The 72089-nt window shown below is 34.8% G+C and overlaps 2 protein-coding genes across 2 annotated transcripts; both read right to left on the bottom strand.

Annotated features, from left to right (window-relative positions):
- Nucleotides 1-38220: 38220 nt before the first annotated feature.
- LOC147803152 (uncharacterized) lies at nt 38221-40817 on the bottom strand. Its single transcript, XM_087152931.1, has 3 exons — nt 40360-40817; nt 39515-40149; nt 38221-38255 (listed from the first exon to the last, which is right to left on the bottom strand). The coding sequence occupies exons 1-3, from the start codon at nt 40815-40817 to the stop codon at nt 38221-38223; spliced, it is 1128 nt and encodes a 375-aa protein (XP_087009057.1).
- A 437-nt stretch (nt 40818-41254) lies between these two features.
- On the bottom strand, nt 41255-41743 carry LOC147803151 (uncharacterized). The gene has a single exon (XM_087152930.1). It carries the CDS (start codon nt 41741-41743, stop codon nt 41255-41257), a length of 489 nt encoding a protein of 162 aa, XP_087009056.1.
- Between the last annotated feature and the right edge of the window lie 30346 nt (nt 41744-72089).

The following is a 72089-nucleotide window of genomic DNA, read 5'->3' as shown; positions in this document are numbered from 1 at the left end:
TTAACACTATCGTGACCATTTGGCCTTCAGGGATTTTCTCTAGTTAATTCATATTATGCATATTATTAATATCTTCTTTTTTTAATCTAATCATTACATGTATATGTATAAATATTATCTAATAAATATATATACTTCTTTCTCTGGATCAATGAATTTGAGCAAAATGGCATACCCCTTTTTGTTCGTATGTAATGGTGTTTAACTTTTATACCCAGTACAGTTAAATAACTTTGCTACAGAATGGTGCATCATTTATCTCGTATTTTCCTTTATGTACTCACCATCTAATTTCCTCAAAGCCTATGTTTTAACTAAGGTACACATAAAAAAAAGAACCTTTGGTACAGGACGGATCATTTTTTATGAATAGAAAAAGTGGTAGCATAAATCCATCATTTAAAGAATTATATTGCCAATTATTATGCATACCATAATATAAAAAATTTATATTTGCACATAAAGTGGTGAGTGATAAAGAGAAGCATCTATTTGATGCAAACAAACATACACTACGACTTTTCTTTGATATACCCTGTTTCCACTAGCTGTAGATAATCTGGATTGCCAGTAATCTAGATCACACGAAATCCGATCGTCAAAAGAGCGTTTCCACCTACGTACTCTCGAAACTAGATTAAACTAACGACTGCATCTGGTACCAAGTCCCCCCCCCCATTGCCTAGGGGTAGTGGTCATGTTGAGCAAAGTAATCTAAAAGCTTGTTACAACTGTGGCAAAAAAGACTTCGAAACTGAAACCCCACTTAGCGTCGCTTGACATCCATTATATCCTGATTTGCCTATTGCTATATAAGTTATCCCTCCATCATTCATTATCTCTTCGAATTTAACTTTTCATATAACCATTTGACACATCTATTACTGTTAAATTACTTTACAACATATTTTAACACTACTTTTTTTTTCTTATCTCTCTTTCTTCATCTCAAATGTTTTAATTCTGGATGCTTGTTTTTGATCTTAAGTGCAACCATTTGTTTAAGGAGGCATTCTGTGTGAACTTCAGAAAGAAGCAGTTACTTTTGGCAAGATTTTGTTCCTCCAATGACTGACAGCCAGCGGAGAGAAAACTTCAGGATTAGCAAAAGAACGTATCAGTTCTTGTTCGAAAAACTATGCGTCCTAGACAGAATGGATACAAGATTCAGGAAGGCTTTTCGTATAGAAAAGCGAATTGCCATTGCCTTAAGTTCATCTGCAAAATACAGAACTGTATCTAACTTGTTTGCAAAATTACCCTGGAATTTTGTAAAGTTTTTGCGAGGAATGTGGTGATATAATTCATCTTCCATCAACCGAAGAAGAATTGATAGACGCCAGAGAGCTATTCGCGGAACCCACATTAAGATCCAGCCACCGAAAATGCATGCTACGAGCAACTACAAGTACAAGTCTTTTTATAGTAACGTGTTAATAGCTGTTGTGGATTACAATTATCAATTTACATATGTGTATTTAAGTAATTACTTTAAGAAATGAAACACATCTTGACATTGGAACAGAAACGTGCAATCAAATACCCAGTTTTTGCTTGGAAATAGGTAGACCAGAAACCACACAATCAACATTTGTGGTAACCTTGCTACGCACAAATGACACCTTGAGGAAACAGCGAAAGTTTATCAAGGAATCAAAATTACCAAAACTACAGGACTTAGTTTTGGCACCTGTAAAAGACCCAGGTAAGATAATAATGAAGTAGTGGAAGTCCACTTATGACTAGCATTCTTTTAAAAGGATGAATCATTTTTTATGAAATGAAAAAGTGGTAGCATAAATCCATCATTTAAAGAATTATATTGCCGTAACAAGATGGCTATGCATACCATAATATAAAAAATTCATATTTGCACACAAAGTGAATGCATTGTGCTGTATTAAAATTGAAGTGGTGAATGACAAAGATAAGCGTCTATTTGATGGAAACATATACACACTACGACTTTTCTTTGGTAGGGTTAACGAAAACACGTTGCGACAAAAATTATACACTTAGTATCTATATATATATTACTCTTACACGGCACCAAAAAACGGGCTTATTTATGTATAGCGATTGGCAACTGTAGTTTTTAGACCAATCAGGATTCGTTTTGAATCATCGGCGGATAGCTCGGGGTAGCCGAGAGACTAAGAAAGACTGCAGCCTAAAATAAGGCAGATTCATGCCCTGAAAACAAGATAATATTTAATTTAAACTCAATTAGGAATTAATTAATTAATTGAAGTGAGAATGCTTTAAAAGGCCGCTGTTGAATTGATAGTTTTCAACTGGGAGCTACCTAAGCTGGGCAGAAATGAGCAGTAAAAATCGTCTGAGTGTTTGTAATGAATGCATTGAATTTTTACACGCTTTATTTTAATGCATTGAATTTTTTATATTTTATATCACGCTTTATTTTTTATATCACGTTTTAAAATGCAGAATATTAGTGAAGCTGCTAGAGCTTTTAAGCGTAATGAAAGAAAACGTGTTCGAAGAGCCCAAGAAAGTGTTGAGGAAAGTTATGGAAGACGTAGATTGCAGAGATCACGTGCAATAATAACTGTTCAAGATGTAACAGTAGATGTCGAAGAGCATAATATTGGTTCAATGACGGAACACTGTAGTTATTGTAATGCTTACTTCTGGGCCAAGGAAAGAAATTCTTCTGGCAAATATACGAAATGCTGCCACGATGGAAAAATTAATTTGCCTACACTAATGGATATTCCCGAGTTGCTGCAAAAATTATTAAGTGATAATTCGATTGAGGCACGAAATTATCGAAATCATATCCGGGAATATAATTCTGCTCTTGCTTTTGCATCATTTGGAGCACACATAAAACCACCTTCTGGAAATGGACCGTATTGTTTTCGGATTCATGGTCAAATTTATCATATGGTGTCACCTTTGTATAACAATGATCATAATAATGCTGGATACGGGCAGCTGTATATTTTTGATTCAACTGAAGCTACCAACAGACGCATTGAAAACAATACTGGATGTTTACGCTCTGTAATGGAACAATTAGATGGTCTGTTGAGGCAAATTAACCCTTTTGCTGCATCATATCTTCAGATGCATCAGTTGATTCAATTAAACCCTGCAACAGATGTAAAATTAGTTTTTATGGAAGATCCCGCTTCAGATTTGAGACGGTATAATGCTCCCACATCAAAGACAGAAGTTGCTGCCATATTCGTTGGAGACAATGGGGAACCTCCATCTAATCGAGATTTATGTATCTATCCTGTTGCAGACTCTTGCAAAACTATTTCTCCTATGAATCCATGGATTGATCCAATGGTCTATCCACTTCTCTTTCCACAAGGAGATTGTGGTTGGCATGCTGGAATGGAGCATGTACAAGAGCGACGTACTGCCAAGCGTATTCGTGTAACACAATTACAGTGTTATGCTTACAGACTTGCTATCCGCAGTGAGTTCAGCCTTCTTCATAGCAGTGGAAAGCTCTTTCAGCAGTACATCGTTGATGTTTATGTCCGAACAGAAGGTTCAAGATTGAACTATTTAAGATTGAACCAGAAAGATTTACGTGTTGAGTTGTATCAAGGTCTTTTGGATGCTCTTCAAAGTGAAGCTCACTCAAACAATGTAAAGTTAGGGAAGTTAATCATTTTGCCATCAACCTTTCAAGGATCTCCTCGCTCCATGCAACAAAATTACCAAGATGCCATGGCAATTGTTAGAAAATTTGGGAGACCAGATATTTTTCTAACTTTTACGTGCAATCCAGCATGGCCAGAAATAGTGAGTGCTCTACAAAGACACCAGCGTCCTGAAAATAGACCCGATATCATTGTCCGTGTCTTTAAATTGAAATTGACAGAACTTTTGGATGATATTTTGAAACGTCATGTATTTGGTAAGGTTATTTCATTTATTTATGTTATTGAATTCCAAAAACGTGGGTTACCACATGCCCATATGCTGTTGACATTGGATTCTGCTGCTAAAATTCGAACTAAGGATGATATCGACAAATTTGTGAGTGCAGAACTGCCCAATAAAACTCTTAACCCTAGACTTTATGATATTATTACAAAATGTATGATTCATGGTCCCTGTGGCATACTTAATCCAAATTCTCCTTGCATGAAGGAGGGTTTGTGTTCTAAAAATTTTCCGAAAGATTTTCAAGAGACGACTCAAGAAAATGTGAACGGTTATCCAGTTTACCAGAGAAGTATTTCAGAACCTATCAAGGTAGGTAAATATGATATTGATAATCGTTGGGTTGTGCCTTATAACCCTTGGTTATCAAAGAAATTTAATGCTCACATCAATGTTGAGATTTGTGCTTCGGTCAAAAGTGTGAAATATCTTTATAAGTATGTTTACAAAGGCCATGATGCTGCATCTATTAAATTGCAGCTAAACAATGATGTAAATCACGATGAGATTTTGACATTTCTAGATGGACGCTATGTCAGTGCTCCTGAGGCAATGTGGCGGCTAAATGCAATGATGCACACAGGCCAATATGCACCTCCCGTTTACCTGAAGCACGGGCCAAAGCAGTGTATTGGGGTACCAAGATGCCCCTCAACTGCCAGGATCCCCTTTTCCAGGGACACGGGTCTCCACGCACGGCAAACACGCGGGTGGTCTCTTCCCATCTATGTCCAACACAACAGAGTGGTAATCAAACACAGATGACAAGCCCTCACCAGTAAATTTGGCAACCACGTCAAGGGGGAAGAGAAAGGGGAAAGTAGGAGTAAAGGGAGAGGAAAACGAAGGGAGGACAGATCACTAGGGTACCCCGGGGCGTGACACCCTGTGTTTACCTGAAGAAGGTAAACCCCCTCAGGGGCAGTTGCTAAGCGGTGTTTGTTTCCTCTGGATGGGACCAGATTACGTCTGCCACACCTCAGTTAGTTAATATGGATAATTCCGAGATTATTTCGATCGCGGATGAGGATCCCTCCGAAAATTCGACACCCATGCAGGGTAATGTTGAGGCTGAAAAAGGCCAGCAAATATCTCAAATTAGCTCGACTAAAGATAAGCCTGAAATAATTACTTTAGAGTTAGACAAAAAAACGAAACTCGAAATTATTTCCCCAAACGAAATCAGCGATCCCAACAAAATCAGGGAATTCAACAGAATATTCAAAATGTTTACGCACCGACGCTCAATAATGACATGCAGCAAACGGTTATATCCGTTCTTACGGGTTATGTAAACTCCCTTCTAGACTCGTCCTCGGAAATGGAAAATCGTGTTACTAGACTAGAAAAACACATCCAAATTCTAAATGACCAGATCTTAGAAAACGGCTCGAAAAAGCCTTGACAAATAAAAATCAAACAAACCAGGGACGCTCCCCCAGCCCCTTTCCTCATAAGGAGAACAAATAGAAAACTCACTACCGCAAAGGTAAACTTTGTAAATGAAAATAAATTCAAAGCACTATCAGATTCTCAAAATGAAGATAGGGAAAATAACAACCCAGAAGAAGAGGAGGACTACCCGAACCTTCCAACCACCTCATATCTTAACAAAAGGAAAAAAAAATCGCTAGCTCTAACGAATCAAATGTCTCTGACAACGAGTCAAATATTAAAGAAGATATAAATCAAACAAATGATATGGAAGTCGAAAATAGCAGCAACGTTACACAATACCAAAAACCACGAAAAACTACCAATATTCCACCAGTTGTAGTTATCGACCCAAAGTTCGACTGGAAAAACTTTCTAGAAAATATGAAAGAAAAAAATATCAATGACTTCACAGGAAAAAGTATAGGAGAGCGAATGGATATCAAAACAAAAACCTCAGATACGTATAGGGCCATAGTGCAATTCTTGGAAAGCACTGACACCAAATATCATAGCTATACCTTACCCGAAGACAAACTAATTAAAATTGCAATTCGCGGAATACCCAAAGAAATAGGAGCTGAAGCGGTCAATATAGCACTCAGAAGAGAGCATAACATTACCCCGGAGAACGTTACTCAGCTAACTAAAAGAGTCAATGGGGACAAAGTAAACATTCCACTAAATCTCGTAACCCTTAAAAAATGCGAGAAAAGCAAAGAGATATGGCAAACAGAATTTCTGCTTAACTGCACTACAAAAATTGAAAGATATAAAGGAAGAGGCCAAAGGCCCACGCAGTGCCATCGCTGCCAACAATTCAAGCACCCACAAAACGGCTGCAGACATGAACCAAAATGCGTTAAATGTGCAGCAAACCACCTCACTAAGGATTGCACCTTAACTAAAGATGATAAACCAACTTGCGCTAATTGCCAGGGCCCACATGTAGCATGCAATAAAGAGTGCCCAGTCTACCAAGCAATAACAAACAACAAGCAAAACAAAAACAAAAAAAGAATACCTCAAAGGAAATCAGTCTTCGAAAACAAAACCTATGCAGCTGCGGTTATCGAGGAGAAAACCACGAACTCCATCAACGCAGCAGAAGACAAACTCAAAGAAGCACAAGATGCTATAAATAAACTAACCGCCCTCACTCAAATGGCAAGAGATATTGCAGACTCCCTTATCGGTCTTGACAATAGCTACCAGGAAGCAATAAAATTAAAATATGGAATCAAATAAAAACAATAAATTTATTCCCCTAAAAATTGCGTTTTGGAACGCACACAGCATCAACAAAAAACTAAGCGAAATAAAAATTTCATTTACGACCATGACCTTGATATTCTTGCAGTTAGCGAAACTCATTTAAATAAATTTAATAAATGCAATATAGCAAATTACAAACAATATAGATGTGACCGCACCAACAGCAGAGGAGGAGGAGTAGCGCTATATATCAAAAGATGTTATAACTCTACACAATACAGTCAAAACAATACAAAAGGCTATGAAGAAGTATCCATTATATTAACCCTCCAAAATAGCCCACTAATAAAAATAACAAGCTTATATAACCCTCCACTTAACATTATTCAAGAAGACACTATCAAAGAATTCTTCCCTGCTAACATGGATTCAATAGTGGTTGGAGACCTGAATTCGAAGCATAAAAATTGGGGATGCGATAGCAACAATGACTGTGGAAGGAAATTAAATGAACTTATCAACAAATTTAACTTCACCTCTATGCACCAGACGAACCGACTTATCACAATAATAAATCCATACTCGATATTCTAATCACAAATATTAACACCCCCATATCATTAGAAGTATTACATGAACTTAGTAGTGATCACTACCCAGTAATTGCCACGATATGCTTTAATAAAGAAGATAAGATCACCACTAGGAAAAAAACGGACTGGCTACTATACAATAATATTCTCAACCTCTCCTATATCAAGAAAAAAATTAATAAAATAGAAGATATAGATAATGAAATCAAGAATTTAACAAACGACGTCAATAGCTCTGTCACTGAATCAACTGAAGAAATGAAAGTACGAGCGGATTACAAATTTATCCCAAAAGATATTAAAGAACAAATCAAAACCAAAAATAGACTTAGAAAAGAATTCCAACAAACCAATAACCCCAGCATTAAAACCAATATTAACAGGCTACAAAAAATTATAAATAAAAAACTATCAGATTATAGACAAGAAATATGGAACGAAAAAGTCATTGGTCTTAACACACAAGATAACTCTGTGTGGAAAATGATCAAATCATTAAAAACAAGTAAAATCCCAAATATGCCACTAAATAGCAGCAGTGGAAAAGTCTACTCCGATAAAGAAAAGACAGAAATATTTTGCTGACGCAATAGAAGAACAATTCTCCCGGAATACCACCCCAATAGATAAAGATCTGATAAACAAATCATTACTCTCTACAATAATTTCATAAATAATAGATGCTACAACAACACTATGAATACCACGAATGAAGATGAAATAAAAAATATCATTAAATTTCTCAGGAAGAAAAAAGCACCGGGCTATGACCACATAACAAACTCAATGATCAAGAATCTACCTCCCATAAGAATTACTCAACTTAGAGATATAATTAATACTTGCATTAAAAGTTGCTATTTTCCCAAAAATTGGAAACATGCTAATATTATTCTATGCCCGAAGCCAGGGAAAAACCATTTAAATGCTGAGAACTATAGACCAATTAGCCTCTTATCCTCGTTATCCAAAATCATGGAAAGAATTCTTCTTAATCGTCTTTACCCCCTGCTCAGCTTTCTACCAACGGAACAATATGGTTTCAGGAAAAATCTTTCCACAACAAAACAACTTAGTAGGATAATTGAATTTATTAGCGAAGGTTTTTACAAAAAGCAAGCCACTGTCCTGCTCATGTTGGACGTCGATAAGGCGTTCGACAGAGTATGGCACATAGGGATAATTTATAAAATGATAATGCATAAGCTACCAATTGATTACATCCATATTCTTAATGATTATCTCACCGACAGATCATTTCAAATAAAAATAAATGATTTTTATTCCTCTAATAGAAAAATACAAGCCGGTGTACCCCAAGGTTCAATACTGGGGCCTGTTTTATTTCTCATTTACTGCTCGGATTTTCCAATTAATAAAGGAGACCCAAATTTTCAAACTGCGTTCTACGCGGACGACACAGCTATACTTAGCAGATCGCTCAACGTTAACCTTGCTATTAAAAAACTACAAAAAAATATCACAGAAGTGGAAAAATGGTGTAGCAAATGGAAGGTAAAAATAAAAAGCTCCAAATCGAACTTATTAATTATACGAAAGAACTATAAAAGTAGAATTATCAGATATGAAAAAATCATTCTCTTTAATGAAACTGTCCCTAAAGTTGATAAAGCAAACTACCTAGGCATCATGATTAACTGCTCACTTAATTGGAAACTCCGTATCTCAAATGTCCTTAGAAAAGCGGAGGCAGCATATTAAGCGCTAAAACCGATAATAAACCACGAAAGCAAGCTTGCACTTAACACCAAAAGACATATTTATATAGCGTGTATAAGGCCCATACTATGCTATGCCTCCCCGGCATGAGGAACATTATCAAATACTGATCGAAAAAGACTCTGCATTTTTGAACATAAAGTGGTGCGAAGAATAACCGGGGACCCATGGTTTGTGCGAAACAACACCCTTTATAATGATCTCAACATCCACAAAATCGATGAATACTTATACAAATTAAACTCGGCCTTTTTTAAGGGCGCAAAAAATTGCGACACCTGTAATTTTAATAAATTGTTAGATATAGACTTCATCGATAGCAATAAGAATTTTAGCCCAGTTACGGCGTTCTTTCTCAGCGATTGCGTACTTTCCAAGTACTTTAATTAAATTTCCCTGGATGAACTCTGCACCAAAGAAGCCCGCAAGGGGGGAGTGGAGGGAGTGCAGAGGTAGTCCAAACTCTTGTATATATTGTAAATAATTTTTCCGTTTCTTATTATCTTTCGTATTATCATCCTTATTTAATGTTTTATATGTATTTTGCGATTTATATTATATAACCCAGTTCAATTTTGTTAACTCATGTACTATGCGATTTCTTAATCATACGATTATATGACGCTCCCCCTTCCCTTCCTCCTCCTTTTCAACCGAGATGAAAGAGCAGATAGCCTTTTCAGGCTAGGTACTCTGAAAAATTTTAATAGTTACAGTTACTGAGAGAGGATGGACTAAGACGGAACCGCTGAGAGGATGATGAATTAAAGCCGAAGTAGCTGAGAAACGGACTAGCCCCTGGGTGAATGAGTGGGAGTTTTGAGCAAGGTTAAACCGAAGCCGCTATGTTCGAATCTGTTTGCCTATCCAGAGCTTCCCAATGCTGAAAGTCTGTTGTCCCACAAGTGCTAACTGCCTTACTGGAAGGAAGCCTCAAAAAGTTTGGAGTGCTGTCTGTCAGAGAATGGAATGTTGACCTGATCCACGAGTCTGGCGGCAATACCGGTGGGCGTTCCAGGGATTTGGTCCGTATTTTGATTTGAATTTATAAACCCTAAGTTCGCTTTTAGTACAGTTTTAAAAGAATAATTTACCCTGACTTTTCATTGTTTCTACTATATTCTTAGATATATATTGTAAGATAAGCCTTTTATTTGTAATCGTGTTTACAGGATTCAGAGAATATTGTGATCTATATTTTTAATTGATTTTAAGATAAGTGTGCTTTTTATTCTTAATTGCTTTTTCTGGATTTAGAGTAATAGAATATGGAGCCTTAGATTTTTTATTGCATTTTATTGAGTAGATAATTTTGTGATGATAAATTTTAAACTTGAAGTAATGTATAATTTGGAAGTATGGGATATCTACTTGATAGCATTTGGAAATGTTTTGAGTGTGTTTTTGTTTGAAAAAATTTGATTGTAAATGTTAAATATTTCAAGTAATTCCTTAGTTGAACCTGGGTAACTGTTACCAAAGTTAATTTATCGGTCACAGCTTAATCAAAGTTGTAAGGGTGACAGTACACACTACCGAAGAGCTTTATTCACCATTTTGAATTAAAGTGAAAGGGGCAAAAATGTATGAGAGACTTTATATTGTACATAAGCGAAAATGTTCTTAATTATATACAACACTCCTTAAACCTAACTTAGAACAAAATCATGCAGACTGTCAACTAATACAAAATGATATCTAATGGTGTTGCCAAACAAGAAAGATAAAAGTAGTAAACTAAATAAAATAAACATATTAATGCAGGTTATGAACTTGCATCCGGAACAGACTTAAAAGGACAGTATACAACTGGATAAACCTATCGCGGCCAATTCTATTTGATATGCATTCGAATTAAAATTTGGAGGGAAAAAAAAGAATTTTAACATTAAATATAATCTGAAATGTATCAAATATTTGTGATAGTGCAAAAAAATAACAATACTCACGTGATGTCTTACAGGTGTAATTTCTTTCTTTTTTCTCCAATCAACTTCTTTGGGAAGTTGGCGTTGACACCGTTTATCACATCGAAATCTTTTTTCGAATTTTTTCACTTTGTGATCATGAGGGTGGGGATGTAGACAATTATGTTTTTCTATCTCCTCATCATGCTGCAACGCAATGCATTAACAAGGTTTCATATCTTAAGACTTGTCAAACAACAATTGCAACGTTTAAAGAATTGTTTACAAAATTTAAAAAATAAAAAAAACTTGACATAGTGATTGGTTTTAGAGATGGACGGAAATAAGAGAATTGTGTAGTTGTGTTGTTACATACGCCACTTATAATACGCCACAATATAAACAAGCCTACTTGAAATCAAGAGAAATTTTTATGACAGTGTGTGCGTTTCTTGTTTTTCAGTGGCGCCGTCTATGACCCAGAATACGATTTTACCGCACATATATGCCACAACCCGTTTAGCAGGAAGGACTCATTCACACACATTTCATTCGTCAGTAGCGCTCATGGGTTGCAATAGCGGCACAACTCAAAAAATCATGTTTTGAGATAAGTGGGCTAAAGTTTTCATGGCTTTCATGCATAAGAAATACTTTAGTTTGCTTAAACGAAGATTACCTCCAAGTTGAATTATGAGTTGCGCTAGCATTGCTGCTGAAAAGAATGTTTTTCTTTCATATTTACACCTGTTGTTAGTCCAAAACGCGTGTTTTTTTAGTTGTGCCATTATTGCGGCTCGCTCATGAGAGCGTAGATCATAAATTTGAACTGAACCAGAGAACTATAAATCTCCATAACAAATCAGTACTCCAGAGGTATTGATTTGTTATGGGAACTTAGTGACACGAACTGATTTTAGTCACCATTCTTCGGCCGGCTGGTTTCGTAACCTCACGAACACTAGTCTAACTTCATTAATCAATGTTAAAGCGTGTGTTTCAAATATTTGAGATGCGAAATTTTGCTTACCCAATCGGACATACTATTAATACGCATTTCGAAAGAGTGCTTCCCCTCATTGTATTCTTTATTGAACTCTTTTATACGCCTTTTAGCATCTTCCCAATTTTTCCGTCTTATATCATCTTCTTCGTCATGGTACCTTTTGTTATAGTGTTTCTGAAAACCAATAAAAGTTAGGTCATAACCGGTATGCTTATCTTAATACATATTTTTTACACCCTTATAAAAACTAAAGATGGTAAATTGATATTTAAATGAAAGAGGAAAAAAAGTGACTGATAGAAGTTTTAAGTCTGGAATTTATTCGTTTACAGCAACGTTTCCTTCATAGTATATGAATTCAGAAAATTTTCATTCTTAAATTAAACAGGTAAAGGCTTTCTGTTGATTTGTTTTTTGAGAAAAAAATCTTTACTTTCAGAGAGACTCTTTTATTGTCATTTACGTCATTATTCCAAGCACTGGAAATTAGCCTCATGGCTTGAAGCAATTTATTTCTGTGGTGAAGGTCGCCTCTTTTATTTTATCGCTTTCCCGTTGACGCAAGCTACTTTTCATCCCAAATAGCACAATGGACGTTCAAAATGAGTAAAATTCGTTAAGTTTTCGATTTTGAGTTTTTGTGATTTTAAATAAATCCACACTTTTGTGACCTTTATACAACAAACAGAATTAAAATTGAAGCTTTAGTTGTTGAGTTATAAGAGTTTCAATTTGTAAACAAACTGCGGGCCTGGAAAATGAAAACGAAGCTAGCGCCGTTTCTGTGTCAAAACTGACTTGTGGAAAGCGACACTAACTTTTTCACACTTTAGGAAATACTTTTCCTTTTCTCACATAGAATTATTTATTCATTAGGTACTTATTTGTAATGAAATCTGGCATCCCAGTAACTACAACTGCCACTTTCATTACGAATTTGTTTACAGTTTGTTTTGTATTTCGTTTGCGTGGCAAAGCTATTGCTGCTGCTTTGAAAAGAAAACGTCTTGCTGCAGAAAAGGACGAAATTCCAATAACAAGTGGGAAACAAATGTTGTTGAAGTTCTTTCTGAAACTGAAAAAACAGTTGAGGTGAAAAGTGATTCTTTTTCTACCTCCTCAACATCATAATAAGTATGACTGCATTCAAGCCACTGCTACGTAATTTATCATGTGATAAATGTGAAAGCTTTGAACTAAATGTTCGAAGCAAAATGTCATATGGATATTCTGTAAACTTGGAATTGTTTTGCCAGATTTGTGATAAAAGCTTTGGGTGTACTTTTTCCAGTGAAGGACAATCTCACAGTCGAATTGTACAAGCTTTTGTTGGCATTGGCAGGGGGCATTCTGCTTTGCAAACTAACACGTAATATATGTCAAATTAAAGGTAAATGAATGAGGTTCATGAAATTATAAGGAAAAATGTCATAAAATTTTCCCTTGTATTATTTTTTTGAACTTGAAGTTAATATATTATTTACACGGTATTTTCATATCACTCAGAAATAATATTTAAACATACAGCATTTTGATTTTCAGAGCATATATTTCTATTTGTGACCTTTATCTATTTTTTAAAGCATTTAATCTTTCTTTAATAAAGGAAAAACTCAAATTTTAATACAAATATATTTATAAAGTCTCTCTGTCACGCCCGTCACAAAAAATATACTTAAATAGAAAATGCATACCTTCATGAAAAAACACGAAACTTGGTAAAAGTCTAATTATTGTGAGCCTTAATAAGTAAAAAAGTATTAAAAAAAATATTAATTTTTTATTTAGGACTAAATTATGGTGTGACGGGTGTGACAAGATTTTAAATAACTATAAAAACTGTTCCTAAATGAAAACAAAGAGTTTAAACCATTTTTGTTTCCAAATAAATTAAAATAATGTTGTTAAAAAATAATAAAAAAATTATATAACATATTTAACAAAACTTATAATTAAGAAAAAGTCATTTTTCTCTAATTCTATTGATAAAATTTCAAAGAAATAAAAATTTATTAATTATTTTTACTTAACCATAACTGTAACTGTATGTCGTTGCAGCACATGTACTTTGTAGATTTAAGTTTGATTCTGATGGTACAGATATAAGAGTTTGTAAGATTTCAGAAGAATAATCTCTTCAATATAAAAGTTAAATTTTCATTTTTACTGTGCAGTTATTTCTCATTATTTTTCTAAACATATTTTAGTTTGAATAAATTTTGAAGCATTGAAATTTTTAACATGCTTTAGCTTAAGTATAAATTGTAGAATTTTCATTTGAATATAAATTAAACATTTATATTCAATTATTAATTAAACATTTTATTTAAAAATGCACTTAAGTTGGCAATACCTATAATGCATGTAACAAATATTTAAATAAATAATGATCACTGATGAAACATCATTTAAAAAATGCATATGCATGTTCTTTTTTTTTTTACTTCATGACACATGCTTAAAGCATGTGCATGTGTACCTCTTAAGCTCAGAACATGCTTTTTAACATGTGCTAAGCTTAAAAAACATACTATTTTAAAAAATCAGTGTTTTAGGAGATGCACATTACAGTATTTTCTACAATCTTGTTTGTTGAAATAATTTCATTTTTTGTTTCACATGTCAGTTGCTATCAGAAAGCAAAAATCAGGTCAAAAATTAAAAGAGGATCCAGTTAAATGGGCAATACATCTTGAAAAAGAAAGAGACAAAGCAAGGCGTGAGAAAAAGAAATTGGAGTCAACTAAAGCTCAACTCACGAAAAAAAGAACCGCAGATGCTGAAAGACAAAGGAAGTGTCGAAGTAAGGAAAAACAGGTCATTAATGGAAATGTTGCTGATAATCCTTTAACACATTTGACAGAATCACCAATTGGAACTTTCATAACTAAACTGTCATTTGGGAAAGCATTGGCTCGTTCTCGTAAAGTTTTGCCTAGAAGCCCATGTAAGAAAAAATGATTGTTCGAAAGTTAGCAATGGAAATTATTCCTAATATAAACAATCTATATTATATAAAACGCTAATACGTACGTATGTATCAATAAAACCGATGATATTTCTTTTCTCGCGCTGGCAACAGTTTTCATTTTTAATTGATTGGATTCGGCGCGCAAGAGCACGTAGTGAGCAACCAGATAACAATAACCAGAGTGAGCATTATCAGGTTGTTCAATTCAGATTCATGCACTAAAAACATGACAATATTTAATTTAAACTCTATTAGGAATTAATTAATTAATTGAAGTGAGAATGCTTTAAAAGGCCGCTGTTGAATTGATATTTTTCTACTGGGAGCTACCTAAACGTCTAAAAAACGTGTTAAGTGTTTGTATTGAATGCATTGAATTTTTTTATATTTCGCGTTTATTTATGCATTGAATTTTCACGCTTTAAAATGCAGAATATTAGTGAAGCAATATTTGATGATTTATTTTGCTAATGTTTTGATTTTTTTCACCATGTACAATCTAAATAGCTAATATACTTTTTTAAAAGCCAGTAAGAACATTTATAGAATTCTTCTACATATGTACAATACTATGTCTTTGATGATAAAATACTATGTCTTTGATGATAATATATTATGTCCTTGTGCTAGAACATTGTGTTCATTGGCGAGCGAGCCATGGTTCACGGCGTGAACCACATAGGATTGCATAGCAATTCTCGGGGGTTGGCGAGCGTTAGCGAGCAGGGGGCGGAGCCTCCTAGTTATTTGAAAAGCAACAAAAATACTTAGCAGAGTTTGACTACTACAACTGAAAGGAAAGTTATCCAATTTTATAATAGTGATGAAATCAGCAGACAAGCTCCTGGAAAAAGAGACATGACATCTGTTACGGAAGCATCATCTGGTAAACGAATTCTAGTTCCAAAACGGCATATGTAAATGACAGTTGGCGAAGCTTTTGCTCTATTCAAAAGAGAAAGCAAAAATATTTTGATTGAAAAATCAAAGTTTAATAGTCTACGACCAAAGCATGTGATTTTGTTGTCAGAAAAATCGCACAATGTTTGTGTGTGCAAATATCATGCTAATTTCGACTTTTTGCTTAAATCATTAACAAGTGTAACATTAACTGTTTAAATCATTAACAGGGATTTGTGACAACTGTCAAAGAGAAACTAATATATTTATAAATGAAGATAAATGCTTAGTATATAAGCAGTGGAAGGAAGGAAATGAATTTTTGAAAATAGTGGAATTGTTTTGTCGCAGATGCTTTAAATGAATTGAAAAAATCAGCTGCCATTTTAAAAGTTACATTGCTTTGTTAAAGCAGCTCAAGCAAGCAATTTAGAAGTTAAAACTACAGTGCAGTGTCTCAGGATGAAATCTAAAGTGCGCACTGGACTCATCCGCAAATTACGATATTCACATGCTATGCAGTGCAGCATGGTTAAGAGATAATATTATTCGATCTTTTGTGGTAGTAAAGGACGAACTTCAGCATGAAAAATATGCAGTATGGGCAATTTTAAATGCTAATTTAACGGATTTAAAAATTGAGTATCCTCAGCTACGAAGAACAAAGATTTTTTCCGATGACTGTGAGGCACAATTCAAAAATAAGTAGTATACAATTTCGAACTTGTGCTTCTTTCAGGAAGATTTTCAATTAAATTGTGAGTGGAACTTCTTTGCTACTTCCCATGGAAAAGGTGCAGTAGATGGAGTTGGAGGGCTAATAAAGTCAAAAGTTTGGCATCAGGTAAAATCCAGGAAAGTAGTGGTAAACTCCGCTCTGGATTTCTTCAACTGCACTATGAACGTAAGTTGTGCAATTAAACCATTGTATGTGACATCCAATCAAATATTGAAGTCCAAATCAGTATTATCCGCAAGATGGGAGAATTCCTCCTCCACAGAAATAAATAAATCTCTTCACCATATTCAAGTGAGCAACGCTACAAATCTGTTAACTGGAAGGACTGCAAAATCTAATTAAAGAAAATAACCGTCACTGCTACTCAAGAAGTAGATCCTTCACCCACTCAGATCACGCAGGCACTTGATATTGTTCTAGGAAATTATGCTTTAGTATCATTTTCTACTGCACTTAGTAGCAAAAAAGAACTCAATTAGTAAGTTTTATTATGCTACAATTTTAGGCATAAATTCCAAAAAAGAAGAAGTGGGCTTAAAATATATGCATCCTAGTGGACCCCATTGGATTTGGCGCGAAAAGAAGACATTTCGACTGAAAACATATCTCTAATAAATAAGAAAGTTGCTCCACCGACCCTTGTAACAAATCGGAGGCCATTATAAGTTTTAAATGGTTTATATGTAATTATAAAATTTATTTCCATATTTTCTATTGCCAAGTTTACTAGTTGTACTTGTAATTATTTTCTTTAAAAAATTGCCTCTGAAAATTTTCATTGAAAAAAATTCCTGCATGTTAAAAATATTAAAACTACTCATAAAAAAACATGTATTAAGTTCCATCTGAATGTCCTTTAGGAGAAAAACAATTGGTATAACGATAAAACATTTCAATATTCACAGGATTTTTTACAAATGTGGAAGCAAGTGAAAACTCATGTCCCAAAAGAGTCACACCCGTCACAAGATTTAAATTTTTTTTTAAAGAAAATTGAATTCTTGCAGTTATATTTGAACTCAATTATTCAAGCAAATGCAACGTTAAACATAATTAAAAACTTTGTTTGTAATTTATTAACTATATAAATTTCCTCAAATGCAGATTTAACGTCAAAAAACTGTGTCTGAATGTCACACCCGTCACAATGGAATGGCCCAACACTTATTTTGAAAAAAGCTGCTGATGCTGCGCGAAAGGCACACATAGCCACCGATGACAGTATTTCGATACAGAATACAATTGACATTACCGTATCTTATGATGGTACCTGGTAGAAGAGGGGACACACCCTGCACGGAATTGGATTAGTAATCGATACCCTTACTACCTTAGTTTTGGATTACGAAGTTTTATCGAAATACTGCTTACAGTGTACTGTTTCTGCTAGAGATTTGGGTGAATCAAGTGCTGAATATAATATTTGGTATGAAGGCCACAAATCTGCTTTCCAGAAGAACTTTGGTGGTTCTTCTGGTAGTATGGAAGAAAGAGCTGCTTTGATATCATGGAATCGGTCCTTAGACCAAAATAACATTAGATATACTTCATACTGATAAACAGACAGAGATTCCAAAATTTATTTGAGTTTATGTAAAGCAAAAGTGTACGGAGATAATACTTCAACATCTAAATAAAAATATGCCTAAATCACATACCTGCCAACTTTTAATCTTTTCCATTATCATTTTTCCCAGTGGTATTAAAATGAAATTAACACTTCAATTTTAAGCAAACAAATACGTTGTATTTGAGAAAAATTAAGTTGACAACCATGCTAGTAACGCATATTAATATATGTGCTTAATTTTTGTAAGAATAGTGGTGATCAAAATTATTTAAAAATTGAGTTTATAAAAGAAAAAAATAGTATATAATTACTACCACTTTAAATATGGAAATAAAATCTTCCGCAAAATCCGGAAGAGTTGGTAGGTATGAAATCATGTCTCCAAAAGGTTAGGCACTGGTCTACGAAATAAAGTGAAAGAGTGGAGTGGAAGCATGCAAATCTAAAAGAAGATGCAATTATAAAGTTACAGAGCTTCTATTCGCGACCGCAACGAACTATAGGGGGCGTTGTTGTATGAGACGCATACCTGCGATTTCTATATGAACCGTCATTCAGTTACTCTGGAGACGTCTTTAATGTAGCGTGTAGCATTGTAACGTTCCTTCTTTAATGTGGCTTATTAAATTTAAAAAAGAAAAATGTTTGATATCCTTTCTTATACAACCGAAAACAAGATGGTATCTCTTTTCTTTTAAAGAAGGAACATCCAAAACACATCTGAAAAATATTTGCAAATAAACAGAAAAAAATATGTATCTTCTTATTAGAGTTAAAACCTAATGCCTGAGAAATAGTTTTACTAAATTTAATGACATAACCTGAAAGGCTTATTTAAACTTTACATTCCATAGTTTTAAGAATCATATTACTTCAAACATTAAAATAAGCAAAAAGTATACATAAGCTTCATAATTTTATGTAATTTAATTTCGTAAATAAAGTTTTTTGACAAGTAATTTTATCAAAAAATTTTAAGTTTTAATAAAAATTATTATTTAGAAACTGAAAAACGCATAGTAAAGAATGCTTACGATACAAAAAAAAAAAAAAAGAACAATTCTAAAAATTCATTATATTAAAATAAACGACTTTCATGTTTTTTCTTTTTTGATTCATAATCGGAAGTAGAAAACCATTCCATAGAAAACTATCATCAAGAAAAAAACTACTTAAAAGTAAAATTTTTTACTTTATAAAAATTAACGCTTACCTGCTTTATAAATCAGAAGAATTCCAAAATGATTTGTTCTTCAATTTTTGTCACCATTTTTTAGTGCTACGAAAATGCGTCTTTGGGATTAGCCAAAAATAGAACAAGATGCAATTTTATTTTTTCTGGAGCGAAATATTTTGCCCATTGTCCACCGAAATCCGACAAACTACTTTGATTTTAAATAAAGTGTTTCGTTTTATGATTTGTCACAAAAATTTTAGGTGTTGATTGGCGGCACTTAAAAACAGCCAAATCTGTAGCTGTTGTGGCGTTAATACATCAGTACCGAATTTTTATTTCATACTTTTCTGAATCATATTACTTGAAACATTAGAATATGCAAGAAGTATACATAAACACATAATGTTATACCATTTATGTTTTCAAAAAAAGTATTTTGACAACAATTTTTATCAAAAAATTATAAACTATAAACGAAAAATAAAGAATTCTTAGGATAAAAAACGATTTTAAGAATTCTTTACATTGAAATAAAAACTTTCATGTAGTTTCTTTTCTTATACTTCTTAATCAGACGTAAGAAACCATTCTGTAGAGAAATATCATCAAATAAGAAAAAAAAAGTTTTACAAGCTAATTTTTTTATTATAAAAATCATAACACTTACCTTCTTTATAAATCCGTAGAGTTCCAAATGAAATGTTCTTCGTTTGAAAGTTTTATTTTCAAATAATATGTGCATAGATTATCCCTTTATTACTTTTAGATAACATACCACACATCAAAATTTTATAATTGTAAGATCTCGATATGAATTTGAATATGTAGCTTAAAAACAGAACAACTGAATTCTAGTTGAAATTATCTATTCTTTCAAAACTAAGAAATACTTACCAAGAAAACGATAAAAAAAATTTATTAATCATCAGCACAAATGACACTATTTCAAGTAATTTGGTTGATTCTTTATTGTTGTTTTCCGAATTATATAGATACAGAAATATATACTGTTCTATAACAAAGAAGAATTCTATAACTATTGCAGTTCTTGACGTTCTGAATTCACATTTCTTTATTGGAATGACGAAAGCAATGTTGACTTCATTTTAATTTGTAATGAATTGAAGACAGAAAAAATTATTTTACCGTAATATACACATCTGTAACAGCAAGTGATCATGAAATTGTAAGTTATGTTGTTGGTAATAGAAAGGTTAAAATTATTGAGAAATTGTTCTTCAAATGCTTGGCGTGTTCTGCTTCAATGTTTGGCATGTTCTGGTTAGTTTTTTCAAGTTCTTCAACTGTTCCTTAAGGAAATTTTGATTTTTATTTGCTGCTAAGAAAATGGCGTCCGTCATGGCCGATGATTTGGATGGAACTAAATGAAAACGTGATAAAATAATGTCTGATATTTACAGGCTCCCGATAGAGGGCGTACTCGAGCGTTGCGATCGCGAATCGCAAAGCAATTAAAGATAATGTGCCAGATATCAAAGCAATGAAATCATCAATTTTCGCCACCTTATACCACTGCATGTCCACCGACCGAAATCCACAACATAATAAATGCCCTACTGGAACGTCCTGATGGTGCTTCTATCAAAGAGCTCTCTCTAATAACGAAGTGCTGAGGAGCCATAAATTTATTAAAACCTTTCGTACTGAAGAAGTTGTGGAAAAAAATCTTCCTGTTTACCAGCGACTCGCTTTAGAAGACTTACTGAAGCGATGTATGGTTGGTAAAACACAATATGCAAACGAAAGCTTGCATAGCTGTATTTGGAGCAAATGCCCAAAAGAAGCCTCTGAAAACAAATTGGACTATGAAGTAGCTATTGCAGTCAGCGAATATAATTTTGGCTGTGTGGAAACTTTATAATTAAGAAATAATTTGACTGTGTCAACAGAGAAATGTGCTCAGCAGCGTGACTCGAAACGGTGGGTGTGAAATACGAAAAAGTCGTCTCAAGCTTTCAAAGATGCCAGAAAATGTAAAAAATACACTAAAAAACAAAAAAGAGATACTAACGAAAGTTTAAGTCTGGTGCACATTAATTCCTATTATAAATTCTCTAATGATTCATATCATTCCATAAATTTCCTTGTTTTTGGAAATTTAAAATTTTGTTTTCGCTTTGTACATAATTTTATACTTATTGCTTATTGGGTAAATATTTTTGCCAAATTTTTCTCTTGAAATTTAAAATATGTTATAATTGTCTACAAATAAATATAGATGTGTTCAGACAATGTTGGAATTTAAAAGATAAAATTATTGTTTATTGATCAGATTATGTTTTCATGTTATCACTGTTTTTGCTACTATTTCGAGCTTACATTTTTTTTAAAAAAGTGTACTTTGAATCATCAACAATCTAAATAAATGTTAAAAACAGTATATAAATTGTAAAAATATATTTTAAGTCTATATATACTGTCAATTTAACTTGTGAAACAGTTTTAATAAAGAAAATGCTTTCTTCTTAGAATGAAATTTTTTCACGTTCATCCAATTTCAAAAAGTTCCTTGTGCATGAGTTTTTATTCTATTGCTTTGAAATTTTTATCATAGACACTTTGATATGTTTTCTATATTTTTAAGTTCATTTGATTAATATAACTAGAAATTTAATTCTTGAAATTTTAAGTTTTTTCTAAATGATTTCTTTTTCATATATATTTTTGCATGCATCCAATCATCCTCCAAACCACTTAAATATATAAAAGTAATCATGAAATTATAATTTCAGTAAAAAAAAATTCAAAACACATGCGACAGGCACTTTTTACATAAAGTAATAATTTCGCAAAATAAAAACATATAATCAGCCATAATTCGAAAAGTTCTAATATTTCTTTCTGAAATTTTGTACATGCACTATTAATATTACTACAAATATTTTGTAAAAATATTTAAGGTTAATAGGATAAAAATTTTGAAGGTCTATTGTCCCCTTAAGGGTCAAAACTTTAGAACGCTCTTGATTTTGAGATAGGGATATTTTTATTTTCGAGAGTAGGTCGTTCATCTTAGCTGCTCCTGATCACGTACCGAAGCTGAGAGTAGGGCGTGATCAGCGATCCCTTACCGGCGTCTCTGTGTCGCATACATGCGGTAGCTGTTATCGCTGCTGATCCTGAGTTCCTGTTACATGTAGTCGCTCCGAATTGAGAGTAGGACGCTACATTGTATTCCAGTTATATGTAATTTGTCCCCAATTGAGAGTAGGGCGTTACATAGTTCTCATTTTCATTTTCTTATATATTTTTTTATTTTGATGTCTCCTCTGGTAAGTATTGACCGATTCGTGGTGGAAACCTAGAGCCCTCCATAGCTTACCGGTGTCAACTAAGCCACGAGTTCTGTGTTTGTTTTTCTTGGTAGATTAGACCAGAGATACGGACCCTCCTCGTGAGTTAGCAATTCCGAAAGGCCCTTTTAAGGGCCATAAAATCATGGCTACTTCCGAGGCTCCTAAGGACGCGGAAATTGTTAGCGATAAAAATAGCGATCAAATTCTCGATAATAATGAGACCCCCAAACCCGCTAATATAATTCCAGGGTTAACTATCGCCAATGCAAACAAAAAAAAAAGCGAAAGCATGGTAAAACAGAACGAACGCAGTCCACCAATGTCGATGACTGCACAATTTTGGACTCGGATTCTCCGACAGACGAAAACCACGAAAACGAATTCTCCGTTATGAACGGTATAACTTCACAGTTCGAAATGGTGATACACCACGCACTATAAATATAAAAAAATGCCGCATCATTTGCCGATAACGGCGAGAAAATAGCCGGAAATTTAGACCAACTTAAGACTAGTTTTTATAATTCCCAACAAGAGCATCGTGCACACAAACACAATGTTGTAGACGAAACCGAGCTTTTTAGCGATTTATCAAACTTAACTGCTCTAAAACTAGACGAATACGCTAGAGATTACCAAGAACAATTCAAGTCTTTTACTTTAGACAACGACAACATTATGGATACAGAGTTTCCAGATACTCTTAATCAAAATAGTAGAGATAATAATCTCCCCAGTTCCAAATCAAAAAGATTCAAGGCCACCCACCCTCGCCCACTTGGGCAGTCCAAAATCACAATGTTGCCCCCGACCCAGAAGACGGTTTTACCGTTCAAAACAAAAAATCAAAAATTCCCCCCATCATTATCAAAGGCAATACTTTTAATTGGAAGTCTTTCAACAACATACTTAAGGACAAACAAATTAAAAACTACACTGGAAAAAATAATGGTGATTATTACACCATAAAAACAGATAACTCTGAAGAACGCTGCCAAATAATAACAGCACTTAAAGAACTAAATGTAGGGCATCACACCTACACCCTACCAGACGAACGCTCATTCAGAGTTGTAATGAAAAATATGCCCAAGGACTATAGTGAAAAGGAAATTTCTGATGAATTAATAGCTCAAAACATTCCAGTTATTAACACTGTTCGAATGTACAGAAGGAATAATGGAGATAAAATCCCCATGACAACAGCTATAATCACTCTTAATAAGGAACTAGATTCTGCAAAGAACATATATAATGTCAGATCTCTATTTAACACGCTAGTGACAATTGAAGAATTTAAAAAATCAAATCGACCCACACAATGCCACAGATGCCAGGAATATTTTCATGAACAAAAACTCTGTAATCACCCGGCTCGTTGCGTTAAGTGTGGTGAAAACCGCCTTACGGCCAACTGCCCAAATCCCGTGAGGAGAAGCCAACATGCTGTCACTGCGGTGGGGAGCACCCCGCCAATTATAGCAAATGTCCCAAATTTGAGCTAAGAGAAACAATAGACCAAGATACAATAATCATGAAAATAATAGAAGATTCCATAATAATACAGTAAAGCCAGGACTTAGCTATGCAAATGCTGCTAAAAACACCAATAACCACTCAGTAAAACTAGATCCAAGCCAACTGCTCTTACAAGCCATTGAAGCAAGCGTGAACCTAACAAAATGTATAAATTTCTTTAAAGATCAAATGACGCTCCCTATGGAAAATCCCCAAGGAAATAATTTACATAATTATGCAGAATAAATCCTTTACACTACTAACAATAGCACTTTGGAACGCAAACAATCTTAAGAATAAACTTCCAGAATTAATAGATTTCATCGCAAGACATACTCCTGACATAATTGTAATCACAGAAACCCATGCAAAACCAAGCAAAATCAAAATACCTAATTATACCACCCACAAAACTGATAGGATACTACGTACAGGCGGCGGGTGCGCCATTCTTACCCACAAAAAATTTAAAACATCAATATACAATCTGAGCACCTGTAACTATAGAGAGGAAACGTCAATACTACTTCAACTAAATAATAAAAAATATATTAAAATATCTGCAGTTTATAATCCTCCAGCAAACGAATTTGACGACAACTTCTTCAAAAACTTATTCCCCCACCCCCAACATCGATACAATCGCTTTGGGCGACTTTAATGCAGAACATTCCATTTGGGGATGTAGAAAAGAATACAAAATTGGTAAACAAATGCATGAGCTTACTAAAAAATATGGACTAACGGTTTATGCACCAGACAAACCTACTTTTATACACCACTGCGGCCTTCACCCCCCTGATATTCTAGATATCATGATAACAAACATTCCTACACCTTTTGCTATTGATGTATTATATGAACTAAGCAGCGATCATTGGCCAATATGGATTACCAGAAGCTATTCCATAATATCCTGCATCTCTCTAAAAATAATGATGATAGCAATACCCTCAATAACCCAAATGATATTGACCTCGCAATTGAAGATCTTACAAAGTCACTTTCGATGGCCCTTTAAGGGGCAACTGTTACCTTTCCAGCAAGCCTTGACAACTATAAACTCCTCAGCCACATCAGAAAAATCATTAAAGAGAAAAACAAAATAAGGAAAAAATTTCAACAAAACCTTAATCCTGAACTTAAAAGACAAATAAATAGGATGAACAAAGATATTAAAATATTATGTAATGAGCACAGAAATAATGAATGGGATGATAAACTAAGGAAACTTAATAATACGGACAATTCTATATGAAAAATGACAAAATCTCTTAGGAGAACACCAAGTACTAATATGCCCTTAAAAGGGCCAGCAGGTCCAGTCTATACAATAGACCAGGGGTCTCCAAAATTTCCAGCCTTAGGGCCATACTGATTACTCCAGTAAGTTCCGAGGACCAAAACCATATTATCATTGTTGCCGGTGGTAAAAAGTGAAATAGTCCACTGATGAAAAAAAAAGTTCGAGAAAGTACGCAACGTTTAAAAAAGGCTGCAAATCGGACTAAAGTCCGCAAAACGGCAACACTGTATATTATTAATTTTCCTGTCATTATCTGTAATTTCTAGATTAGTCGTAGAGTACGAGCCATGAGGAAGAACGTGACACGACATCTGGTGGACACAAGCGGAAATAGGTAGTACCTTCTATCGCTAACAGATGGCGCTAATAGCACGTACAGAATAATCTCGTTGGTTCAAGAAAGTTCTGGTGTCTTCCACTCACTTCTAGATGCTATTACAAAACACTTTCAAAACAAACAAGGGTAAACCTTTTACTACAATTTTCCCTCACTCCTGAGCTCTGATCAAAACTTTCCTTGATTATTTACAATTCTCATTTATTTACTTGCTATTTAATATTTTTATCACTTTTTGGCTGATTCGCCGCCAGGGCGACATCAACGCCACCGCTATTTCTAGCCACATCCTCTTTTGGGAGTGGCCTAGCTTTCTTCCTTTCTTGGCCGTCAAGTTGCGCCACCACTGAGTAACTAAATTTCTTATTTTTACTATTCACTACCTAATTGTTATCACACTTTTTGCGTGTTGTTTAAACTTTGTTTAAACATTTTTCACTCCTCTTTTACATGTTATATTCACTCATTTTTTATGTTATTTAACATAAATCAATATGTAATTTTACCTCACCCCCCTTAGTGTTATTTTTCTTGCACTACTGTTAAGCTGAACTAATTTTTGTGTCATGTTATCTTCATTTGTCATTATCGAGGATTAAGGGTCGGAGGACCCAGGTACCTCAATAAAATTAGGCAAGATGCCACAATGACTTATAGATGGCAGTAATTGGAATATATACATTTTTCCCTACTCAGCACTGGCGCGAGAAGGTTCTTTTAGATTTTGATCCTGTGATTTTGCGATAGTCGGTACCATCCGGGCCGGCAACTGATTTGCAACCGTGCCAACCAGCACATTGGATTACTTCCTACAAAAAAGGTCTTTTTCAAGACCATCAACCAATCTCATCACTGTCCTCTTCAAGGCATTCAACTCATATACAAACGTATGTTTGATTTTTTTTATACTATTCGATTGCTCAATTATTTAATTACTTGTTTATAATTTATATCTAAGCTATCACGGAGAAACTTTCCGCCACACGGCTCTTGCCGTCGAAGGCCCACTGGGCGCTGGCGTGACTGTTATCCAGGAGGCTAGGCCTATTTAACGGCGCAGAATAACTGCCCTTACTTGTGATTAGCTCCACGATCACTCATTATTTTCACTCTCAACCCCATTTAATCGTATTGCAATGTGGCCAATCTTATCCCCAATGAGCAATCGAAAGATTACTTTGGAGCAAACTCTCGTAGAGAGAAATATTTAAACGAGATAGCGGAAATACAGCCGCAAATAGAGAGGCTCAGAAAAGAAGAGCAATGCCTATATATCAAATAGAGCAACTACAAGATAAGCGTGAATTTCTGCTTAACCTCATAAGCTGCACGAATAACATCCCTGAAAAAACAAATCCCAAGAAAAATGAAAAACCTAAGCTAACACTGGGATTTTGCGACGACTTAAATTTGAGCAAAGCAGATAAAAACAATATGGCGCCTGAAATGACGCCACAAGAATCAAATGCAACTCCCACGGGAGAAGATTTTACCATAATTACAAAAGGGCCTAAACCCAAAACCCCTACTAAAATTGAAGCAATTACTACCTCAAATAAATTCAGTAAATTGAAAGAAATTAATCTAGTTGGATTTAATGTGGAGAAAACACATAATTCAGCATTAAATCGAAATACTACAAAAAATAGAGTCCCAACCAATCAAATCGCAGAAACACCGAAAGGAGCACACGTCATAAGCCCTGGATCCTCACCCCTAATACCAAGGCAAGTGATTATTAATACTTTGCCAGAAAGAATCTCAAAACCAAATCGAAGGTTATCGGGTGATTTTAACTCAATTTCCAAAAAATTAAATGACAAAAACAGCGATAATGAATACGAAACTGAATTCCCATCCATTAATAACAATATCGAAGATCCAGAAATGGACACAAACTCGAGCATAAATGGCGGCCTCCCATTGGCTGAAATAAACCCACCATATCAACCAATGGATAACAGTCAACGAAATCCGAATTATCAAGAAGACAATTATAATGAAAATATTAAGAAACAATTACCTAAAACTAAGACGCCCCAATAATAATTAAAGACAATAGTGTCACCTGGAGTGACATTAATGAAACACTCAGAATGAAAAACATCAAAGAATTTCATGGGCGTACACACTATGATATAATAAAAATATACCCCTATGACAACGAAACATGTCGAAAAATCATTGATTTCCTCATACTCAAAAACATTAAATATCACTCTTTCATTATTCCGGAAGACAAACAAATGAGGGTGATAATCAGGGGATTACCCATTAATGCAGATACAAATAATATAAAGGAAGAACTAATGGATCCCTACAATCTAAACGTCCTGAGCATCTCACAAATGACCAGTCGCCGCAATGGCATCAAAACACCCATACCCCTATATCTTATTACACTACATATCTGTGAAAATTCAAAAAATATATACAATATTACACTTATCGATAACTTAAGTGGCATAAAAGTAGAAAAGTATAGGGGACCAGGCCCAAAACAATGCCACAGATGCCAGCAGTTTTTCCACTCGGCAAATTACTGCAGACATGACGTTAAATGCCTAAAATGTGCAAGGGATCATTTAACTAGTCAATGCTTGAAGCCCTCAGACACTAAAGCTACGTGTGCTCTCTGTAACGGAGAGCAAACAGCTAATTATAGTCAGCGCCCAAAACGGCCTAAAATAAATAATCAAAGCAACAACAATCACAACAGAAGACCCCAATTTTATCCGTCTAGAACAATATTCGGAAAATCCTATGCAGATACTCTAAGAAACAACGACAATAATCCAGATACTATAAGCAATAGCCTTAAAGAAACAATTAATGAAGCAAAATCATAATGGTACAATTTAATTCTCTATTAGAATGCATAAAAGACCTTGGACTAATGAACATCATAAATACAGCATTAAACAGTAAAAATATCAATAATGCTTAATCCACCAATAGTCAATAAATCCCTCACATTAACCCTCTGGAATGCAGACGGTATCAAATACAAAACTGATGAATTAAAAAACTTTTTGCTGGAATACGACCCAGATATCTGCTTTCTCTCTGAAACTCACCTAACTCCACAGATTACCTTAATATCAGCAACTATAACACTTTTCGGTGTGATAGACTTTCACATAAAGGCGGCGGGGCCGCGATATTAACCAAAAGATATCTCAACGCTACACTTCTTTACACTGATAACAACAATGGCTTTGAGCTTGTTACTGTTATTCTCAGTATTAATAATAAAAAATTTAAAATCACATCAATCTACAACCCTCCTAATAACACCCTTAATCAACAAAATATAGACTCCATTTTTAATGACAATATCGACACCATTGTCGGGGGCGACTTCAATAGCAAAAACTCAATCTGGGGGTGTCGTAATAACAATCATAATGGCATAGCATTAAATAAAATAATAAACAAGAACAATTTAAAAGTAGTGGCACCCACTCAACCAACTTATTATCCATGCTTCACAGGCCATAGACCAGATATACTGGATTTCTTTATCACGAACTGTAACCATTCCCTTTGTGCACTATCTCTCCCTTTGTGCACAATCCCTCTGTGCAGATGTCATTAACGATCTATCCTCTGATCATTTGCTAGTTTTCGCCACCTTCGAACAAAATATTATTCAAAAGCCACATAATATCTAACTGGCAAAACTAAACACAGTTTTTGGAAAATTCTAACTTTACCCACCATGGGTTGATCTTACAACTTGTGTTTTAAACGTTTTTAATAATTTGAAAAAATCCGAGACGAGCCCAACAATTTTTAGCCAAATGTTTTACGAACATCGTCATCAATATATGGATTTTACACCTGTTTATAGAGATGGATCGAAACATGATAACCATGTTGGTTGTGGTGTTGTTTTCGAAAGCTCTAATATTTCTGAAAAATTTCTTCACTAAACTTCAATTCTCACTGCAGAATGCTATGCTATTTTGCTAGCACTTAATTTTATTTCAAACCAAACAAAAAATAAATGGATAATTTATACTGATTCTCGTAGCTTTATATCTAGTGTTCCTTACGTCGGAAAAAAATCCCATAATTCAAAAAATACAAAGCCACTTTATGAAAATGCAAGTCCGAGGGTTCAGCATATATTTTTGTTGGATACCGTCACATGTCGGCATTCTAGGAAATGACCGTGCTGATATCATAGCTAAAACTACTCATAACCTAAACAGTAATCTCTTGACTTGCTTAGACCTGAAACACATTTTTAAAACTTCAGTTCATCAGGCCTGGAAAAATCATTGGAATACGCAAAATAATAATAAATTATATGAAATTTACCCTAATCTTGATAATTGTAAGACATTAGCTGTTGATCGCAAAACCCAGACTATTATAAATAGACTACGTATCGGTCATACTCGTTTCACGCATATGCATTTACTGAAAGCCGAACGTGCACCCAGCTGTACTCTATGTCAAGTTAACATTTCAATTAAACACATATTGACTGACTGCAAAGCAGACGATTCAAATATTTGAGGAAGAAACTTTTTGGCAGATTTTATCCCGATCTTTCATCCCTACTTAGTGACCCTATACATCACAATCTCATCAAAACAATAAAACTGTATTCATTGATATAAGTAAAAGTGCAATTTTTTTTACCTAGTGACTGGCGCAGTATAGCCACTTCTGGCTCTTGTGCCATTAAACTTTAACCAACCAACCAACCAACCCAAAACTGGAGTGGCCTATTTTCCGCTATGGAAAGTGGCATTATACTTGATGGCTCCCTCAATAGCATGGATACGTATGGAGTGAAGTGCTCAAAAATGATTGGAGATAGCAATGTGCATAAAAAAATTCTAAATTCTCTTCCATACGGCAATTTTATGGCAGAGAAAATGGAATGCAAAAATCAACTCATTAGAAATGTTTGCAGTGAACTTATAGATTTATCAAAAAAAAAAAAAAAACGCTAGCTTCAAAATATAATTTCGGAAACTTCTAGGTGCATAATTATTTAGAATGCGGCAACGATATAGTTTACGTCCAACCACCATAGAAAAGCAGAAATTCGAAAAATGAAAGAGCTCAAAACTGACATTAATACAATCTCTTACCATATTTTTGGAAAACGTAACAAATGCAAAGAATACCTTTGAAATCCGAAAAAGATGCATAAAAGTAGGGAGAACATAAGATGCGAAATGATGAAAGAGAAATGAATAAGAAGTGGAGGAAGGCGTGCAAAACTACGTTGAAGAAATGAAGCAGGATGGGATTTTTTTTTCGAACCAATGGAAATTTTAGACAACTTATATTCACATGCTAAAAGTTTATTATATAACGCCAACAACAACTTAGCAGAGTCGCTGAATTCTATAGTTGCTAAAAAATACCGATGAGAAAAGGATTAACTATAGTTTGAGGAATTCTTATTCCATGAGGTGTAATGCAGCAGTTTCATCTTTTAATTCGATACGGAAATAAGTAAGCCCTTTACAGACGTTCATTTAAATGCAGACCCAATAAATTATGCAAGAAATTAGACCGTAAGGTGGATAAGAGGAAATGTGTGAGAAAGATAAAGCAGAAAGATATTAGAGCGAAAAAACGTAAGTTGGATCTGAATGTTGAAGATATCAGCTTTATCCTCTTTGCTACCAAAACCAGATAGGATTCAAGAAGAGTTTGATTCTAAAAAATCTAGAATTTTGAATTTATTTAAGTAAGAGTTCAAAGAGTGTAAAGATGCATTAAAACACTTTCAGGCTATACATGATAAAGAAGCCCACAAAATATTGAAACATGTTTGCACTAGATGGCTCTCTTTAGGTCGTAGTTTATCAAGACTAATGAAGCAGTGGGATCCCTTTGTGAATTTTTTAAAGAGTCAGTGAAAGCTCAGTCCAAGACAGTGTCGGTCTCTTTGAGCACCTATCAAATTCCGAAAAAATCACACACCGACTTGAGTGTCAGTAATACGAGTACACCCAAGGTGAAATCCATGACCACTAAGAGAGAAAACACAGATGAAGGTTCTTCAAGTAATAAACAACCTAAATTTGGTTCACGTGAATATTCTAAAATTCTAAGCAGGGAAGAAAATTTTTCTATGTTTCTTTCTTCTTCTGAAAATAAGACATACAGTTTATTTATCCTCAATAGTGTAACAATATTTGAAAAGACAAATGTTTTGTTTGCAGTCTGATTCTCCTTACATACATAAATTAAGAGACATATACTTCCAATTATTAAAGGAATTATTTAGCAAGTTTTTAAAACCCTCTGCAATTAAAGATCAAGATTTAATTAAAGTTAAATATCATGAGAAAGAAAACCATAAAGAATTATCAGAAATGTTGTAAGCGGTGCAACTGCTAAAGAAGTATCGAAATTTTAATGCTGAACGGAGGAGGAAATTTTTCCATAATTGTGTGAATTATTTTACTGCAACCTGTGACTATATCATGAACAAATTTCCCTTGAATGATGAGGTTTTAATAAATGCTGCTAAATAGTGGATGACTTAGCCAGAATTGAATCTACAAGATTTTCTAATGTTCAATTTTTTTGGATTAATTAAAACTGTAGAAACAACAGTTGATGAACTTCAGAATCAATTTTGTTCCTTTCAACTGGAAGATATAAGTGAAATTGTAAGTAATGACAAGCGTATGGATGCACAATGGGCTGATATAATGCAAATCAAAGAAGCCAATGGACAATTTAAATATAAGCAACTTGCCAAGATTGTTTTATCAATCTTAATTATTCCACATAGTAATGCGAATATTTAGTGTTGTTAAAAAAAATCTAAAATTTCGCTCGACAATGACGAATAAAACTTTGGAAAATTTGTTGGTAGTTAAAACACACAATTCAAAGCAGTGTTAAGAGAGAAAATTTTCAACAGATGCATTGAAAAAGGCAACTGTTGCTTTTCTTGCAAAATCTTGAATTTGTTTTATACAAAAATGCTTTGAATTGTGCGTTTTACGATTATTAGCTATTATTAAGTTTTCAATTTTTTCTGCTTTTATTTGTCAATAAAATATAACATTTCTGAGCTTTTTGCTCTTCAATAATAATTACTTCCTGGTTTAAAATAGACTTAAAAAACTTAAAATTTAGTGTTGAATTCAACGTTCACTAATTGAGTAAATGCTTTAGCTAAATATTGGTTGTTCGTTTTTTTACACGTTGAGATTTTTTGAAGCTGGCAGCTATGCAAATATATAAAATAACATTTTAATTGTACCCTCAGGAAAACTTTTAAATGAAAATTAATTGTCCCCCGATTAGTAAAGCCATTCAGTACTTTAAATTTTAAGTAATATATGATCTCAAATCTTAGATGTAATGACTATACACGCTATATATTACATAGCTACGTGAGTGAAAGATAATGTAAAATGTTATACAGGTTGTATTATTCATTTACTCTTGGGGACTCGTAGAAAGGAGATTGAAAGCCCTAGAACAATTTATATAAAATTAAAACACCTATATATTAATATTTATAATATAAGTCTATTTCTAGAGCAGAGTGAATGTTTAAAAGCGTTACTAATATGAAGGAATAAAAAATAGTGTCATACATTATTTTAAATGTAATTGGATTATACCAATATTTGGAATGATGACTTAAACGAAATATGAATGGTGTAAAAATATTAAAGTGAATAAGATAAGTAACAGGGAATTATACCTGTTTTATACACGCAAAATGGAGAGAAAAAAAGGTGATGAGTGTCAATGCGTAATAAACTTTGGGCAAACCCTTTAAATATTGAGTTTTGCCAAAAAATGTTACCCCGAAATACATTGGCCCTTAGCCACAGTCACTTACTTCCTTTTCTCCAACTCAGTTTCTACAATTCGAGTTGACGTCTAGCGTTGAAACGGCCTTAAGTATATGGATACTTTTAACCCTAACGAAAAATCTAATTTATTCGGATGTTACACGGTTCAAGTTCTTGAATCCGAGAAATTGGAAGAATTTCTCTGTCCAAGAGGTTGGATGATTCGTTGATACTATCCAAGTTCTTGAATGTCACTGATTGGTCGGATTAAAAACCTGCGCTGCGCTTAGCTCATGTTTTGACTTTTTTTTTACGAGTTAACAAGAAAAGCTTTTGAAGCCGTTGAAGTCGCTAGTACTAATAATATAAAATTATAATATTACTTATATTTATTGTATAGAATGAGTGACGAGACAATTGCAGTTTCCGATACAATTCTGGTTGTTGTAGCGGCTTCAGCTACGAGAAAAAAAAAGATCAAAATGGTCTAGAGCAGTGGTTCCCAACCTTTTTTGAACCATGCCCCACCTAAGTTTTCTAAAATTCTTATGCCCCCCCCCCTATGTGACATATACATAATTTTTAATATTAAAAAATCGAATTGTTCAATTAAGAAACTTAGGAAATTGTTAGCGAAACAAAGTAAGTAAATTTTCAGAACATAGAATGAAAAACTAAAATTCTATTTCGAAATAATTTTAATAAAGATTTTTCTATAATAAATATAGTGAGATTCTTGCCCTTGATACTTGCTGCACGTAGATTTTATCTTAGGTTCCAATTTGGTTAGCTTCAGTCTCTAGTCTTATTTAATATATTCAGCTTTTCAAAGATATTGGCTAAATAACTCACAAATGCTTTACCATCGACTGTAAACAGATACTTCATTTCAGGTTTGTCCCTTAAAAAATCCCTAAGTCACATAATATTTATTGACCGCAATTATTTAAGAATTTGCTTTTTTCTTTCGATTTTGTCATCGAAATCTTGCATTGCATTTAAATGGCCCAGAGCAAAAGGTTTAAACTCATGTCTAGTCCATTTTTGAATTGCCCCCCTTTACAATCAAATTGCCCCCCGGTGGGGCGTGGGCCCCACGTTGGGAAACACTGGTCTAGAGAGTGGTTGTTACGTCGTAACGAAATGGTTGCATATCCTTCTTTGATGGCTAGACTAAAATGAGAGGATCCGGGCGCCTTCAGAAATTTTGTCCGGATGGATGAAGAGAGTTTTCCTTTCTTGTTTTCTCTAAACCGAACACTGTCATGAGATAGTATTTCTGTTGCTGAGAGATTAGCCGTGACGCTTCGATATTTAGCATCAGGCAAGTATCGACAGAATTTTTTTTTATTAAATTGCGCACCAATTTGATTAATCCAAAAAAATTATTCTGAATTCTGTTGAAATTAAAATAGTGTATATTGTGTAGATTATTCAACTATTTTAAAGCTTTGAGCGCGATAGAGAATATTTCTGATGAGGTATCTACGCCAAGATAATCGCCAAGTTTTGGCAATTTCCAGGCTGTGTCCCAAAAACCGCCAAACAAAAAGAAGTACAGTAGAACTCCAATTATCCTAATCGCTTTCAGAATTCCTATGGAAATATAGTAAAAAGGTAAGTTTCTCTTTTTTTTTCTTTTTTTATATGAATAAAATAAAATGTTAGTAAAGCCAAGGAAAGATTTATGCAGAGAAAGTTTACAGGATAGAACAAAGATAAATAAGAAGAATAATAAAGGAGGGGGAATCCAGTGACAAAAGAGCACATGGGAGACCGTATGAATAAGGATGTTAGTTGTGGAATGTTATCTTAGGAATGTTGTTTGTTGAGAAAGAAATGTGAACACTAGACCCCCTGGTCAGCTTGCTTGTGCCAGTTGGCGCTAGTCAGTTCGCCCAGTGGATTTGGGGGGAGGGAGAAGTCAAGGAAGCAATTAAAATGAGACTTTTTGCATTTTGATTGCATTGATTGTTGGGAAAGTCGAAATTCCTGAGGGGTCGAAGGAAAAATCGATGTTGAATGCAAAACACGTGGATAGTCGGCTTTTTATTGGATGTGGTCCTTCACCGGGTGGGCGGTACAGCCTATTCACCACTGTTTGTTTTGAGTCAGTCTGGTCTGTTATTGCGACTGTGTCGGTATACTCGCACGCTATATGTTGTTTTATTTTTTAGTTCACTCCGGCATTTAATATGGCTTCTAAACGATTGATAGATTGAATGTGGGGTTTAGTGGCACAAGGTCCAAAAAAGGACATACTGCGCCAAACACACGGTTTTAAAAACAGATTAAGAGGTTAAGTAAAGCACACGTATAAAATCAGATAAGATAGTGAAAATTCTAAAACAATGTTGTAAAGTTACATACATTAAAATCAATAAAACTGCATGTCAATAAAACGGTAAATTTACTAAAACACTAAATAGTATAAAAACAATTATATACAACTTAAAATTCCAATAGCGCGTAAAAATGCAAAGCTGTTAGGATGGTGATTTTTATCTAACAAGTCTTTGATATATAAAATCGTGCTTCCAAAGAAGGTAAGGCGTTGTTGGTTAAAACATGGGCAAACGATTAAAATATGATGAATTGAAGGTGAAACGTTACAAGTATCGCATCGAGGAGGCGGTTCTCCGAACAGCAAGTGAAGATAAGTCAGCCGAGTATGTCCTATACGTAGACGGGTGAGCTTGACATCTGCTCCGCGCAATTCCAACACAGGCCAAGGTTCTAGCGTGGATTTAATTGTGTGCAGTTTATTTTCAATTTGTAAATCTCAGTGTTGTTGCCACAAGGACATAGTAAACTGTCGTATGTAATTCTTCATGTCAGAAATTGGGACTGATAGTGTTAATGGAGTTGCAGCAGAGTCAGCCATGTCATTACCTGAAATACCAACATGGCTGGGAATCCAACAAAATAAAATGTTAAAACCACTTTTGTGAAGACTAACTAACAGATGTTTAATGATACGTAAAATAGGGTGAGCTTCGTTGCTTACATGATTATTCAGCTGATGTAAAACACTTTGGCTGTCAGAGTAAATGCAAAACTTTCGTGTGGCCAGTGATGAGATAAGTCGTAGAGCTATGAGAATGGCCAGCTTCTAAACGAAAACGTGTTGTGTTTTCCTTAGCAGATAAGCTAAAAATCATAGAACAGTCAGATAAACGAGTTATGGGCAAACAGTTGGCCGAGATATATGGTGTTGGACAAGCTACAATTTCTGACATTATAAAGAGAAAATTTACTCAAATAAATTTTGTGTCAGTTCTTGAAAATGAGGATGGATGTTCATCGAGAAAATCAATGAAGGCCGCCACAAACAAAGATTTGGAAAGTGCCGTTTTTATGTGGTTTTTACAACAACGTTCTTTAGGGAACCCAATTTCAGGTCCCATTCTTTGTGGAAAAGCTAAGATCTTAGCTGAAAAGCTGGGTTATTTATCTTTCAAAGCAAGTAACGGCTGGCTAAGGAATTTTAAGTCTAGGCACGGTATTCGTGAACTAGATTTAAGTGGTGAAAAGTTATCTGAAGACACCAAAGCTGCTGAAGAGTTTACTGAAAAATTTAAAGTTATAACAGCCTCTTACGATTCCGACTTCTTATACAATGCCGATGATACTGGTCTAATATGGAAAGCTTTACCCAAAACCACTTTAGCCTCTAAAGAGTGTGCAGTGCTTCAGGGCATAAAGCTAGTATAGACCGCGTTACTGTGCTTAACGGCGCGAACTCTACTGGGAGCCATAAAATACCCCTTCTGTTAATAGGGAAGTCAAAACGCTCAAGAGCATTTAAAAATGTTAAAAAACGTCCACTATTTTATAAAAACCAATGCAAAGCTTGGATGACTGCAGCACTGTTTACAGAGTGGTACGATGAAATTTTCATTCTTGAAGTGAAAAAACGCCAAAAATCTCTTGGAAAAGAAGGAAGTCCTGTGCTTCTGATTGTTGATAATGCACCAACTCATCCCACAGAAGAATTGTTGGAAAAAGGAAATGGCCAATTTAAAACAATCTTTTTGCCACCAAACGTAACAAACTTGTTGCAGCCAATGGACCAATCTGTTATTGAAACAATGAAGCGTCTTTACCGAAGACAACTTTTAAGGAAGCTGTTAGTAGTAGGAAAGGATGAAGAAGGTGTGTTGGATAACCACAAAAAGATAAATTTGCAAGATTGCGTGTACATGGTTGCGGAAGCTTGGAATTTAGTTAAAGATGTCTCATTAAGACGTGCATGGAACAAGTTAAAGGGCCGGGTGGCCAATAACATAAAAAAAACGAATTTTAAATTTTGGTTTTATATGAAACTATGTACTGTGAGCTATCCATCCATATTTTTGTTTTTAAAAAATTTTAATTTTAACCCTGAAAAAATGAAATAAAAAAAGTAAACAAAAGAGCCACGCCCCCTTTGACAGTTTTCGTTATCGTTGAAAGCGAAACTTCTCTCCTCTGATTCTTATTTCTCATTCTTACTGCTTAAATTTAAGGCAGTATGATTCTTAGAAGCTATAACCTTGTATATTAATCAAAATAAGCTTTAATTACTGATCGATCTATTAAAATCTTGTTTCGTCTTGAAGCAATCTGTTTAGACCACGCTGCTATTCTATCAGCGTGTTTTAATAACGATTTCTTTTTTATTTTATAGCTGTTATTTAGTTTAGTTTAAGTTGTTAAATTATTAATTTTGCTAGTGATACATTTTCGTCCAATATGCCTAGAACGAAAAAATTTGGTAAAAGGAAATCACATCCAAACCAGCATAGTTTGGACAGAAGTGCCTGAAACAGTGTACGAAAATGAAAGTTCTTCGAAAATAAAACTTTCTAGAGGAGTTTCATTCAGAGATAGAGGAAACAACTCGGAAGAAAATTTATTTCAATATCATTGTAAATTTGAAAATCATTTCCAATTTGATAAATTCTTTTGTCAAATGTAAATTTTGCAATAATACAGAGTGTATAACCGTATGCCAAGAAACTAATTCCGGAAAAGGCCTGGCAGTAAATATCGCACTAAAATGTAAGTTTTGTGAAAATGCAGCTAGTGCAATGTCGTCAAAAGTAAATTCTAATTTTTACGATATCAATGTAAGAGCTGTGTATGGTTTTCGCTGCATTGGGAAAGGGTGTAGTATTTATTTATATTTCAAGCCTGTGGGGTTGCGTTGTTCAATAGTAATAGCCTGTCCGTTGAAATTGTAGTAATTTTCCAAATTTTCCTTTTTTATATATTTATTAAACAGAACAACAGGAACACTAAACATAAACACAAATAAACATAAATATTTTCTGATTGTCATTATACATTCAAATCGGATTTTTTCGATCCCACGAGATGTTTATCCCGCCAGTACAAGATTCATTCCTCGGTACAGAATTCTCCCTCGGTTAGGGAAGACGCCTAGTAGAAATCCCTTTTGTGGGGATTTAACCTTATACGTGGCTTGAGTTGCCTCATCCTCCCGCCCCGAAAGAGAGTTCAAAAACAATTTACAAATAGAATTTAAAACTATACTAATACTAATTCTACATTAAACTACTAAATTAACAATTCCCGACATAAATAATGAATCATACAAAAATTTATGAAAACAATATCAGCAAAAACCCATAAATTCGAATTAGAATAAAAACAGTCACTTATTCAAAATCAACTTGTAATTTGTTACTCACTCATTTGATGCAATTTCTAAATTATACAATAACTGTACTGGGCGTTTTATGACCCCTGAAGACGTTTTCACAGAGACTGATCTTACCTTGCCATCTCGACCCTAACTTCCAAATAACCCTAACTTCCAAACTAATTCTTCCTAACTTCCAAAGTTGTCTTGGTATTTTCTCGTCACCTATTAAAACTATATCATTTACATTAAATTCAATGTTAACATTTACATGTTTGTTGAAATTTGCACCTTTTAACAGAAGAAGATATTCCTTTTTCCACCTTTTCCAAAAATTATTTAGAATCTTTTCCCTATACAAAAATCTTTTTATCAAATCCCTTTTACCTTTAAATAATTCAAAATTTGCATTACCTGACCAATTAGTTAAAGCTGTTAATCTTCTTCCAGTTAAAAAGTTAGCAGGAGTGAGAGGGAATGGTTCATTAGGTTCATTATAAACATACGTTAATGGACGCGAATTAATTATAGCTTCAATTTCTGCCAAAATAGTTTGCAATTCTTCAAATAAAACAAATGATTTCCCTAAAATTTTCTTTAATGCGATTTTTGTTATTCGAACCATTCTCTCCCAGTATCCTCCCCACCATGCAGCACGTTCAACGATGTACTGCCACTCTATACCCCTTTTTCTAAAATAGTTCTGAACTTCGAGTTCATTAATGTTCATGTATAGTCTCTTGAGTTCAATGTCAGCACTTTTAAAAGTTAAAGCATTATCAGAATTTACAATCCGGCAAATGCCTCTTCTGGAGATAAATCGTCTGAATGACAAAAGAAAATGTTCTGTACTTAAATTCGACACAACTTCTAGGTGTACTGCTCGAGTTACAGCACATGTAAATAATGCGATGTAAATTTTATCATGGTCCTTTGAGTACACAGGACCAGCAAAGTCGATGCCTACAACTTCAAATGGGTTGGCTTCACAAGTTCTATTTGCAGGTAATGGAGCAACTACCTGAATTCCATGTTTAACTTTAAATCGTCTACACTTAAAGCACTTATTCAAACAAGTTTTTACAGTTTGCTTGCCTCGGATTATCCAAAATCGTTCTCTCAATTGTGTAAGTGTATCCGAAACACCAGAGTGACACAAGTTTTTATGTTCTTTAAATATTAAGAGTTCTGTAAATTTTGTCTTATTTGGGATGATAATTGGGTGCTTTGATTGAACATCGAAATCTGAATTTTGTAACCTTCCTTTTAAGGCTATTAAATCATCAGCTGACAAAATTGGATTTAAATCGTATAATTTCGAATTTGGATGTATGGGACTATTGTTTTTTAAATCCAGGTATTCCTTTTCAAATTCAATTCGTTGCACAACTTTAATCCAGTAAGTTTCCGCGTTGGTTAATTCACTCGCTGTGATTGCTCCTATTCTCTTTTCGTGCGCTGCCTTACAGTTATGAATGAAACGAAATATGTATCCTGTAATTCTGAAAACTTTGTTTAGGTCACTATAATTATCAAGATTCAGTAACGGCTGAATAGATACAGTTTTTAAATGTAAAGTTACAACTTTTTGTCTCTCTCCTACAACGTTATGCAAGTCAGGAGAAGAGGCGCTTTCATCGTATGGGATATTCCTTTCTTTTAGCCATGGAGGTCCCGATAACCAAACAGTATCGTTTAAAAGAGCTTGTGCATTCATTCCTCGTGTAAGTTTATCTGCAGGGTTATCTTTTCCGCTACAATGACGCCAATGATCCGGATTGGTTTTTTCCTTTAATTCTATCACTCTGTTTCTAACAAACTGCCTCCAATCATCGGATTGACCCTTGATCCAGTGTAGGCAAATTGTAGAATCTGTCCAGTAAAATATTCTTTTCTCATTTAACTTAAAGAGAAAGTGTCTTTAAGATAACTTCCAATTCTTGCGGAAATTAATGCTCCCATCAGCTCTAACCTCTGTAAAGTAAGCTTCTTTAAAGGGGCTAGGCGAGATTTAGGCATTATAAAGCTCGTAATATTCTTCATCCGGAAATAAGCTACAGCTCCATAACATTTAGGACTTGCATCGGAAAAAATATGAATCTCTAATGACTCCCAATCCAGTTCTTCGAAATATTGCCTAGGTATTTCCAAGTTTCAAATTATCTTTAATTCGTTATACCAATCAATAAATGTGTCCTTTATTTCAGTGGGAATACACTCATCCCATGAAATGCCTTTTTCCCAAATCTGTTGTAACAAAAGCTTTATTCTAATACTGAAGGGGTTCATTAGTCCAATGGGATCAAAAAGCATACCGCCTGCTGCCAAGGTAATTCGTTTAGTTATCGCCTTGCACAATCTCAGCTTTTCAAACTGTCGAATGTCGAATCTAATGTTGTCCTCAATATTGTTCCAGATAAGTCCCAAAATCTTTAAAGGTACGCCTAGTTCTTGAGATGTTTCTCGGCAATCTATGAAAGCTTGTTTCCATGCCTCGCCAAGAATCGGAGAATTTGTTGTCCATCTACGTAGATTCATGCTAGCTTGTCCAAGAATGAATATCATCTCCTTACTCAAACGAAAGGCATCCTGCACGTCAGAAGTTCCGTCGATCATATCATCTACATAGAGTTCATGGAGCATTTCACACGCTTCACCATAGTCTTTGCGATATTTCTCTATGTGTAATCTTATTGTTGCTGACAACAAGAATGAACTACAATTAACTCCAAATGTAACCCTTTTGTATCGAAGAGTTTGGATATTATGATTGTTGAGATCGAGATTAGGACCCTTTTCTTTTATCCACAAAAATTTTAAAAATTCTCTATCTTGTTCTGCGATCCCTACTTCCAAATATGCACGCTGAATGTCAGCGCAAATTGCAAATTTGTGCAATCTGAACCTCAAAATAATTTTTAGTAAATCCGGACCGCAATCTAAACAATCGTTTAATGACAATTCCCCTTTACCCTTTGAAGATTCATCGAAGACTACCCTAACCTTTGTACTGTCCTTTTGTTTGCGTACCAGAGATGCCAACTTGCTCCGGACAGCAAATATATATTTTAAAGTGGTAGTTTATCAATTGTGATTCTTCGTTTAATAAATTCAATTAAGTAGATTTTTGTCCACCACTATTTCTAAATAATTCGAAGGCTTATATAATTCACCACTTTATAGTAGTTTGTCATGCTATACCATTTAAAAAGCATTTTTCTGCCTGAGATATCAATCATTGAATTAGCTAGAGGGCGGACCTGCATAGTTTCGCTCTCGTTTCTTAATCATGATAACGAACGCATCAGATGTTAGTGCTACTACACAAGCAAATGATGGAAAAAAAATTCCAGCTGATGATGCTTCAGTACGTATCAAGAGCCTCGAAAACTCGATTATGATTTTACGGGGTTCAAGACCATGCACAGATGAAATCGATCCAAACCAGGAAGCCATTAACGCCCTGGAACTCCAAATCTATCAGATAAAGAATTACACACCAGACAAGGTACGTGGCACTTTAACTAGTTCTCGTATTGTTAATGGTGCTATTAATTGTTTTAATGCTGATACTATGAATTCTAATTCTAATATAGAACAATTCTCACAAGAGAAATTTGCTAATTACGATAATAACCTTGTACATATTGTTGATACAAATACTTTAAACTTAAATGATCTTGAAATGTTAGAGGAAAACATTCCTCGTATATCCATACCGGAAAGTAATGTTAAAACTAACTATACTAACTGTAGCAAAATAACTAAAAGGAAGGATCCGAGTCAGGGGGACTTTTCTGAACCCCCCACTAAGAAAACGTTCAAACGCGCAATGCTAACCCACCCCCCCTACAAACTAATAATACTTATGAGGTCCTAACTCCTCAGGAGGTTGACCCCAATGATACTGAAATGACCAATATTAACCCCCCCCCCCTATCCAACCTATAATCGTTAGATTTGGCGAGAGCCACACTGACTTCATGAAAAAGATTATAGAAAATATTGGCTTTGATATTGTTGCTAAAGTATCCGGACCAAATCTTAAACTATTCCCCCCCCCACCTCTGAAAAATACAGAGAGATCATCAAATACTTAGACGAAAACAGCTACGAATACATCCTCCTCAGAGGAAAGAATGACAAGCCTAGGAAATTCGTTGTACGAGGGCTCCCTCGTTGTACGAGGGCTCCCTATTTCCACAGACACTTATGAAATCGAAGAAGACCTAAAAAAAGCAGGCTTCAAAACTCACAAAGTCAGTAAGATGACGAATCAATTCAACAGCAGGCCCCTCCCCCTATTCCTGATCCAAATTTACCAGTCACCCGACTATAATTTAGATACTATATACGAGCTAAAAAAGCTCTGTTATGTAGACGTTAGCATTGAATACTATCGGGGAAACCCGACTGTTGTTCAGTGCTTCAATTGCCAGAGATTCGGTCACTCCGCCGAGAATTGCTGAATGCGTTCTCGGTGTGTTAAGTGCGCCGAATTCCACAAAACAAACGAATGTCCCCACTCTGATCAATATGGAAGAGTTGAAGAATCTTTCTTAAAATGCGTTACTTGCGCATCTAGTCACCCAGCATCGTATAAAGGATGCCCTGCTCCCCATAACTATGTAGCCGGTAGGCGTACCTACGCTGATATGTTAAGAAATGGGAGGAAACGACAGCAACAGCCACGCCCATATACGGCCGTCGGAGAGAGCTATCATCCTCCAGCCGCGACTCCATCTTTTTCGACTGCTCCTTCACAACCCAATGTAAACATTGGAGCTCACACCACTACCCCCCCACTAAATGGTAATCTCTCGGATATTTTTACACTCATTAATGAAATTAACTCAGCTTTCAAAGGCATAAACATTGCCCAGTTACTAAACGAACTTAAAAATGCAGCAACCCCCATGGATAAAATGTTTGTAACAACTACCCACTTCCAAAACAACGATGGATAGTTCCCCTATTGATGGTTTTAAAATTTGTACCTGGAATGCCTGTGGCATCCGGGTTAAACTAGCCGAATTTCGTCTCTTTGTATTAGATCATAACCCCGATATCATTTTGATCCAAGAATCCTTTCTCAGACCAGAGCATAACGCAAACATTTCAAACTACACATGCTACAGGAATGACAGGCCAGCCGGACGACAGGTTTACGGTGGCACTTGCATTTATATTAAAAACTCTATTCCTCACTACAGAAACAACACACTGTCACTTCGTACAATTGAAGCGACAATTATCACACTCACTATTAAGGGCCTTCCACATATTACCATATGCTCCACTTATATCAAACCACACCCATTATACAAATTTTTAAACACCGATCTCGAATTAATGCTTTCTTTGAATCATTCAATTATTATTGGTGGAGACCTAAATGCTAAACATACTAATTGGAATAACTACAAAATTAACAGAACAGGAAATATTCTTAACTCTTTTGTTAAAGAGGCCCATTTAAATTTAATTTTTCCTCCCACACCCACAAGGTTTGGCAATACCTCATCGTCTACTATAGACTTCGCCCTTTTCAGGGGCCTACCCTATAGTAACAACATTCAAACTATCAAAGAACTCAGCTCTGATCATAACGCAGTCATGATCGAGTTCAATACTAAAATACCTGCCAATCCTAATAATTATCTTTATACGCACACGGACTGGAAAAAATTCCAAGAGATCCTAAAAAACAAAACAATCACCCTCTACTCCCACCTCACACCAGAGGAATTAGAACAAAGTGTCACCGATCTTAGCACTGAGCTAACCACCGCCAGGCATCAGGCCGCCACTACACCCAAACACAAATCACACGTACTGCCAAGTTATCTAATCGAGCTCAAAAAACTGAGCTATCGAGCTAGAGAAACTTGGCAAAACACAAGAGATCCTGTAGCAAAACAACATTACAACAAAACATATAATACCTTTAAAAACAAACTAAGAAATTATAATCTAAAACAGTACAGAGAACACATTAAATCAATCACCACACAAGACAACTCCCTTTGGAAACTTGTTAATAACAAAAAAGGTAAACACACACACAACTACCCACCAATTATTGATGACAATACCATGATTTTTAATAACCAAGACAAAGCCGAAGCTATAGCAAATTTTTGCGAAACACAATTTAAACCTAACGACATTAAACACCCACAAAAAATTAACCTAGTCAACGACACCATTGCAAACTTCCTTTCAAAGGATAACATTACACCATCCCCTCCCACCACACCCTCAGAGGTTAGTAGCTATATTAATAAATTGAAAAACAACAAGTCACCAGGTATTGACGGAATTAATAACAAAATGTTAAAATCTCTCCCAATTAACTATCTTTTTAGGATCACTATTACTATTAATGCTATTCTCTCCCTTTGTTATTTTCCCAAGGCATGGAAAAACGCAGCTATTGTCCCTATTCCAAAACCTAAACAAAATCACTCCTTGCCTGTTAACTATAGACCCATTAGCCTCCTCCCGACCATTAGCAAAATTGCTGAGGCAGTCATACTTTGTAGAATAAATACGTTCTTAGATGACAACAAAATTCTTATCCCGCAACAACACGGTTTCCGTCGCCATCACTCAACAGTACATCAGCTTTTAAGAGTCGGGGAAACCATCACTGATAATTTATTACAACACTACTCCACTGGAGCAATTTCTATTGATATAGCGAAAGCCTTTGATCGTGTATGGATTAAAGGTCTCATCCATAAACTTATTTGTTTTAAATTTCCTGATAGTATCATTAAATTAATTATCTCATATCTTCAACACAGAACATTCCAAGTCAGAATTGACAAATCTTATTCTAATACTAAAAATATCTCAGCAGGCGTACCCCAAGGCTCCAAACTTGGCCCTAAACTTTTTCTTATTTATGTTAATGATATCCCCACCTCCCCATTCACTGATATTCATCTCTTTGCTGATGACACACTCATACTTGCACACCACAATAATATTGACAATTTAATTTTATATCTTAATGAACACCTTAAAACACTCGACGAGTGGTTTACTAAATGGAGAATTAAAATTAATGCTGACAAAAGCATCTCCATCCTCTTTACAAACAAAAAAAATATACCCAATAACTATCCCACACTACAAAACACAACACTGCCCTGATTCTTGCAAATATTTAGGTATCACCTTCGACCCGAAATTAACTTGGAACAAACACATCAAAATTATTTCTGACAAATTTAAAGCCACTAGGGCAAAACTTTATACCCTTTTATACGGGAAATCTAAACTATCCCTCAACAACAAACTCACTATTTACAAAGCATATCTCCGCCCACTCCTCACTCATGCATCCCCCCTGTGGAGTTACACCCATAAAACCAAAATTAATAAACTCGAATCACTACAAAACCAGACTATTAAACTCATTACTAAAGCACCCTGGTATGTCAGAGGTGACAAATTAAGACAAGAACTCAAAATTTCCACCATTCGGACCCTCTTTGCTAAAAATAGTCATAATCTCTATAATAGAATTGATCGTACAAACAATGACATTATTCAAAACCTTCCAATTTATGACCCCCATGATCCCTCTAACAGGCACAGACCCAGATCAATTCTCAGATTTCAAAATCCAAGAGCCCCCGACCCCGATCCCTTCTTATCTTAATTCTTTTATTATTTTTCAACTTTAAATTATTTTATTACTCCAATTTATCTTTTTCGGGCCGATTCGCCGCTAGGGCGACATCAGAGCCACCGCTATTTTTAGACACACCCCTTTAGGGAGTGACTTAGCTTCTTCCTTCTTGGCCGTCAAGTGGCGACACCAATTAGGAACTAATCCCAGCCCTTTAACAGGGAATTCATTCTTTTTCTTTTATCTTTAATTAGCAGGTTTTTTATTTTTTAATATTTTTTCTTTTCCAATTAATTGTTTGTTGCTTGTTTAAACGACGTTTAAACAAGTTCCTTTCTCATGTTTAACCTAAACCATTATTTATGTTATTCAATAATGGCATATTGAATAACATAATGGGTTATCGCTATGTAATTCTGCAATCTATTATTAACCTAGCACCATTAATAAGCGAAACTACTTTTGTGTCATGTCATCTTTATTTATCATGAACGAGGATAAAGGGTCTGGATTGACCCAAGGACCTCTCTACCCCAGGCTAAGCTAGCCACCGTGACCATTTAAAAAGCAAGCAAAAAAAGTAAAATATTTCCAACATTTACTTTATGTTATTTACCGTTTTTTAAATTATTTTGGCTTGTCCGGAGCAGTTGGCATCTCTGGCGTACTACAGCGTGATGTGGAAGAAAATAACCTGTATTTATATTTTTATCAAAATCCATTTCTACCCTTTCAACAATTCCTTCCCGTACGTGCTCATTTATGATCTCATCGTATTTTAAATATAATCCCTTATTTCTCTCGAAGGTTTTGTTTAAACTAAATAAACGACGTTTTGCAATTTCATAATTACTATTCAATTCTCTATTACCCGCCCTCCATAATAATCGAGTTTCGTATCTTTTATTTGAATATGTCGCATTTTGTTCAAACGATTCCAAAATTTCTTTATCTGACGGAGATAGTTCTTTATCTGCATTTATCACGATTGCTTCAAATGACCACAAATTCTTAATCCTATCACAATCTAATTCTTCATTTTCAACAAATAAAATGATTGACTGGCACCTCCGGTGAATTGGATTCCTTATCCTGTCCTTGTAGTAAAGCTCCAAAAATACTATCCACTACGATCAATCTTTTACTAATTCTTACGTTCCTTTCACCTAAAATTTGTGATATGAAATCCGAACCAATTAAAACATGTATTTTATTGGAGGTACTAACATCAGCTAATTCAATCCCCATTTCTATAGCAATATTTCTAACCCATTGTGACGGAATGTTAATTTGTGCCGAAGTAATCGAGTCGATTACCACCGCTTGTATTTTAATCTTTCGATTTGAATTTTTTATACTTTGTAATGTTAATTCGACCACATCATATGTGCGATTTTCTGCGATTTCATTTCCGAATGTATAAATAATTAATGATTCTTTATTAATCACTTCTAAATTTAATGACCCAGCTATTTCTCTCAAAACGAAAGATTTATTCGCCCCTCCGTCTAACATACAACGCAATTGAATATTAACTCCTTGTTTTGTTTTGCTTTCAGCCGAAAAAGTTTGCAATAAGATCGAATTAGAAGCGCTCCTCTTTAATTCATTTTCTTTAGAAGAAAGAGAAATCATAGACGATATAGCATTTTGAGTTTCTGGGATTCCCCCTTTCCCCCCTTGCACGGCGTCAACCGCTGGCGCCGAAACATTTTTTCTTTCATTATGTTCGTTCCCATTACAAATTAAAGAGTTATGAGAAGAAGAATTACACTGTTTGCATTTTTGATAATTCCTATCACAAAATTTACTTAAATGATTGAAAACATATAAAACATAAGCCCTTAGACATTAAAGCTTTCTTCTTCTCAAACACATTTAACAAGCAATCGTGACTCATATGATTTTTAGAACAGAAAATGCATTTTAAATTATTCACATGTCTATCAGAATAGGAAGTATTAAAGTTTCGCTTTGAATTGTAATTTGTTCTCGCGTAAGAGTCAAATTTATGAGGGTGTGAATATCGTTCTTCGATGTGTGTAGAGTCCGTAACAAAAAATAGTGTTGTCTGTATCAAACATTTTGAAGAACGTTTTATTGAAAGGAACAATCAGGCAACTAGACCAGATGGAACATTATTAGTGCTACCAAGGAAGTGTCCAGTATTACTACCAGGAGCTTTTCCCTCTATATTTCCAAATCTTCCTGCCTTTTTAACCACATCAGTGCCTCAATAAAGGGAAACTCCCGAAGAAAGAGAGAATGAGCAAATGAATAGAAATGAAGTTGTATTTGATCAACGGATGGCGAAGGACAAAATCGATGGCTTTGAGAATTTCAAATCTAATTTTAGATTGAAATTTCCAAAAAATTGGATTGTACTTTCAGATGAAAAAGATCGTTATTTTGGAAAATTAAATTTTGAAGTTTTCCCTTCAATAACCGTTAGCGCCTGCATATATAGTGACTTAAGTGTTTCGGTGTGGCACTTAAATTTTAAATTACCTCTACTTCAAAGCTAGAGTGGTTGCTATAAATTAATATTTAAGTTATTTTGTGCGTGTATTTTTCAGTTTTGCGTCCTTGTCATCGCGCTCTGCTTAGAATAAAAATGAAATGTTATTAAATATTAAATGATATATATTATAAGTTTAATGTTAACACAAATTATAGTGTATATTTCACTGTGTTACTACCTTTCAAGTTCAATTGAATTGAATGTAATGTAGGGTTTAATGGCACAAAGTCCACAGAAGGACATGCTGCGCCAAACAAACTGTTTTAAGATACATCTTAGAAAATTTGTAATATGTATTTACCTCACTAAAATCACATGGAATTTATGAAACCGAATAGAATGAAATAAACGTGTCAAAAAGTGAGTAAAACCAAGTAAAATTTATGTACAGTAAAACATCATAAAACAGTTGCATCTAAAGATGAATAAAAACGGATAAAATTGTACATAAGATAAAAGTCATATACAGTATAAAAGACCAATTGCGCGTAGAAACCCAAAAATGTTAGGATAATAGGAATCGCCTATCAACAAATCATTCAGAGTTAAAATAGAACTACCGAATAAAGTAAGACGATGACGGTTAAAACATGGGCAAATAATTAAAATGTGATGACAGTAAAACTTTACAAGGGTTGCATTGGGGAGGAGGCTCCCCAAACCACAAATGTAGGTGGGTCAGCCGTGTGTGGCCGATTCGGAGATGGTTTAAATTTACATCTGCATGCCGCAGACTCAATACAGGATAAGGGTTAAAGTCTACTTTTACTGAGTATAATTTGTTATAAATTTTAAGATCCCACTGTTGTTGCCAAGAAGATTTGATGAACTGTCGAAGATAAGTTTTTGTGTCCGATAAAGGTACGGATAGAGTTAAAACAGAGGTAGCAGATCGTGTAGCCTAATCAGCCAGGTCGTTCCCTGGGATACCGACGTGACTCGGTACCCAACAAAATAAAATATGAAATCTATTTTTGTGCAGTTTAATCAACAAGTTATTAATGAAACATAAAATCGGATGAGTTCCAACTGCCTCAAAACACTCATATTGTCGGAGTATATGCAATACTTCCTTGTAGAATGAGTGGATGGATTGTACTTTCAGATGAAAAAGATCTTTATTTTGGAAAATTAAATTTTGAAGTTTTCCCTTCAATAACCGTTAGAGCATGCATATCTAGTTTCGGTGTGGCACTTAAACTTTAAATTAACTCCTTCAAAGCTAGAGTGGTTGCTTGGAAAAGAACTTAAGTGTGAATTGTGGACGAAATTCGACTGTTTGATGAGCCATTTGAATAGTTTGACTGGTAATCTCGAACTTAATAAGCAAACTCTTGCCATTGATCTGTTAAAAGAGTTTGTTTCTGAAAGTGATGACTGGTCATCAAATAAGAACTTAGAATTTTTAATCGAGCAGTTAAAACTGCTTACTCTGAGTGTCCCACGTTATTCTTCGGGGATGCTGTTGTGGGCTTCAAAATTTTATTTCAACTTTCCATCTGCATGCAGGCTTGTCCGCAATTCTGGGAAACTTGTTCTCCCACATCCCATTTATTTGAAGCCAAAATTTAGGTAGTTTGGAAAGTGGTGAAAACTAAATCCAATTGAACTACTTATCCAAAAAATGTAGTGAACTTTCTGAAAATGAAAAACTGATTAATGTAACAATATATGAAATATATGTTAAACCACAAGCTGTCTACAAAGGGGGTAAGGTAGAAGGTTATGCAGTAAATGCTGATAATATGGAAGCTACCACCTAACAATGCTTCATGATAAGTTCTGTATTTTCTAAGAATAAAGATGTTGTCGAACTTTTTTCAATGAAAAACCAAACAGTTAATGATTTTTTGCCAATATTAGACATTACATATTAGAAATTCTGAAACTTGCTGGGTATGCGATTTTATCTATAATCTCAGATAATAATCGTGTTAATAGGAAGGCATTGGAAATAATGTGTGGTGGCTCATTGAAATCTAATATCGAAAAGCCATTTGATTCTTAAAAACAGATTTTCATTTTGTTCGACACAGTTCATTTGATGAAAAGTATTCGAAACAATTGGTTGAACAACACAGAAACTAATCAGACTTTTTCCATTCCTGCTATGAAATTTTTACCCAAAGGGCAAGCATTAAAAACTGTTCCTGCATATGCAAGTATTTTGCATTTAAAACAATTATATAATCAGGAAAAAGAATGTTCTGTAAAGTTAGCACCATCGCTTACCAGAAAATCGCTCTTCCCCCAATCACCAAGAATGCCAAGATGTCCAGACTGCATTAAAATTATTTGATGACAAATTGATCCCTGCTCTTCAAATGTCTAAATCAAAAATAGGCGAAGATTCAGTCGGAACCATGCATTCCATTGATAATTTTTGCAAGTAGTGGAAAATTATTTATGTAAAAACACTAGAAAAGGGCAAGCATAAAAAAGATTTATACTGTGATCCAGTTATCGGGGCTACCTGCCACAATTTTAAGATTTTAGAAGAATTCTGTTTGTGGCTGCAAGAATGGGAGAATCTTCCCAGTCCATATTTTGCCAAACCTAATTCTCGATGTCGAAAACTATCTAAAGAAACTTTATTTGCTCTTCTTCACACGACTCGGACACTGATCAATTTAATTACATACTTATTTCAGGAGCACTTGGTAAATTTCAAACGGACTGTATTGAAACAAGATTTGGTCAATATTGGTGTATGAGTGGTGGAAATTACCACATTGGTGTTTCCCAAGTGCTGGAGTCTGAGCGAAAACTCAAGCTTCTGAGTTTTATGACTTTAAAATCTAATAAGTTGGGGACATTTCAAATAGTCATTTTTTTGGAGGCTGTTAGGGATGCGACTGAGATGAAAAGTTCAACAGCAAAATCTTCAGAATTTTTCTTAGATATTCTTTTCTTATCTGAAATGGTCCAAGTTAGTGAGGAAAATTTCAATGTACTATTGTACATAAGTGGTTATGTTTCTAGAAAAGCTTTGGATGGGTGCATTGATTGCAAAAATCAATTGACAATCGATAAAGAACTCTCGTTTCAAGCTTCCGACGACATAAAACAATATCTTTCATCACTAGATCGTGGCGGTCTTTTATGGCGAAGTGGTGGAGTTTTATATATGTTTAAATATATGTCACTTTAAATATATGTCTGGCAGTTTTCAAACTTGCATCAGTGCTAATTATGAGGATGCATTTTTAAAAGTGCCTAATCAACGGCAACTGTTGTGTGAGTTATCTAATGAAAAACTGCAAGACGAAATAGATTATGAAGCTATTTGTGTTTGCAGTAAGCCTGTAAGTATTTTGTTGAATTCCTGTATTAAAACTATGTGTAACATATTACTTAATAATTATATTAAATTCAAGAATGATAGAAAAGTTGTTAAAAAAGAGAATGCTAGAAAATTGGCTACTGTAAAAAAGTAAAATATATGTTTAGTTAGTAATAATTGTTTTTCTGTCAACATTGTTCCATTTTTACATGTGAGTATTACTATTTTATACCTATTGAGTTGAGATACAAAAGTCATAAAAATTATTTTGCACATTTTTGTTGTTGCAATGTTCAGTAGCAATTCTGTTTCGATTAATTTTAAGCAAACTGCTATAGCTTTGTTATCAATATGACCTTAGCATTTATGTTTACAAGTGAGAATCTTACAGTTGATTATGTCTTTTTTAAAAATATGTTTACTGAGTGTAAAATTTAAATGCTGTTTGTTGTTGCAGAGCAACTGAAGAATAGCTGTTAAAAAAAATGAAAAAGATAAATATTTTTAACATTTATTTTCGATTTTTTTGCAGGAGTAAATTGAATGACAAAAATAATTTTAAAAATCGAAAGTTTCTAAAGTTTATTTTTCACAATGATGAACCTGATAATAATCTCAGCAACTTTAATTTGTAGTTTTTGCTATCACAGGATTTAGGATACAGTGCAAACAGTTTTTCAACTGAACATAACTTAAATTACTAAAAAACATTGATTTCCGCTGTTATTATTACAGACTTCTGCCCAAAGTGCAGAAATGCAGCAAAAGCTACAAGAGGGAAATCAACATGAAAAGCCAGAATTACGACAAAATTTTCCAGATGAAATACAAGATGTGCCAGATGAAATTAGAGATGAGCCAGCTGAAATAGGAAACGTGCCAAATGAAATACAAGATGTGACGGATAAACGAGATGTGTCAGATGAATTTAAAGATGAGCCAGATGAAATAAGAGACGTGTCAGGTGGCATACAAAGTGTACCAGGTGATATAAGAGCTGTACAAAATCCAGTTGAAATACAAAAGGCGCCAAAGTAGGAAAACAAAGGGAGTAATAACAACAGTAAGCATAAAACCACTTTTGATGTGAAGTGGCTGGAAATTTTTAAGTGGTAGCGGCACAATGAAGTTGAAGGTAAGGTTGGTTGGTTGGATTTTATTGGCGCAAGAGCCAGAAATGGCTATACTGCGCCAGGCACTAGGTTAAAATTTGGTCACAAGGTTAACCTACGGTGTTATTTTTTAAAGCAGAGAATAAAGTCCTATGACTTTGATAAATTTTAAAAGATTGTGATGTATAGGGTCACCAAGTAAAGATTGAAGGGTTAAAACTGCCAAAGAAATTTTTCCTCGAGTATTTGAATCGTCTGCAGACAGTAAAAATATGCTTAATGGTGATATCAACTTGACAGAATGAACAAACAGGTGCAGGTTCGTTTTTCAATAAGTGCATATGGGTATATCGTGAGTGGCCAATGCGTAGCCTGTTGAAGGTAAGGAGGTGTTGCATTGCAGCCTTCGTATAAAGCACAACTGTGGCCACCATAATGCTTAGGTTAGCAAAGGCATTACAACAATTCGATGTGACAAAATTAAAGAGCATGAGAAATCCTAGCTCCACACATCATCAATATCTGTCGAACTAGCAGAAGAGAATGAAGATGGCGACACAATAAATTGCTGTGAGTCTGAGGAATTTGTTGCTATTAAAGCTGCTATGCAGTGTTTGAATTTTTTTAATACAGCACAATTTACCTCACTCTACTTTGTATGAGCCTTTCCTTAGGTTTTGCATGGATGTCCTGAAGAGTCCAGTACTTTTGCCTCTTCAGAAAAGTAAAAATGCTCATAGGAGCCAAAGAGCTATATATGAGTTTTTGGATACAATGTCTTCTATTCAGCTACAGAAAACACATGGCAGTTGCCGTGAGGTACCTGAAAGATGGTTGTGCAATAAGAGGTTAGCTCAGGATATTCAACTATTAAAAGTTGGAAATATTTTAATTTGCAGCTGATTTTTACCATAAGAAACAAGAAACTTTGTAAGTAAAAACTTCAGTGGAAGGTCTGGACTTCTTCGTTTCTACAGGAATTTTTGGCCATCTCGTGGCGTCATCTATCTTATAATAGTGAAACTATTCGGGCAACCATAAGGTGCTTCCATCTGGTGACTTTTCTGAACATTCAGCTTGGAAATCCGAGAACAGGATTTATAAATCTAATCAAAAAGAGAAGAGGAAAAGAAAGTTTTATAAAAGGTGAAAATTGATAAAATAAATTAGTTGGAAGGGTTTATTTTGAGAAAAGTTCTAGGTCTATATTTATTGGATTGGTGGTAGTAATCGTAAATTGGGAAACGTTTTTAATAAGGGGTAAAGTATTGTAAAATTTTGTGGCTAGTTTATGGAAATAGTTATTTATGCTTTTGATATTTAGGTCTTGGCTGATTTTTGTGTTTCTGTAATACCACGGTGATTTGCAATGCTTCTTAACGTTGTATTTTGGAGGGTTTGTATTTTTTTCAGGTGGGATTTAGCAACACCACCATAGATAGGGCATCCATAGCTAACTATGGGGCGAAGGATCATTTTATAGAGTAAGAGTTTGTTTTATAGGCTTAATTTTGATTTTTTGTTAAAAAAGGGAAATAGAACTGTTCTAATTTTTTTAAATTTTTGTGAGATATTGCTCGCGTGATTTTTAAAGGTTTATCAAGATCCATGCCTAAATATGTGATGTTATCCTTCCAGGGAATTTCGGTGTTTTCGATTGAAATATGGGCTGGGATGGCAAGAGTCCCTCGCGAAAAAAGGATTGCTTGGGTTTTATCAACGTTAAGTGAGAGTTTCCAGTTATTGAACCATTTTTTAATTTGGATGAGATATTCGTTTAGGGTATTGATGATTTTGGTTCTGCAATGGCCTTGTGCTAAGATAGCTGTGTCATCTGCAAACAGAGCTAGGATTGCTTCATCATTCTTTGGGATATCGTTGATGAAAATAAGAAATAGGACGGGGCCAAGTTTACTGCCTTGCGTCACACCGCTGCTGATGTTATGAGTTGCAGATGAAGAGTTGTTAATTTTTACGAAAATTTTTCTATTTGTTAAGTATGATTTGATGAGTTTTATAAGGGGTTCGGGGAAATTTAGTTTGAATAGTTTATGGATCAGACCATCAATCCATACTTTATCAAATGCCTTTTCGAGGTCTAGGAAAGTTGCTCTGGTATGTTTTTTGTTCGAGAAACCATCATGATTGAATTCAGTAATCCTGAGAAGTTGGTGGACTGTGGAAAGTTTAGGTTGAAATCCGAATTGCTGGGGGGTAATTACGTTTTGGGTTTCACAGTGGTATCTTATTTTGTTTAGAATTGCTTCTTCGGTAATTTTGCTAAGTGAAGATAGAAGACTTATTGGTCTGTAATTTACGGCTCTTGAGTGGTCTTTGCCAGGTTTGGGTAGGGGTCTGATTTCGGCTGTCTTCCAACTATCGGGAAAGTAGCAGAGTTTAAAAATTTCACTTATAATGTGGGTGAGATAGAAGATAAATTTAATAGGTAATTTTTTGAGCATTTTATTATTGATGGAATCTTTGCCTGGGAATTTTTTATTTTCTAGTTTTTTAATTGCAGTTATAATTTCGTTCGGCAAGATATTATCTGGTGGGTGGTCGATGGAAAGGTTATCAATGATTTTAATGGTATTTTGAACGGCAGATTGGGTTTCTAAAGGGACTTTTTTATTCTTACTAAGTTGGTTTTTAAGGCTTTCTGCTATAAGATTTACTTTATTTTGAGTGGAATAGATTACTTTATTATTTTGTTAATCGTCAATTAAGGAGGGGGTAGAAGGTTTTCTTTTTTTTTTGAAATTACTAACTGCTCGCCAGATGGAGCCGTCTTCTGGATTCAAGTTTTTGATGTAGTCTTCCCATTTCTCTTGGTGAAATTTACTGATTTCGATTTTGACTCTATGATTAAGTTCCTTAAGGTGATTTTGGTCTTCTGGGTGCCTAGTTCGTTGCCATTTTTTGCGAGCTCTGTTTCTATTTTTGATGATATTAAGAATGCTTTTGGGAATGAGACAATTTTTAGCGTTTTTAATTTCTTTGGTTGAATTTTGATGGGCTTTTTTAATTGTAGCTGAAAGGTTTTCTATTGTCGCTTCCAGATCTTCTTTAGAGTGGATCGGGTTAAAGTTAATTTCGGTATTAGTTAAGATATCGGTGTATGAATCCCAGTCTGTAAATACTTTTGGTTTTTTATGATCGGGCGGTAGTTGGAGGTCAAGCTTAATAAAAACTGGGTTATGGTCAGAGGAAAGCTCATTAATTGTTCTGGACTGGACTTGGAAGTTAAGGTTTCTGTGTATCGCGAAATCAAGTGTGTTAGCTGTGTTTAATCCGAATCTAGTTGGAGTATCTGGAAATGAAAGGTCTAGTTTTGCTTTTTTAATGAAGTCTTGCAATTTTTTACCATTTTTATTTGCTGATGGACAATTCCAGGCTCTATGTTTACAATTAAAGTCTCCTGCAATTAGGATATTACAATTAATACTTAAGATGTTTTCTATGTCTAGAGTAAAAGTGGTGTTAGCTTTGGGATTAATGTAGATGGATACCAGAAGGTAGTTGTCATTATTTATACAGATTTCAATTGCAGTGGCTTCACAAATTCTAAGGGGGGTAGGAAGATCTGTCGATGGGGGATAAGACTTTTTATTAGGATTCCTGTGCCTCCGTATTGACCTCTTCTGCAGTTACTCCGGGGGGTATGATAAAAGGCATAATTACAAATTTTGATGGGTTCATTGGGTTTGAGTTTAGTTTCCTGAAGTAAAATAATATCGGGACTATATTGCTGGCAAAAAATTTTAAGATCATTAATTTTAGGTCTTAGTCCACCGGCATTCCAGTGGCAGATGAGGATATTGTTTTTAGTGGCTTGTTGCATTATTGGTGTTAGAATTATTTCCTTGATCATTGTTTCGGAAGAATTGGTTCATTATGGTGAACAACTGGTTTAGGGGATTTTCGGTAGTTTCAATATTGTCATTGATCGTCTTAAGATCCTGACTAAAAACTTTTTCAAGATTTTTAACAAATCTTACAAGCTCTGAAATTTGATCTAGGGCATGTGAGCTTTGTTCTGAATTTAGATTTGTACTCTCATTTGACCTGGATCTGGTCTCTTTGTTATTATTGCCATTGTTCGAAACGGCTTTGACAAAGCTAAGTTCGGGAGTTGTCTTTTTTGCTGAAAAGATTTTTGGGGTGTTATTAGTTTCCACGTTTTTGGTACTTTTCTTATTTAATTTTTTGGGGGCTTTTGGGTATTTTGAGTAGTTTGTGGTGTGTGGCCCACTGCAGTTTGCACATTTTGTTGGATCTTCAAATTTTTTAGTGCATTCTTTTGTTGCATGGGAGTCCGCGCATTTTGTCTTAACATGACAATTGCTGGAACTATGGTTCCACCCCTGGCAGTTATAACACTGCTGGGGTTTGTCTCTGGCTCTGAATGGCTCGACAGTCACTTGCACACAGCACAGTTCTGTGATATTATACACTTCATCAATATTATCGGTTACATCCAAGTGAACTTGGAAAATGGGTAGGGGTGATTGGTTAGAGGATCTTTTGAGTTGGTTGACCTTCCTTACGGTGAAATTTAGGCTGGTCAGATCATCCTCCACCTCTTGCAGGGGAGTACTTATTGGTACACCTTTGACCACTATTTTGAAGGGCCTTTCATTAAATTGGGTGATAATAACGCAGTCAATTTGGTTTTCGTTTAAGAATTTGGTCAGTGACCGGTGGTGATCGATTGTGCTAACATATGCCTTTATGCCTTCACCTGACACTTTGAATTGGACATCTTCTTTTTTGACGATTTTATAGATGGCGTTACACATTGCTCTTATGTTGGAGTTAGTTTTAATGATTATTGGGGCTATCCTATCTTTTGGGGTGTTTATGGGGTTTTGGGTGGGGATTAGGTCCCTTACCCTTCTAGTTTCTCTTAGTACCTTTGCGCGGTGTTCCAGATACTTATTCTGGGCCGCTGTGCCTTTGCTATGAGTGTTGTCCGAAAGCTCGCTACTCAGCTCGCGTTTTTTATTTTTTGAGGTTGTAGTCAAATCCATCTCATTTTCCGAGTCGGAGCTTGAGATGGTTTGTACTGTTGGGGGTGGGGCTTTTGACCCTGCTTTCCGTTTTTAGACTTTTTGGATTTAGTTTTCTTGGGATTTTTTGCTATTTGGGTTTTTTGGCTACAGGAAATGTTGCCATTAGTGTTCTCCTGGCTACCGCGGACATAGCTGCAGTAAGCCGGAATGTCGAGAAAATTATTATCATTTAGGTCATTACTATCTTTGTATTGAGCGCTATCAATGGCACTCTTTACAATACTCATGCTGATTTTGCCCCCACTGTGGGCGATCTCGTCGTTGCATGAATCATAAGTTTAATAGTCGACAGAGTCGTCGGACATGGGAAAATCATTAGTTATATTTGTATTTTTATCATTGTCGCTATTAGGTTTGACATAATTGGGATGTTTACGATTGTAAATTGAGTCAAAATTTTTCATACACCAATAATAAAATTTCGACTTACTGTCCAGGTATATGACCTTGGCATTTGCTCTGGCCAGTCTGGTATTGATCTCCATCATCTCAATATCGTCGATTCCAGAGTTTTCCCTGTCATTTTGGAATCTCATGAGTTTCTCGAAATGCTGGAGCTGCCAATTTCTGATCCATTTGGACTGGTGTGTGTTATGGAATTTTTCTTCTTTTAGGGCACGAACATCCATTTTGGCCGCTTCACAGACATCCATGGGGTTGCACAGAAGACGAATATTGAGTGGCAGGTCACCGTAGTCCCATTTTGGAACGTTGCTTTCCTAATGGCGAATTCGGGATTTAATTGAGTAGGATAATTAATGGCCCTAAAAAGGTCCTTTTTTTCTATAAGCTTGAATGTTGCGAGAATTTCTCGCTTTGTGACAAATAATTTGTTAAGTTTGGCAGCTATCTGGGCTGGTAAACATCACCGCTGCTTTATATTAAGAAAGAAATACTGTGTAGACACTGATATACACTGTAAAACATACGGCGTGAAACGCCCACTTTTCGTAGATTTGAAATTAACACACGAGAAGCATTGCTATTTCAATCGAAAAATAAGTACATCAATAATAAAAACACTTTACTCACTTAATTGTAGTATAAATCCTGATAGATATTTGTAAACATTTAGTAAAACACGGCAGGAAAACTCGCCTAACGTCCTGAAATGATAACCGGCATCATCGCTGCCATTGCCGGAGAAAACAGGGAGTAGTCCCGGTAAAATGAGTTGATGACGTCACGTAGCGCACTTCAAATGAGAGGAGAGAAAACACAACCTTCTTCTACGGATGCTCAGGATCGAATGAGTATGATATGAAATGCAACGTTAAAGCATCAATCTATTTGATTCCTGCCGGAGACGTCGCGAGAGAAGGTTCTCCTATAACCGGTCTCTCGCAAGAAAAGCTCCAGCGTAGATACCCCGCCTTTTATGCTGACTCTACGACGAAGAAGACGATAGGGTGCGGTGGCCATAGCGGAAACTGTACACGCTCCGAATTGAGAGTAGGACGTTGCAGCTACGGTGTACTCCAGTTCCTGAGCTTTTTATTATTTTTTTTTGCAAGCTGGTTGGTAGGGTTTTATTGGCACAAGAGGCAGAAATGGCCATGCTGCGCCAGGCACTAGGTTAAAAGTCGGTATCTAAGTTAAATTACTGTATTACTTTAAAGCTGAGGATATAGTCCTATAGTTTTAATAAACTTTAAAAGGTTGTGATGTATAGGGCCACCAAGTGAAAATTGAAGATTAGGATAAAAGCTGCCAGAAAGTTTATTCCTCAAATGTTTGAATCGTTCGCGTTCAAACATTTGAGGAACAAACTTTTTGGTAGCTTTTATCCTAATCTTCAATCTTTACTTGGTGACCCTATACATCACAACCTTTTAAAGTTCATCAAAACTATTGGACTATATTCTCTGCTTTAAAATAATACATTCTCTGCTTTAAATAATAAATCAGTAGTTTGACCTAGAGTCCGACTATTAACCTAGTGCCTGGCGCAGCATAGCCATTTCTGGCTCTTGTGCCAATAAAATCCAAATAACTAACTAACTAACTTGAATCGTTCGCAGTCTACTAAAATATGTTTAATAGTATTGTTTACACGACATAGAGAACAACTAGGTGCAGGTTCAGATTTTAGTAAATGCATGTGAGTAAAACGGGAATGACCAATGCGCAGTCTATTAATAATAACCTGGGTTTTGCGATCAATATCTATTGTTTTGAAGTTGTCAAGATTAGGATAAATTTCGTGCAGTTTATTATTAATTTGTTTATTCCAATGTTCTTTCCAAACCTTGTGAACTGTAGCTTTACATATTCGTTTAAGATCAAGAGATGTTATAAGGTTATTGCTTACATTTTGGGTGGTTTTAGCCGTAATATCTGCAAGGTCGTTTCAGCGTATTCCAACATGTGATGGTATCCAACAAAAGTAGATGTGGAACCCTCCATCACACAATTTTATAAAGCAATTTTGAATTTTAGAAATCATGGGGTTTTGCCCGATATGAGGAATACTTGATATAAAACTGCGAGAGTCAGTATAAATTATCCACTTGCGATGAGTTTGGTCAGAGATAAAATTAAGAGCTAGCAAAATAGCGTAGCATTCTGCAGTAAAAATTTATGAGTCTTGGTGCAATTGTTCAGATATAGTACAATGTTCAATAACCACACCACAGCCAACATGGCTATCATGTTTTGAACCATCAGTGAAAATTGGTTTAAAATCATTATAATAATTACGATGTTCATAAAATTTTTGGATAAAAACGCTAGAGCAGGTGTCAGATTTTTTGAAATTATTATAGATATCTAAGACACACATCGAGACATCAACCCAAGGTGCGATGTTTCTATGTTAGTAAAAGCTGCGAAATTGAAAATGTTAAAAATCATCTAAAATATTAATGATTCTTATCCCAAATGAAGGAATGCAGGATGGACGTGAAGAGAAATGAGTGGTAAATTGCGGATTGATGACACTTGAATATAACGGATGATGTGAATTTGATTTGATTTTAAAATCATAATCCAAGGAAAGTTTAGAGCGACGAAAATGAAGAGTTGGTTCTGAACATAACGCATACAGACTCACAACTGGCGAAGTTCGAAATGCCCCCGACGATATTCTAAGACCTTGATGATGGATTGCGTTGAGATATTTCAGAACAGATGGACGCGCTGAAGCATATACAGGAATACCATAGTCTAGTTTTGAACGTATAACAGCACGGTAAATTTTAAGCAGTGGAGTCATATCGGCACCTCATGAACAGTAGTGAGGATCTTGAGCATGTTCATGGAGTGGGAACATTTTTTTTTTTTTTATATATAAAATATGTGTGGTTTGAATGTAAGCTTTTCATCGAAGATCATGCCTAGATATTTGGTTTCTGCTAACACAGGAATCACGTTATTATTAAGAGTTATCCCAGGATGAAGATGCATACCACGTTTACGACAGAAATGAACACAATGAGTTTTTTGTGAAGAAAATGTAAAACCGTTTTCATTTGCCCATTTTAGAATTTTATTTACAGACATTTGCAATTGATGTTCAATTAGAGACATATTGACGGATCGGCATGATATTCTAAAATCACCCACAAATAACTCGCCATAGACAGTTGTAGGAAGTTGATGCAACATGTCATTAATTTTCAAGATAAAGAGTGTCACGCTTAAAACACTTCCCTGAGGAACACCCTGCTCCTGAGGGAAAACATCTGATAAGATGGAATTAATTTTAACTCTTAAAGTTCTGTTAGATAAAAAGTTTTTAATAAAATAAATAATAGAGTACCAGTAGTGCTGCGTCCTCTGCAGAATTCTCTTTGAAATGGAGAAAATTGATTTTGAGATTCAAGTAAAAATAGTAAGCGTTTATTAACCATCTTCTCAAAAAGTTTACAAAGGCAGCTGGTTAAAGCAATTGGTCTATAGCTCGCAGTTTCCTCTGGGTTTTTGCCCAGTTTTAAGATAGGGATTATGTATGCAGTTGACCAATTTCGCGGGAAAACTCTTTCTGTCCAGATTCGGTTATATAGTTGCAGTAGAAAGTTAAAGCTTTATACGGCAGATTTTGAAGCATTGAAGAATTTCATCAGGACTAGGTGTTGAGGGATGTGTATTGTTCAAAAATATTGGAGCTCGTTCATTGTAAAAGGTTTCTTATAATTATTGCCAGCGTCTTTCTTCGATGTTAGTTTGATTTTTTTCTATTTTTCTTTTAAAAGAGGCAAAAGGTTCTTTATAATTAGAACTAGAAACTTCTGAAAAAGCAGCTGCGAGAGCATTTGCAATATCAGGGATATGTGATAGAGTTGAATTATCAGTTTTCAGAATAGGTATTTTGTGTCCAGTGTACTTACCAGATATAGTTTTAATTTTTTTCCAGATGTCGACTGTTGGTGTGTTATATTTTATTGAGGATATATAATTTTGCCAGGAAACTTTTTGGGCATTTCTCCGGATTTTACGAGCCATAGACCGAGCTTTTTGAAAGCTATGAGGTTATCTGTCGTTGGGTGTCTAATAATTAAAAAACCCAGAAGACAAAATGTCACAATAGACCTCACATTTTATGAAAATCAGATTCCAATAGTTAGCCAAGCTACCTACTTAGGACTTACGATAAATCACAAGCTAAATTGGGATGATCATGTTAACAACATAATTAATAAAGCCTTCCTGGTTTCAAAATCTGTGCCTGGAATGCCTGTGGCATCCGGGTAAAAATTGAAGAATTTCGCCTTTTTGTCTATGATCACAAACCTGATATTATTCTAATCCAAGAATCCTTCCTCAGACCAGAGCAAAACGCAAACATATCTAATTACACATGCTACAGGAATGACAGGCCAGCCGGGCGACAGGTTTACGGTGGCACTTGTATTTACATGAAAAATTCTATTCCTCACTACAGAAACAACGCACCCCCCCCCTTCGAACAATCGAAGCGACATTTATCACACTCACTATTACGGACCTTCCACATATTACCATTTGCTCCTCTTATATCAAACCACACCCATTATACAACTTTTTAAACACTGATCTCGAATTAATGCTTTCACTCAATTATTATTTGTGGAGACCTTAATGCCAAACATGTTAATTGGAATAACCACAAAAATAACAGAATAGGAAATATTCTTAATTCCTTTATTAAAGAGGCCCAATTAAATTTACTTTTTCCTCCTACACCTACAAGGTTTGGCAATACATCATCGTCTACTATAGATTTTGCCCTATTTTGGGGCCTACCCTATAGGAACGATATTCATACAATCAAAGAACTCAGCTCTGATCATGACCCAGTCATGAATGAGTTCAACACTGATATTCCTGCCAATCCTATTAATTATCACCTAACACACACGGACTGGAAAAAATACCACGAGATCTTAAAACAAAAAAACATCACCCTCAACTCTCCCCAAACACCTGAGGATTTAGAACAAAGTGTCACCGATCTTAGCGTTGAGCTGACCACCGCCAGGTATCAGGCCGCCACTACACCCAAACACAAATTACACGTACTGCCGGGATATCTACTCTAACTCAGAAAACTGAGTTATCGGGCTAGAGAAACCTGGCAAAACACTAGAGATCCTGTAGCAAAACAACATTACAACAGCACACACAACACCTTTAAAAACAAACTCAGAAACTACAACCAAAAACAATATCGGGAACATATAAAATCAATTAACACACAAGACAACTCCCTTTGGAAGCTTGTCAACAACAAAAAAGGCAAATGCTCAAATAAATGATCCCCAATTATTAATAGTAACACAATGATATTTAATGATAAAGACAAAGCCGAAACCATAGCTAATTTCTATGAGACACAATTTAAACCTAATGACATTAAACACGCACAAACAATTAACTTAGTTAACGATAATATTGCTAATTTTCTTTCAAAAAACAGTACCACGCCTTCCCCCCCCCTACCACACCCTCAGAGGTTAGTAGCTATATCAATAAATTGAAAAACAACTAAGCACCAGGCATAGACGGAATCAATAACAAAATGTTAAAATCACCCCTATTAATTATCTTTTCAGAATCACAATTATCATTAATGCTATTCTCTCCCTTTGTCATTTTCCCAAGGCATGGAAAAACGCAGCTATTATTCCTATTCCAAAACAAAACCACTCCCTGCCTATAAATTACAGACCCATTAGCCTCCTCCCGACCATTAGCAAAATTGCTGAGGCAGTTGTGACATTGTGTCACTTAATTTGAATTTTGTAACAAAATTGTGACCTAAAAATTAGGCCGATCCCTGACCCCTTTCTGTCTGTCGTACTTCACGGCTTTGAACTTCGGCTGCCTTTGATGTAAGCACATGGGAGATGGTCAAAAGGTGGTTGCAGTTAGTTCATAATTGTGATTTCATTTAAGTTGTTTATCAGTTCACTTCGGTTCTCTCTTAGCCACGATTCTTGCTGCGTTTTATAAAATTTCACTTTAACTTTTAACCTAACGATATAAATACCGCCCATTTTTGGAGCGGGAGAGATTCGAAAACTTGATGAGGGAAACAACAATACGATCCCTTAACAGGCTGTCTTATAGATCTCGCCTAAGGAGGACTTCCCTCCTTAGACGTCGTGAGAGAAGGTTCGTCTATAACCTAGCTCTCGCAAGAAAAGCTCCTGCGCGGATACCCCGTTTTCTATACGGACTCCACGACGAAGTAGACGGCGGTGCTCGGTGGCGTACCCAAGCCTGATGACCTGAACTGAGAGTAGGGCATCAGTGCTGAACCCAGACTACTGCAGTGTTCCGAATTGAGAATAGGACGCTGCAGTATTTCTCTACAGTTCCAGAGCTTTTTTATTTTTTTTTTGTATGCTGTCAATGGTAACTGTATTTATCGGCTAGCAGTGGAAACCTTAAGCCTTAATTGCTGCCCGGTGTCAACGAAGCTGCTAGTCGGTGTTTGTTTCTTCCGGGTGGGACCAGAGATATGGCTACTCCAATTGAATTGGCACCTCAGAAAGAGCCTTTTCAGGACCAGCAATTTGAATCGACCGATAATTCTAAGGAGTTAGGTCTAAATTTAAAAGAGGATATCAACGCAAAGGGAATCGTGGAAATAGATATTTCGGATGATGCACATATTGTATCATCAATTAAAGATAAAAAGTAGAAATTGATCGAAAAAAAATAAAAATAAAAAACGGAAAAACCGATCATTAAATGCCGTCCAATCAACGGATGATGACTCAACCGAAAATGATACGGATACCGCGACCGATATGCAGGCCGAAGAAAATTCCAATAATGGAATTAACAATATAGCGATCTCATTTGAATCCTTCACCAATGAGACAGTTAAATTACTTAAGCAAATTACACACTATGAGGACTTCGATCACAAAATAGACGATACTATGTCCAAACTAAAAGAGAAACACATGCAATTTAAAATCACCCATGACCAACAAATCAGTAAAATAGGCAATGTAGCTAAGCTCAAACAAGAGCTACAAAATGAGGCTGCAATGAAAATTATTAATTTCAATAAAGAAAACTTACACCTCACTGAAAATGAATCCTCACAAACAAATACTAATGGTAATTTAGTCGACATGAATGAGGATTTTCCCTCACTCCCCACTATCAGCTCTAATGATAAATACAATTTCCATGCTAGAAATAAAAGACTAAAAACCAGTTAGGAACTACCAATCAAATCAACCCTGCGACCCAGAAGACGGTTTTAACGTTCAAAACAAAATCTCAAAAATTCCCCCCATCATTATCAAAGACCGTACATTTAATTGGAAGTCTTTCAATATCATACTAAAGGACAAACAAATAAAAAACTACACCGGGAAAAATAATGGTGATTATTATACCATAAAAACAGATTACACTGAAGAACGCTGCAAAATCATAACAGCACTTAAAGAACTAGATATAGGGCATCACACATACACCCTACCAGACGAACGCTCATTCAGAGTCGTAATGAAAAAACTGCCCAAGGATTATAGTGAAAAGGAAATTTCTGATGAATTAATAGCTCAAAACATTCCAGTTATTAACACTGTTAGAATGTATAGAAGGAATAATGGAGACAAAATCCCCCTGACAACAGCAATAATCACTCTTAATAAAGAACTAGAATCAGCAAAGAACATATATAATGTCAGATCTCTATTTAACACGCTAGTGACAATCGAAGAATTTAAAAAATCAAATCGACCTACACTACGCCACAGGTGCCAGGAATATTTTCATGGACAAAAACTTTATAATCACCCGGCTCGTTGTGTTAAGTGAGGGAAAACCACCTTACGGCAGACTGCACATTACCCCGTGAGGAAAAGCCAACATGCTGTCACTGTGGCGGGGAGCACCCCGCCAATTATAGCAAGCAAATGTCCCAAATTTGAGGAAATTTTAGCTAAGAGAAACAATAAACCAAGATACAATAATCATGAAAATAATAGAAGATTTCATAATAATACAGTAAAGCCAGGAGTTAGCTATGCAAATGTAGCCAAAAACCCCAACAACCACTCAGTAAAATTAGATCCAAGCCAACTGCTCTTGCAAGCCATTGAAGCAAGCGTGAACCTAACAAAATGTATAAATTTCTTTAAAGATCAAATGACGCTCCCAATGGAAAACCCCCAAGGAAACAATATACACAATTATGAAGAATAAATCATTTACGCCACTAACCATAGCACTCTGGAACGCTAATAATCTAATGAATAAACTCCCAGAACTACTAGATTTCATCGCATCATCTACTGATATAATAGCTATCACAGAAACCCATGCTAAGCCGAGTAATAAAATCAAAATATCAAATTATATCACCCACAAAACTGATAGGATACTACGTACATGTGGCGGGTGCGCCATCCTCACCCACAAAACATCAATATACAATCTGAATACCTGCAATGATAGAGAAGAAACGTCAATAGTACTTAAACTAAATAATAAAAAATATATTAAAATATCTGCAGTTTATAATCCTCCAGCAAACGAATTTGATGACAACTTCTTCAAAAACCTATTCCCCCCAACATCGATACAATCGCTCTGGGCGACTTTAATACAAAACATTCCATTTGGGGATGTAGAAAATAAAATTGGTAAACAAATGCATGAGCTTACTAAAAAATATGCACCAGACAAACCTACTTTTTTGCACCACAGCGGCCTTCACCCCCCTGATATTCTAGATATCATGATAACAAACATTCCTACACCTTTTGCCATTGATGTATTATATGAACTAAGCAGCGATCACTGGCCAATTTGGATCACCGCATCTGTTGAATCAAATGAATTGAATTGAATGTAGGGTTTAGTGGCACAAAGTCCAAACGAGGACATGCTGCGCCATACAGTACGGTAAAATAGTTGAAAAAGCAAAGTACATGCACCACTTTATTTGTCGTACAATTATAACTGATAAAATGGTATAAGTTTGTAAATAGAATCAGGTAAAAGGCATGAATAAAATCAGATAAAAGGTGTGAATACGATATAAAATACATGAAGTAAGTAAAGTGTTTGCGAAAGTGAATAAAATTGCAAATGTATTAAAACATTTATATACAGTTAAAAATACCAACAGCACGTAAATATGCAAAAATGTTAGGATGATGAATATCATCCAGCAAATCCTGCATACATAAAATGGAACTCCCAAAAAACGTTAAACGAAGTTGATTAAAACATGGACATGTTATTAAAAGGTGATGAATCGAGAGAGGAATAAGAAAAAAACATTTTTGCTTGAGAATGCATAGTTCATGTTTGCTTATGTTAGTGAAAAATAGCTATACCTTCTCTGTTTGCTCAATAGTAATTAATTGTAGAAAAAGCGAATTTCAATTTGTTTTCTTTTTTATATGAATAAGAATATGACACATGATTTGTTATCAGAGTATACAGCATGTGTCTCTGCCCTGGTCATAACTTTGATTAAACGTTTGCTGTTAGCACATCCATTGGGTCAATCCAATTCATCATCACTAGATGTTGATACAATGGTGTATTGCATTATAGCCGTATAACATCTCTCTTTTGTATTTGCATAACATCTAACTCCTTAATTCATATAAAACAAGTGATAAATAGTGTAACCCAAATGCAATTTTTTATGAATTAATATCTTTCTCATTTGCGAAATCAATATTATAACTGTTGCAGAATTTGACTTTTAAAAAAATGAGTAATACAAAACTTTGTCACCATTGGAAAAGTTTATTTTTCTTTTATTTTCTTTCAAATAAATTTTTAAATATTATTTAAAAAAAATATGATTATTTCAGAGAACAATTTTTCATGAAAAGAAAAAGCAAGTGATACTTTAAATTAAAGTAAAAATTAAGGTTAAACAATATAATTTATTATATGAACATAATATGTTTATAAGTGTTTTCTGAATACCTATTGAAAGGTAAGAATAACATTTAAAAATTTTCTTATCAATGCTATGGAAATATTAAGGAGATGAAATTTAAAAATATATGCTATATTAAATATGCAAATACAAACAATTAAAAAAATTAGCTTTTGAAAGATAGTAATTAATATATTCCCCTTTTCAAAAAATTGCTCTGATAACAAGTGCATAGGGCAACATATAATATAGGACCTCTCTTGGTTTAAAATAAGCTTCGATCGCAAATTTATTAAACCTTTGAAAAATGTTCACATTAAGAGTATATAGGTAACAGATCCTTATCGAAGCATCTACTTTTTAAATTTTTTAGCCACAAATAACAAAATCATAGTTTTTTCATTTTTCGAGAAATTATTGATATTATTTGCTGTAATAAAAATTTTTTAATATTCCGATTATTATTAAACTATTACTTGCTAATTTGAATAAAGACAATTGTATTTATTTTTCAGGCATTTTGCACAATGGAGGCCCTAAATATTTTGTGTTCTTGTAATAAGATTTTTATGGATGGGACATTTAAAATGGCCCCAAGACTTTTAACACAAATCTATACCATTTATGGGGCATATGAGGGGAAAATATTTCCATTACTTTACAGCCTTTTACCAGATAAACAGAAAATCACATATAAGAGACTGTTTTCTGAAATAAAACTTAAGGCTGAGAGTAATGGATTGGTATTTTGCACCTCATTTATTATATATACAGCGGCCTAGGCCCATACGCCAAATACAATGGATCATTTAAAAGGTCAACAGACCCTTATATAAATAAAATACAAAAATTATATGTATATATAAAATACAAAACTTATTAACCCTTATATAAATAAAATGCAAAAATTATATATATATAAAATACAAAAATTATGAACCCTGAGACAACCAGTAAAAACTGAGTGAGCTGTGAGCCAGAGCTGGTGGACCCCTCAATACAAGACAAAAAATCCAACAATTCACCAAAAACAGCCGTAAATACAACTCATAAAACCGTCAAAAGGTGAAAGGATAAAATGACATAAATGAATATAGTGCTAAAATTGAAAAGTTAAAACTGAGACAAAATCACAGATGTATACACTTGCCAATAGGGCATTGAAAGGATCCAGCCAATCAAGCCAGCTTGAATCCTGCTGGTGGAACCAAAATAGTGAGGGTGAAGTAGTAACAGGTAGTTAAAATGAAGACAACAAGTAAAGAAGAGTAAATTCAATTAAAGTACAAAAAACAGAGGATAAAATACCATTAGATACTAAATGGTAAGAGTTAAAAGGGGTGTATAACAATCAAAAAACCGTGTATAAAATACAATCGCAATGTAAAATACCAAATGTATTAAAATCCAAAGGTTGTAAACAAACCTAAAGCATGTATAAAATGCGAAGTCAAGTTAAAACACTAAAATGGCAATGTGGTCCAAAAAAAGTTTTGGCAAGGTGGTTAGATTAAGCAGGTTAAAATTTTAGTTATTGTCAATTTTGTTTATTAATTCCATTTGTTCCTCAAGAGTAGTTTTAATGATAATCTTGATAATTTCTCTACAAACCTTGTCTGCAAAAATTTGTTGGTCTGTTTTTTGGAAGAAATAATTTTTTCGGAGTGTTCGGTACCGATCACAATTATATAAAAGATGCTCTATGGTTTGTCTATGGTTACAGTTTGAGCAAGTATCTGATTTATTAAAAAAATTGTTTTGGTGTATTTTGCCCCTCATATGCAATGATGGATTTTGAAGTAATGACTGCCTTAAAAAAAGAGGAAGTAAAGATTATTGTAAAGATTAAAGGATGTCATTTCCACTACTCGCAATCAATTTGGCGAAAAGTAAGTTTTGATTTTTCACTACTTTTCGCAGTCTCAGAACAAATATGTATTTGGCAGTCAGATGACTTAATCAAAAATGCTAAACCAATGGATCAATAAATTCAATGAAATTGACTGTAAAACACCATATTGTTTCTGGTTTCGTTGAATCTTGCATTATTAAAAACAAGTTATGATTCATACATAAATGGCTGATATAATAAGATTTAGAAACAAGTGTTGCACTAAACAGAATTAAATGTAAGTTTTACAGATGTACAACATACATGCTTACACTACAACATGAATGCATTTCAATTATAAGTATCTAACGTAAAGAAAGCACCATTGAGAAAAAAATATATATAATATTAATTAAAATATAAGTAATATTAGTAAGATAGATGGTAAAAAATTCTTGAAACTTTTAGAGTTGTTTAAAAAATTTATTTTCAGGTACAAGAGTTGGGATTGGTATCTCATTACATTAACACTGCAGAAATCAGGCAATTTATTCGTAGATTAATGCCAATGCCTTTTGTACCCATGGGCCAGGTGGATGAGGCATTTTTTATATCAGTTGGAGAAGTAACCTGGACAGCACCCATTACAGATTTGATTTCATATTTCACTGATACTTGGTTAGAAGAAGAGGCTTTGTTCACTGTGTGAGTTTTAACTTTAAATTACTATGGTATTGTAAAGGAATTTCATCCAAAAACAGAGGCTTTTATTTTTATAAATTAGCCGACCAGTCTGTGTAGGGGGCAGGGAACTGTCCTTGCATCAGAAAGGTTCTGGGTTCGAATCCCGGGCAAGGCATGGATGTTTCTTTCCCTCTATCTGTGTTCTATGTCCTTTCTCCTTTGTGTGTGAATGTGACCCGCCCTATAAACGGTTTGTGGTAGTGTGACGTGGGCGACGCTGTTCCACCACCGTGGCTTCGCCACAGGTGCCCACTGGGTAACGAAAAGAGAATTAGCAGTTCTGGCACTTTCTGTGGCCAATGGACAATAGCTCCAAGTGCCCGCCATTAAAAAAAAAAAAAAAAAAACATTGTTATTGTGCAGAATTTATAAGAACATTATATTATGTTCTAATAAATTACGCTTGGTATTTAAGATTTTAGAAATTAACTAC

Source organism: Parasteatoda tepidariorum, chromosome 10, assembly GCF_982258835.1.
Source record: "Parasteatoda tepidariorum strain Cologne lab strain chromosome 10, Ptep-v5.0, whole genome shotgun sequence".
Lineage (NCBI taxonomy): Eukaryota > Metazoa > Arthropoda > Arachnida > Araneae > Theridiidae > Parasteatoda > Parasteatoda tepidariorum.
Note: the sequence above shows the minus strand (reverse complement) of the source record. Positions and strands in the feature narration are given on the sequence as shown.

What these genes read in the sequence shown, in the direction of transcription:
- LOC147803152 (XM_087152931.1), bottom strand. Translation starts at nt 40,817, where the DNA reads ATGAATGCACAAGCTCTTTTAAACGATACTGTTTGGTTATCGGGACCT. An exon ending in TTAATAGCCTTAAAAGGAAG is followed by an intron (nt 40,150 to 40,359) that starts GTTACAAAATTC and finishes CTTTAAGTGTAG; the next exon opens with ACGATTTAAAGTTAAACATG. An exon ending in AGCTTTAACTAATTGGTCAG is followed by an intron (nt 38,256 to 39,514) that starts GTAATGCAAATT and finishes ACACTGTTTCAG; the next exon opens with GCACTTCTGTCCAAACTATG.
- LOC147803151 (XM_087152930.1), bottom strand. Translation starts at nt 41,743, where the DNA reads ATGCTCCATGAACTCTATGTAGATGATATGATCGACGGAACTTCTGAC.